Source organism: Trifolium pratense, linkage group LG7, assembly GCF_020283565.1.
Source record: "Trifolium pratense cultivar HEN17-A07 linkage group LG7, ARS_RC_1.1, whole genome shotgun sequence".
In the NCBI taxonomy this organism is placed as follows: Eukaryota; Viridiplantae; Streptophyta; class Magnoliopsida; order Fabales; family Fabaceae; genus Trifolium; species Trifolium pratense.
The window spans coordinates 16496613-16568701 of record NC_060065.1 but is presented as its reverse complement, the minus strand read 5'-3'; the positions used below and the strand labels follow the sequence as shown (position 1 = coordinate 16568701).

Here is a 72089-nt window from a genome sequence, read left to right as displayed (position 1 = left end):
ACTTGTGCTCCCAAGCCTTCAGAGGCAGAAGTTGTCATCATTGACAATCCTGCTAATGAATCAACCAATCTCTCTACCATTCCCAATCCTTCACCCTCATCATCCAATCCTTTCTGTAATCTATCCACTCAGTTTCATGATGACTTGGTTAGATTATCTTTGCTAAAGGACAGGTTTCTAGTTTGTCCTTCTGATGTGGATTTGGAAGTTTCAAGCATTAAGGCAAGGATTTGCAATGCTTTGGATGGTGCTGCTGAGGAAATTAAGGCTGTGGTTGGAAGAAGAGACTTGGATGTGATAAGCTTCATGAGGGAAAGTTTGGCTAGGGCTGAATTGAAAAGGTTAACGCCTTTCAATCATGACGAATATGAGCGTGCTAAGCTTGCCGCTATATCTGCTGCTGTGAGGCGTCTGTCTGCATTCAAGGATTGCTGGGTTGATTCTACTCTTTTGCAACGTCTTGAGGATCAACGGATTAAGAATGAACGACTGGAAGAGGCTGCTGCTAGAGTTGCTGAGTTGGCAAATGAGCTACATAATGAGGATGCCACAGAAGAGGATGTACTGAATGTGCTGAACCAGGATGATGTCCTGATGATTGATTACCCAGAGGAAGGTGAACCCTCTGATAAAGGCAAGGCACCCTTGGTTGAAGAACAAGCGCCTGTGGTTCAAGATCAAGCTCCCGTTGTTAGTAATCAGTTGCAGATCTTTCAAGAAGCTCTGAGGGAGCAGCAAGAAGGATTGGAAATGCAAAGGACAGCTCACCTCAACTTGGAATCCAAAGTGGATGGTCTGGTTTCAAATGTGGGATCTCTGCATGACAAATTCGACCAGCTCTTAGCCTTTCTTAAGAAACCCTAGGATTCTATGCACATGTTTTTGAGCTTTCTTTTTATTTTCTTGTTTATCTTCTGAACACTTTTTCTGGTTTATCTATTTCAAGTTGTTTTGTCTATGTTTTGATTGATTACTTATTTCATGTTCACTTGATATTTATATTTTCTTGATAAATAAGAACATAAGAACACAAGATGTTTTTTTTAAAACGAAATTTTTTTTATTAATGCTCCAACAATGTTGAGTACATTGGTAACAAGAAAAAGAAAAAGACAACCTAATCCTAATCAGATGGATAAAACTCAGAAGAAATCTCTGATTTCTCCTCAGCATCATCTGATGAAATCTCTATGGGATCCGGGTTTTGCTCTTGTTCTTCTTCTTCTTGTTCCTCTTCTGGAACATAGCTAGCCAAAAACTCAACATAGTCAGCATCATCTTCATTCTCCTCAGCTTCAGAATCTGAAGAGATGATTATTATCTCCGCATCTTGTGGTTTCTTGTTGTCTTCTTTATTTTTCTCCTCGTCTTCGCGTTTATCTTCGTCCTTCTTTCTCTTAAACTCTGCGATGCGTAAACTAAATCTTTTCATTCTTCCTAGTCTCTCTTGATTTACTCGTTTATTCTTGTTTTTACGTGAAGAAGGCATGTTAACTCGCTCACCTTTTATAAACCTTTGAGCGCGTTGGTTTTTGTTTTGAAAATTAATTCACCTTTGTAACAACCACTCTTCTTTCTTTGACTGTCTTGGTTATATAAATTTTTTTTACTTTTTGATAATGACAAAAGGGGGAGTAGTTACGCATTAATTGATAAGTGATAAGTTCAAAACTGAAACCACTTTTATCTCGCTTTTATCCGTTAAGTTAAAAGTTGTTACTTTTAAGTTGTATTACGTATTTCAATGTGGAGACTAAGTTAGTTGAAACTGAAATAAATTTCATAAGTAAGGATAAGTTAAGAGTGCAATTTTAACTTAGTCTTATGAGACTTAGGGGGAGAGCTTGCAAACCTCTCACTTTGAAGAAAGATATGAAATTGATTTTATTTCAAACCATCTTAATCTTATACTAAATTAAAATATCATGGATAAAACATAAAGTTCAGACTTTATGGAGTATCAATCTTAGGGGGAGCTTGCAAACCTCATAAACCTAAGAGAAACATGATAAGTTAATTTAACAACAATTGTCAATTAATACTGATGTTTGTCATCATCAAAAAGGGGGAGATTGTTGGAACAAAATTGATTTAAAAAGGTTTGCCCCTAAATCTATAAAGGTTTTGATGATAACAAAGTATTAATTAACAATTGGAAGGACTAAAAATTTATTTTAAGTGTGCAGATATAAGCATCATATAAGCTCTGAATGAAGTTCAGAGGATGTGAATTCAGAAGTTCACAAGCGCTCAGAAGATGTTGGACTTCAGAAGTTACAACCTTCAGAGGATGAAGTCTTCAGAACTTCTTGAGTGACTAAAGCGTCATCAACCTCTGAAGATCATTTTGTTATCTGTGAAGATTCCCTTTGCAAGTCAACTCTTCTACCAATGAAGAAAAGGACCCTTCAAGCCTGATCAGCTCAGCTACCCTCAGTTTGTCTGTTCTCTTTTGAGAACGTGGGTTTTCAGTTTTGTTAGCTGAATAAGGAAAGTCTTCTCTGCTGTAGTCAAAGTAACTGAAACTCTTTCTCAGTTTTGGATACAACCAAACTGCATCAAGACAGACTGCTTGAAGACAAAAGATTATCAACTCCAACGGTTCTTTTTGCAACGACTCTTTTCTAGTGGTATATATATACTAGAAGAATCAGCTACAAAAATATATAATTTTATCAAGAATTGAACGTGCGCTGAACAAACTCTGAACGCTGTGTATACAAGCTCTGAACCTTTCATCAAGTGTTTTTGCACTTTAGTCAAATACTCTGTATTATTTGTATTTGCTCTCTTTAGGTTCATCTAAGAGCACTTGTATATTTTTATACACTTTACTATTACTTGAGGAAACTTAAGCTTGTGTGCTTAAGTGTGAAGTCTCTTGCTTGTGTGCTTGAGCATTGTTGAGAAGTCTCTTGCTTGTGTGCTTGAGCAGGTGTAATCTTGTGTGATTATAGTGAACTCCCTTGGAAGTGCAAGGGGACTGGACTACTCTCGTTTTGTGAGAGGAACCAGTATAAATTGCTTGTGTGATTTCTCTCTCTCTCTCTTGTTATTATTTGTGTTATTTATCCGCTGCGAAAGTAGTTGAGTTAAGAACTTGAAAAAGTTTTAACTTAGCTAAAACACAATTCAACCCCCCCCTTCTTGTGTTTTCACACCTTCAATGCATGCTTAATACAATTGACTTATAGTGTTATCTTAATAAAGAAATAATGTTGGATAGTGTTCCACATTAGTAAATGAAGAGCTTAATGCTAATTAAAATGATTGTGTGAGAGTATTCATGAAAACATACATGCATTCATGAATTATATTAGGGATATTGGATATTCTAATAAAGAAGGATATCGGATTATATTTATCCGATAAAGAAGGATATTAGAGGTGAGATACTCTAATAAAGAAGATGGTACCACATGCATTAGATATGTCTAGGGTGACATAGCATAAGTTGTGGCATTAGATTGCATTAGGATTATATGTACATTACGTGATAATTGGTGTGTGACACATATCTGGAACTTGTGATGAATTGTTTATACTTGCTAGATGATGTGTTGATTACAATTATATTGTAATCTATAATTGATTGAAGTGTTAGATGTTTTATTAACTCTAAATGATACTTCTATGTGTTGATGCCTAATAATCTTATAATTGAACTAAGATTAAGAATGTATGCTTGTGATGCTTTGTTGTTTATAAATGATGCTTTGATTACAATTATCTTGTAATCTATTATTGAATGAAGATATTAATGTATATTTGTGAGTTAGAATATGCATGATAATAATGATGAAGTGTGAGTATATTTCTCACACTAAAATGTTGATGATTATGTTTTCTAACTCTCTGTTTTGTGTATTTGACTGGTTTGGGACCAGATTTCACAGGTTATGTGTTTATCGTTGTTCAAGTGTTTGTGAAGCTCCGCTCTGATTGTAACACGGGAAAAAGGGGTTTTATATGTATATGGAGTCTCCTTATCTAGGTTGTTTTGTATAGTTAATAAATACATTATTTTATTCAAGATTTGTATAAACAAGCATTTTTACTAATTAACTACGTTAGTATTTTTGTAAAGAGGAGTGTAATGCATAGAACCAATGTTCTATAAATAAATTTCGATTTTTCCGTTGCGTATTTTGAAATAGATCTTTTTTTTAAAAGGTAGAATTACTTAAATAATGGGTTTGGTTGTTACAGAACCCGCATCCTCTGCTTACAATAAAGTTTTTCAACCACTGGAGCATGTGCTTCAATTATGATTAAAGTTAAAAATCCTAATATGTTAACCTAATATTAAATGCATTTATAATCTTCTATTATCTCTTATCTTTTATATTTTAAGCTTATTCCGATAAGTTAACCCTAAACCTAATCATTTTCCCTCTCTTTTTATTGCAGTTTTAAATTAAAAAATAAATTAATTTGTCTATAGTGAGAATCGAACCTGCATCCTTTGCTTACAATAAAGTTTTTCAACCACTAGAGCATGTGTTTCAATTGTGATTAAAGTTAAAAATCCTAATAGGCAAAATTACACTTCAGGTCCTTTATCTTATTTTTTTGTAACACTTTGGTCTTTATCTTTTTTTTGTAGCACTTTGGTCCTTTATATTTTTTTTATTTGTAATATTTAGATCCTTTATTTTTCATAAATAAATAAGATAAGCACCAAAGTGTTACAAAAAAAGGGACTAAAGTGTTACAAATAAAAAAGATAAAGGACCAAAGTGTTGCAAATAAAAGATAAAGGATCAAAATGTTACAAAAAAAAAAAGATAAAGGACCAAAGTGTTACAAGAAAATAAGATAAAGGACCTGAAGTGTAATTTTGTCATCCTATATGTTAACCTAATCTTCTCTTGTATATATTCTAAGTTTATTCCGATACGTTAACCTTAAACCTAATCTTTTTCCCGCTTATTTTTTCTCTCTTTTTATTGCAGTTTTAAATTTAAAAAAAAAATTAAATTTGTCTACAGTGGGAATCAAACCCGCATCATTTGCTTACAATAAAGTTTTTTATAAAAATACCTTTTAATATTACAATTTTTTTTGTTACATATTAGACTAATTAGACCCGTGCACCGCACGGGTCGAAGTTCTAGGCGAATATGTTGACTTAAGATTCTGTCATTTTGTCCTTTGTAATGTTAGCGAATTTTGGTTTACCCCCTCACCAACCATGTCAAGTCATCATTTTTGTGGAATTTTAAGTCAACATATTCTATGAGGGGATAAATGAGAGAATCTTCAAATTATAGGGATAAACCAAAACTCGCCCACATTGTAGGGGAGTAAATATCTATTAATCCTTTTTTAAAATCATAAACCATGTGCAAAGTGAAGTCGATGGAAGAAAATAAATTTTATAATTGTAAACAAACGAAAAAGTAATTTTAAATTTTCTTCAAAATCTCTAAAAAAAATCTCTCATTTTTTAAGAAAAATCACTTTTTAAAAAACTTAAACAAACTCACCCAAAATCAACATTGTCAAATAAATTACTCCTATCATTAGGCAGAATTATTTATGCTATGTACTAACCGGACATCAATAGATCTGAAAGTGCTTTAGGTATAGGAGTATTCAGCCATACAGATTTCCAATATTCTTCTCCTGATTTAGATCCATTGATTCCTACAATGAGAGTCAACTGCAAAATAAATTCAAGTTAGGATATTAAACATACCATTTAATTATAATTTCTAATACTACCTCCCTCACTAATTATAAGATTCTGTTTGACCACTGCACGTACGTCAATGCACAATTTTGATCACTAATATCTTTAATTGTTTATTAGTAAAAATTTAAAAATTTAAAATTTTAAAAATACTCATCAAAACAAATTGAACAAGATCTTATATGTTAATATTTACATTTATATATTATTTTAAAATAATATATTTTTATCAAACATAGTCTTATAATTAAAGAAGAAAGTAGTAGTACGTAAGAGGCCTTAATTCACAAAGTAATTCATTATGAAACATGAATCTCTAAATCACACAAAAAATTGTTGGAAAGTTAATACAAAGTGATCTCAAGCAAAACAAAAAATATAAAACTTACAAAAAATAGAGCTAAAAGAGATAGATGTGTGAACTCCATTTAAGCTATGAAGTGGTAGAAATTCAGTGAGTGTCTGAGTTTGAAAGACGTACTGGTGCAATATATAGTGAACTCGATGGTCATGTTAAAAATAGATAGATGTGTGAACTCCATTTTGTCGTTTAGCAATCCAATTGATACATGTTAAAATAATATCCTAAGTCTATAACTTTAGAAAATATAACAACTTATTATTTGAAATGACAATCTTGGAAAAATGACAATAAGATTTGAAAATAACTTTATTTAGTCAAATTCATACAACTTATTATTGGACAAACATACTAGTTGTAAAAAAATAATCATAAAGTATCAACACTGTTCTAGATCGGCTAAAAGTCCAACACACGTCAAGGTCAATCAAAATGAGATAAAAGCAATTACGTGGAATGGATTGAACACGTAGTTGAACCCCAGGGTACGTGGTTCGATTCCCACGGAACGCAAAAACTTCACTAGAGATGGGGGTGGAGAAGATCGTGAGGTGGCAGTGCCGGGACCACCTAAGGTGGTGGGGCCTGGGCTGTTACAAGGATCGTCGAGCTCATCACCATTATCAATTCTCTACCGCTAGTTGAGACATCGCGCCAGCTCACATTATTTCTGAACAACCAGTTCAATATTTATATACTATTATTTTTTTACAAAATATATTTGTCATTGGAACTACTTAATAAGAATTTTGTGACATGTAACCTTTGATTTAGTAATAAGAAGTTTGGATAGTATGAACATGAAATCTTAGATTCAAATTTTATTGATTCCAATATAACTTCAAAAAGAATATTGTGACATGGATGACATATATGGTGGCTATTTTTTCAATGCTTATCCTTGGCAGCCCTTAATAATTAATTTCATTAAAAAGGAGTCTTAGTTATCATCCTGGACACAAGTGTCGACAATATTGAGTACTTCGAAGATGGTGTCTATATAATATTTCTCGTCACTATAATATTATGGTTGTTATTGTTGACTCCTGATTTTTAACAAGTTAGATCTGGGCTCAAAGACATGTGGATCAATGGATGGATGGAGTGTTTGAGGGAGAGAGTATTGTGTTAGAGGGTGACCATAGCATTCCTCACTTCCTTGTCAGTGTTAGAGAATACTTCCTTCGACTTTTTTTATAAGAAAAATTCACTTGTTTAACAAATTTTAAAAGAAATTTGTTATGCATATTTACTAAATTGTCTTTTACAATACATTAAATTTGAAGTAAAAATAATGGTACAAAAAGTCACAAGAAGAGAGTTAAAATAATGGTACATTAAATTTCAAGCAAAAATAAGCTATGTAGAATCATTCAGTTGAAATTAACATAATAAAAAAAAATCATTCAGTTGAATTAATTATTGATATTTTATTAATTAAATGACATAAACTAAAAATTTTTGAAATTGAAACTTAAGTTTTTTATGAGGTTTCATGTAATTTAATAGTTTTTTTATCACAATTAATATCAATAGGTCGTACGCTACATTATTTACTATATGTTAAATCACTATTGTTAAGTATAAAAATTGAAGGGATAAATCAAAATTGGGTGATTTTAAAATGGAAGGACAGATTCTCATTCACCTGTGAATAAAAATAGAAGGATCAAAAGTATAACTAAGGAGTGAGGGAAACTTGTCTAAAGATTAAGACCATCTTCAATGGTAGTACCTATTAGGTACTTATATAGGTACTCCCTCCGTCCCAAATTATAAGGGAAAAAAATCCATTTTTTTTGTCCCAAATTATAAGAAAAGAAATCATTTTCAAGAATGTTTTTTCTTTATTTTCATAAAATTAAATGCAAATTGCATTTAATTTCTTCTCTCTATCATTTTCTCAATAAACAACAACCAATAAAAATTGTTTTTACATCTTCCTATGCAACTTATTCCAAGAAAAACCCACAAAAACATACTTCAAATTCTCATGTTTTACTTTTTCTTAATAAGTGTGATTTTTTTATTTTCCCTTATAATTTGGGACGGAGGGAGTATTTATTAGGTACTACCATTGGAGCAAAACTCATTGATTGAGTACCTAATAGGTACTACTTCTCAAACAGGTACCCTCTCTCTCCTCATTATAATATATTTTTGTGGGACATACTTATAAAGATGTAGTATTATTGATGAGATATATAGTTATTAGTGAGACCGATTTAGAACTTTTTAAGAGGTGTTGGGTTGGAGCGATTGAGTACTTATTAGATACTATTATTAAAAAATAATAAATGAATGATGTATATACGTGGAACCCAATTAAGTACTCAAATTTGGGAAGCTTCATTGTGGATGCTTTAAGTGTCAAAGGCTATTTGAAGAGAAAACAATGTTGGAATGTGTTAAATAAATGTATCTACACTACACGAGATAAAATAAAGAGAATTTCTATGGTATAAATGTATAATTGTTAATACTTTCTCAGTTTTTTTAAGTAACGTTTAAGAATAGTAACACCAAATTAAGAAAATGGAATTTTACTTTTTATCTTTCTATTATATTCTTATTTTAATATTATTATTTTTTTTCACACACTTTCTCTTTCCAATAAATTTAATATATTATGTACAAAAAACACAAAAATTTAATATGTTAAGTACCAAAAAAAATAAAAATAAAAAAACTTTAATTTTTCAAATATATAGCATTAATTATTTTTATTAAAAAAGATAAGAGTATTTGACAAATGATATAATTGATAAATCGTACCCTAAAATTACCAAAACGACAGTTATTTTGAAACGTTAAATCTGACGAAAAGCTACACTTAAAAAAACGGAGGGAGTAGCTAAATAAGTTATTATAAAAAAATGATTAAATATATTTTTGGTCTCCGTAAAATTATCAAACTTTATTTTTGGTCCATATAAAAAAAAGTGACATGTTCCGTTTGGCCTAACTTTTTTCCCTCTGCTTTTTCCTTCCAAACAACAATTTTTAAAAGTTTTAATAAGAAAAAAACAGCTTCTATATTTTAAGAAAAATTATAATATATTATCAAGCATATCTTTTAACGTTATTATTTATACTTATATATAAAGAGGATACAAAAGTTTTGATGTCGACTTTTCATAATACCAACAATACCTTTTATTTTTTTTATTTAGTAGCAACAAAAATCTTTTATTAACAAACTCACCATAACATAAGCTATGTCTTTTTTTTTTGGACATAAGTTAGACACAGGCAGGCGCGGAACGCGCCTGTCTGGCCCGCTAGTAATAAAATAAAAATAACTTTTGACCTTTTTTTTAAAAAAAAAAATAAGATTTACCAAACAACTTTAATTTTAGTTTTAAAGCTATTACTTCTAGCTTTATGGTTAAACTAGATTTTACACCTAAAAAGGCTGGATCAAACGGTAAATATCTCTAAAAAAAATTATGCATGCGGTGTTTTAGTCCTTGCTATTTTTAAAAAATTTTAATATTGTTTATTAACCTTAAACTTATAAATTTTTTAATAACTTTTTTTATGCATGTTTAGAGTACTACAAAATGTTTCTTTACTTTTTTTAAAATGAGAAGAATTAAATATAATTTTATAAATTTCCAAAGATACATATTGACTGTAGTCTGACAAGTGGACCAGCTTCGTCGAGTAATAATTCACACTCTAGGTGACTAGAATGAGTTCGTATCCACAGGGATCGTGCCAAAGCTACTAGTTTCGTTTAGAAATTTATAAAATAAAGTGTTTTGCATTCGTTTTGTTTGTTTGGAAATGTTTTGACAATTAAAAGTAAATAACAACTAAATAAGAATAAAATAAGTTGCAATAAAGTAAAAGGGCTTGTGAGTAGATGAGTACGGGGTGGTTAAGTATTTCGAATCCCTCCCTTATTCCAGCTTGATAACAAACGTTATATCTGCCTTACTATTCGTTATTCATCAGACGAATTAGTTTCTATTAGATATTCAGTGCTACCATTCCTTGTGTTGGTGTTGTATGGTTGGCCTCATTTTGCTAAAACATGTGATCCTGTCTGATGTGGAACTACACGCTTCCACCATCCAGTATAAGCAAGATGTTCGGTACAATGCTCCAACATTGGATACCACATCCAGTAGGCCGAACCTGTGTATGTTGAGATCTCGCGCCTAAATTCTAAATATGGAATCCATAAATATGCGTATGTGATAAGGAGCGGCATCATGAATAATTAATAATGGATCTCGTGACCCAGTTTTGTTTACCAATTAGATCTTCCAGCTAAGGAAACAAAACATTTTAATTGAAGATTATTCCATGAAGGAACCTTTAATCATGTTGTGCTATTGAAGCCTAATTGAAGACCTAGCCCGTGCTAGTGTAGGTTATTTAAAGGATGTTGACACCATTGTTCTGATCACTGAAACCAGATTTGAGTCTTACAAAGCGTGAGTTTAGGTTTTAGTATTGTGTCTATTGTGTTCTGAGTCTTGTGTTGATTTATCACTAGACTAGGAATTGTGTGTCTGTGTGTTGTAATATCTCTGGAGCTTCTAAGCAAGGAGATAGTGTGTGTATACCATTCCAAAGCTTTTAAGCACGGAAGTGGTGTGTGGTGTATGAAGTGTGTCTTTACTTGTTGAAACTAAAAAGTGTTCGATCACAGAGGCTGTGATCAAGAGGAGGTGAGCGGAGGTTCTCACACCTAGGTGTGTCTTAGGTGGAATACAACACGGGTAGTGATTAGGTGAGAGGTCATAAACGGGAAGTTTATTGAGGGCTTCAAACTAATACTATCATAGTGGATTCACTCCTGGATTGGTATCCCCCAGAGTAGGCTTATGCTGAACTGGGTTAACAAATTACTGTGTTAATTTATTTTCAGTTTGTTAAGTTTATTATTCCTTTTGTATGCGCTGTTGGATGTTGGATCATCGGTTCACGCATTAAAAGTGTATTATAGTGGTGAAGCGTTGAGTACAACATCTTAACTCTAGTGTGCTAGAATTTCAATTGGTATCAGAGCAGGCACCCTGCTCGAAACTCAGGGTGAGCTTCAGGGACGGAAATTTCTGGTGAGATGGACAAGGAAGGAGGAACGGTTTCTAAACCACCACTGCTAACTGGGCCTGAGAACTATGACTACTGGAAAGCTAAGATGATGGTCTTTCTTAAATCCATTGATAGCAGAACATGGAAAGCTGTAGAAAATGGATGGGAACCCCTAGTGGTCATTGATAAGGATGGAAAGGTAACCAGTGAAATCAAGCCTACAAAAGACTACTCTAAAGACGAGGATGACTTAGCTCTGGGAAACTCAAAAGCCTTAAATGCCATATTCAATGGGGTGGACATCAACATGTTCAGACTTGTTAAACGATGCACTGTGGCCAAACAGGCGTGGGAAATACTCAGGAAAGCACATGAAGGAACCAACAAGGTAAAGCTGTCCAAACTTCAGATGCTTCGCACAAACTTTGAAAATCTGAGTATGAAGGAAGAAGAGACTATTCATGACTTTCACATGAATATTTTAGAATTTGCAAATTCATTTGATGCTTTGGGAGAACCCATATCAGATGAAAAGCTGGTGAGCAAAATCCTCAAATCTCTACCTAAGAGGTTTGACATGAAAGTAACAGAAATAGAAGAATCTCAGGATTTGGCCAACATTCAAGTGGATGAACTAATAGGCTCACTTCAAACCTATGAGATGAGCATAAACCAAAGAAAAGAGAAGAAAAACAAAAGTTTGGCGTTTACTTCTAATACTGCAGAAGATGAAGAGATAGATATGGAGAGTGATGAAAGTTTATCTGAAGCCATGGTGTTACTTGGGAGACAGTTCAATCGTATCATGAAGAGGATGGACAAAAGAAATAAATTCAATGGTCCAAGCACCAAATCTGACTTCAACAATAAGTTCAATGGTCCAAGCACCAAATCTGACTTCAACAAACCTGTATCTAGTCAAAGGAGGACCAGAAGTGATGACAAAAGTACTTCATCTAGAGGAGTTCAGTGTCATGAGTGCGAAGGATTTGGTCATATCAAATCTGAATGCCCTACTTTCCTGAAGAAGAAGAAGAGTCTTGCTGTTACTTGGTCAGATGAGGATAATTCAGAAGAAGAAGATGAAGGTGAATCTGCTAAACTTGTCAATGCATTGACAGGTATCTGTGAATCTGATGCTGAATCATGTGATGAAACATCCTATGAAGAACTACTAGCTACCTACAAGGACCTATTCATCAGGAGCAATGAATTCTGCAAAGCCTTGGAAAAACAAAAGAAGGCGAATTGCCAACTACAGGCTGAGAAGAATGAATGTCTGGATATAATTAAGACTCTCAACAAAGAGATTGAAAAACTGAATGAAGACTTGGAGCATGCTAGAAAACAAGTTAGAGTCTTTGCATCAGGAGAAGAAAAGTTTCAAGCCATGCTGTTAAAACAAAGTGCAGGCAAGAAACCTATTGGCTTTGACTATGAGATAGTGGATCAAGAAATGGGTTATAACAAAGCTACAATCACTACCCCCATTGATAAAACTTTTCCTGTTAGTGGTGGGTTACTACCCCCTCATCCTCCTACACATCAGGGAACTGACACATGGTTGAAACCCAAGCAGCATGTCCAAACTAACTCGATGCCGCAACATCCGCCTCACCATCGATACAACTGGTCAAGATCTAGGACTAAAAGAAGGAATTGGAGGTGTCATTACTGTGGTAGGAAAGGGCACATCAGACCTTACTGCTACAAGCTGTATGGCTATCCACAGAATTCACGGTCACTTGAACCCAAATCTGAGAACGTGAATGTCAAGAAAGAGTGGAAGAAGAAGGAAGATGGTGTAAGCCTGATAGCTCATACATCTCTGCGGGCATCATCTAGACAAGATTGGTACTTTGACAGTGGATGCTCTAGACACATGACTGGAGTAGAAGGATATCTAACCAATCTAAGATCCTATGCCACAAGTTTTGTAACATTTGGAGATGGAGCTAAGGGAGAAATAAAAGGAATTGGGAACCTAATTGACAATGGGCTACCAAACTTAGACAATGTTCTGTTAGTAAAAGGACTTACAGCCAATTTGATTAGCATCAGTCAATTGTGTGACCAAGGCATGAAGGTGAACTTCACACAATCAGAATGTCTTGTTACAGATGGAGAAGGAAGACTGATAATGAAGGGAGTAAGGTCCAAAGACAATTGTTACTTGTGGGTATCTGAAGAAGGAAATTATATGTCTACTTGTCTCATAAGCAAAAATGATGAAGTCAAACTCTGGCACCAAAAGTTGGGTCATCTACATCTGAGAGGAATGAAAAAGGCCATAGCTGAAGAAGCAATCAGAGGATTACCCAAACTAAAGATAGACGAAGGAACAATATGTGGAGAATGTCAAATAGGCAAACAAACCAAGGTGGCACACCCAAGGCTTCAACATCAAACTACTACCAGAACTCTTGAATTGTTACATATGGATTTGATGGGACCTATGCAGACTGAAAGTCTTGGAGGAAAAAGGTATGCTTTTGTTATGGTGGATGATTTCTCTAGATTTACATGGATAGACTTCCTTAGAGAAAAATCAAATAGTTTTGAAACTTTTAGAAACTTATGTGTACAACTTCAAAGAGAAAAGGAGTCTGTCATCATAAGGGTCAGAAGCGATCATGGAAAGGAATTTGAGAACAGTAAATTCTATGATTTCTGTGCAGCAGAAGGTATCCAACATGAATTCTCTGCTCCCATAACACCACAATAAAATGGTGTAGTAGAGAGAAAGAATAAAACCATTCAAGAGTCTGCTAGGGTAATGCTTCATGCCAAGGGTCTTCCATATCAATTCTGGGCAGAGGCCATGAGTACAGCATGCTACATACACAACCGTGTAACACTTAAAAAGGGAACATCTGCAACTTTATATGAATTATGGAAGGGAAGAAAGCCAACTGTGAAACACTTTCACATTTTTGGGAGTAAATGCTACATTCTTGCTGACAGAGAACCAAGACGAAAACTTGATCCTAAGAGTGAAGAAGGTATATTTCTGGGATACTCTTTGAATAGCAGAGCCTACAGGGTCTATAACTCAAAAACCAAAGTCATTATGGAAACGATCAATGTTGTAATTGATGATGCACCATCCACTCAAACACAGGATGTGGAAACAGATGTTGAAACATCTCCTGACAATGCTGATGAGATGACACAAAGTGAAAAGTCTGAATTAAAAGGTGAGGAATCTGATCAAAACCCTGTACCTGCCCCAGTAAAAGCACCATCTATTAGGACACAGAAGAATCATCCTAAAGATCTAATCATAGGTGATCCAGACCAGGGCATTGCTACCAGAAGAAAAATTGATGTTATCTCAAACACTTGCTTTGTATCAAAATTTGAGCCTAAGAACATAAAAGAGGCTCTTACTGATGAGTTCTGGATTGAAGCAATGCAGGAAGAATTAAATCAATTCAAGAGAAATGAAGTCTGGGATCTTGTTCCAAGACCACATGGAGTAAATGTCATAGGTACTAAATGGATATACAAGAATAAATCTGATGAGAAGGGCACAGTAACAAGGAATAAGGCAAGACTGGTAGCTCAAGGCTACACTCAGGTGGAGGGAATCGACTTTGATGAGACCTTTGCCCCCGTAGCAAGACTAGAATCCATAAGGCTGCTTCTTGGTGTAGCTTGCATCCTCAAACTCAAACTCTACCAAATGGATGTCAAGAGCGCCTTTCTAAATGGATATCTTCATGAAGAAGTGTTTGTTGAACAGCCCAAAGGTTTCACAGATCCAAATCATCTGGATCATGTCTACAAACTGAAAAAGGCTTTGTATGGCTTGAAACAAGCACCAAGGGCTTGGTATGAGAGGCTAACTGAATTCCTGATCAACCAAGGATACAAGAAAGGTGGAAATGACAAGACTTTATTTGTCAAAGAAATGAATGGAAACTTGTTGATAGCACAGATATATGTTGATGACATAGTCTTTGGAGGGATGGCGGAACCGATGGTCCAACACTTTGTGAGACAGATGCAGTCTGAATTTGAGATGAGCTTGGTAGGTGAACTAACCTATTTTCTTGGATTACAGGTAAAACAGATGGAAGACACAATATTTGTGTCTCAAAGCAAGTATGCTAAAAATATCATAAAGAAATTTGGCATGGAAAATGCCGCTCACAAAAGAACACCTGCTGCCACACATCTGAAATTAACCAAGGATGAGAAAGGTGTAGATGTAGACCAAAGCCTGTACAGAAGCATGATAGGAAGCCTACTATACCTCACAGCAAGCAGACCTGACATCACCTTTGCTGTTGGTGTATGTGCAAGGTACCAAGCTGAGCCAAAAATGAGCCATCTTGCACAAGTAAAAAGAATTTTGAAGTATGTCAATGGAACTTCTGATTATGGAATAATGTATTCCCACACCAACAATGCTAGGTTGATGGGATATTGTGATGCAGACTGGGCTGGATGTGCTGATGACAGAAAAAACACCTCTGGTGGATGTTTTTACCTAGGAGAGAATCTTATCTCATGGTTTAGCAAGAAACAAAACTGTGTTTCTCTATCCACTGCAGAGGCTGAGTATATTGCAGCTGGGAGCAGTTGCTCTCAACTATTGTGGATGAAGCAGATGCTTAAGGAATACAATGTTGAACAGGATGCTCTAACATTGTACTGTGATAACTTGAGCGCCATAAATATTTCAAAAAATCCAATACAGCACAGTAGAACAAAGCATATTGACATTCGTCATCACTTCATCATGGATTTAGTAGAGGAAAATATTGTGAAGTTGGAGCATGTTGCAACTGAAGAACAGGTAGCTGATATTTTTACTAAAGCATTAGATGCTCATCAATTTGAAAGGCTTAGGGGCAAATTGGGAATTTGCCTACATGAGGAATTATAGCAGTTAAGGCATTATGTGCGCGCAACCGTTTTGGTCTCAAAATTTCAACTATTGGCGCACGTAAATCAAGGAAAGACAAGAAATACTTTCCATAACTTCTCAATTACACGCTATCAACTCTCATATCATCATTATTCTTTTGCAAAACCTTCAACTTCCTCTAAACTACTTGCTGCGATCTGCAATCTCAAATCATCAAAAACTCCAAAAACTTCAACAATTTCTCTGAGAAAATGTCTCAATCTTCAGGTTCTGCTCAGATCAAAAACAAAATCACTGATACTGTGAAGACAAGATCCAAATCGAAGAAGGAGGAAGCAACTATTGTGGTCGAAGCGACGCCCATATCAAGTATCCCTGCAACTAGTTCTAAGAAGAAGAAATCTGCAAAATCCACTAAGAAAGTAAGTGAATCGTCTCCTTCAATTTCTATTAAGTCTGATACTGTTAAGTCTAAGAAGAAGGGAGATGGATTCTCTCAAGTGTGATTTACACTTGAGAGAATAAAGTGTAATCTAACACCATATAAATTTATTTTCTCTAAATTTTTATATGTTTCTCTCTCTTTATCAATGGTAACAAACCACACTTTATTCCCTCAAGTGTAAATTACACTTGAGAGAATCCATTCCCAAGAAGAAGAAACCCCAATCTCCCGTAAAAAGGGGTTTGAGTATGTCTGATCTATACTTGAGTAAGAATCCTTCTGAAACTGCGAATGTGGAATCGCATGATGTTGCCTCCGGCAAAAATGCGAATGTTGAATCGTCTAATAAAGCTAATGAAGAAAGTGCTAAGTCTGTTTCTGAAAAAGTGAATCAAGAAACCCTTTCTGCAAAGGAAAACCCTATTTCTGTTGAAACCCTAGGAAAAATCCAAAATGTTGCTGAGAATGTTTTTGTGACCAATAATCCTAGTGGTCCTGAGAATATGGCAGTTCCCACGAATGTCATAACTGATGTTGCTGAAAAACCTCAAGAAAAGGCTGTTGTAACCGATGTGCCAACCGGTGTTGAGCCACCCTCTATACCAACTGATGTTGAGAAGGATGTTGAAGCATCCAAAGGAGGTTCTAGCCCACATGCTAACACTGCCACTGGGTCGTTTGGCAGTGGATCTAATACTGAAGCTTCCACTGAAGAGGAAGTAAACAAAGAAAGTACTCCTGAACATGTGGCTGATTCTGAGCCAGAGAGTGAAGCTGGTGAGGATTCTGAGAAAACCACCAATGAAGAATAGAACATAGTGGATGTTGACGAAGTTCCCTCTGAAGAAGATCTGCAACCTCCACCTACTCAGAAAGGAATTGGAAGAAGACTGAGAAGCAGGACCACTACACCTGCACCTGCTGTTACCACTACCCCTGTTGTCACCAAGAAAACAAAGGACACTCCTCTGAAGCCTGTCAAGTATGGTCCTAAGAAAGGATGGAGCAAGTCTATACCTCCTCCTGAGAAGAAAAAGGGTGTGCTGAAAAGGAAGAGTGCACCATCAAGTGACTCTGATTTTGAAGCTGAAAAGGATGACTCAAGCATCAAGCCTCCTGCTAAGAAGGCTATGTCTGCTAAGAAGGCCATGCCTCAAGCTGCTGCTCCTGACACTGAAGACTTCCCTTGTGACAATGTTTCATTTCATCTTCCATCTTATGCTCAATGATGGGGAATAATATGCAGAAGAAGATTGACTTTGGAGAGGGAACTAGGCAAGGATATTCTAGAGTGTGAAGAGATTGTGAACTTGATCAATGATGCTGGATTGATCAAAACTGTGTGGGGCTTAGGGTCTTGCTATGAGAAGCTGGTTAGGGAGTTTGTTGTCAACATTCCTATAGGTTGTGACAATCCCTTGGACAAAGAATTTCAGAAGGTATATGTTCGAGGAAAATGTGTGACATTCTCTCCAAGTGTGATCAACAAGGTACTGGGTAATGCTGATGATCCTCATCCTGACATAGAGGTATCTGATAATGTGGTCTGCAAAACTATCACAGCTGAAAAAGTGAAAACTTGGCCAAAGAAGGAGAAGGTACCTGCAGTCAAGCTGACCCAAAAGTATGCCATTTTGAATCGTATTGCATCTGTCAACTGGGTTCCTACTACACATGCTTCTGATATTGCCACAAATCTGGGTAAGCTCATTTATATGATTGGTACTGGTACAAAATTTAATGCTGGTCAATATATCTTCAATCAAGTTGTGCAGCATGCTAAGACTTCTGTCACCAAGCAACCCATTGCATTTCCAACTTTGATTTGTGACATCATCTTGTCCCAACATCCTAATATAAGGCATGAGGGTGAGACTGCTAAGAAAAGGGCAACTCCTCTGGCCATTCATCAGAAGCTGTACAGTAAACAGCATGCTCCAGATATTGTTGGACCATCAAATGCTGCTGCTGATACTCCTATGACAAGGAAGGAGATGATTGCTATGCTGGAAGCAAACTGTAAGGAGCTAGATGAAAAGAAGTTGCAGTTTGAAAGGATGATACATGCTCTCAGGGTTGAAGAGGCTGCAGTTCAAGCAGCTGATGTAGGTGATGATGGTACTAGTGGTGAAGAAGAAGCTGACTCAGATGCTGAAGGAGAAGAAAGTGATTCCTCCCCAAGTGCTTCTGTGTAATTCTGATGTTTCTTTATTGTTTTTCTGGATTTTTGTTTTGAATGTCTGTGGGCTGAGCCCTGAATTTAGCACCTAGTGTGCATGGTTTGTAATATTTTGTCTGCACTTTCTGTCCTGCTACTATCTGCACTGCTTTTGGATATTTTCTGTTCCCATTTTGTCTATTTTGTGGCTAAAAAGGGGGAGAAACTAGACTATGCATAGACTATGCATGTGTCATCAGATGCTGGATCATCTTATTTTATGCATGTGCCATGAATTAAGGGGGAGTAAGAACTTGGTACTCGCATCTACTGTTGAGGGGGAGCAATATTTTACTGCTAAGCACACAATGTGCTACAGCATGTTGAAGCATCATCTGTTCCTGAGAATCAATTTTTCTCAGCCTTGAGGGAGTTTATTTTTCCCCAGTGTTTCTTTTATGAGAATCTTATACTCTCTATTGGCAAATTCCTGTGAGGCTACTTGTGCTTGTTCTTCCGCTATTGCATGCCTCTGAAGTTCTAATTTGATACATAATAAATATGCTATTTTTATATGAGGGGTTATTAAAACAAGCATGTTAATCTGTTCTACTTTACTTCAAGACTGTGTGCCTATGTTGAGTTGAAGAAAGGTAGCTTGTGTATCTCTCTAGAACGGTTGAAATAATCTTAGGATGTTTTAGCCAAAAATTGCCAAAGGGGGAGATTGTTGGTGTTGTATGGTTGGCCTCATTTTGCTAAAACATGTGATCCTGTCTGATGTGGAACTACACGCTTCCACCATCCAGTATAAGCAAGATGTTCGGTACAATGCTCCAACATTGGATACCACATCCAGTAGGCCGAGCCTGTGTATGTTGAGATCTCGCGCCTAAATTCTAAATATGGAATCCATAATAAATATGCGTATGTGATAAGGAGCAGCATCATGAATAATTAATAATGGATCTCGTGACCCAGTTTTGTTTACCAATCAGATCTTCCAGCTAAGGAAACAAAACATTTTAATTGAAGATTATTCCATGAAGGAACCTTTAATCATGCTGTGCTATTGAAGCCTAATTGAAGACCTAGCCCGTGCTAGTGTAGGTTATTTAAAGGATGTTGACACCATTGTTCAGATCACTGAAACCAGATTTGAGTCTAACAAAGCGTGAGTTTAGGTTTTAGTATTGTGTCTATTGTGTTCTGAGTCTTGTGTTGATTTATCACTAGACTAGGAATTGTGTGTCTGTGTGTTGTAATATCTCTGGAGCTTCTAAGCAAGGAGATAGTGTGTGTATACCATTCCAAAGCTTTTAAGCACGGAAGTGGTGTGTGGTGTATGAAGTGTGTCTTTACTTGTTGAAACTAAAAGGTGTACGATCACAGAGGCTGTGATCAAGAGGAGGTGAGCGGAGGTTCTCACACCTAGGTGTGTCTTAGGTGGAATACAACACGGGTAGTGATTAGGTGAGAGGTCATAAACGGGAAGTTTATTGAGGGCTTCAAACTAATACTATCATAGTGGATTCACTCCTGGATTGGTATCCCCCATAGTAGGCTTATGCTGAACTGGGTTAACAAATTACTGTGTTAATTTATTTTCAGTTTGTTAAGTTTATTATTCCTTTTGTATGCGCTGTTGGATGTTGGATCATCGGTTCACGCATTAAAAGTGTATTATAGTGGTGAAGCGTTGAGTACAACATCTTAACTCTAGTGTGCCAGAATTTCACCTTGCAACTGAAGAAAGTTTAGTTAACCGCTGGTAGTTCCCCCTTTGTTTGTCACGTTTTCTACCTTTAACAAGTTCTCACATGTTCTTCTACCTTATTTGAATAACATTAATCATGCAGAATTTAACTATGTGTAATTCTTAATCCTACCCCCAAACCTCGGGTATTGAATTTAATGGTCTCATATTGGTTGGTTGAATTGTCTTTAGGTTCGGGCTTATTAGTCTGTTGTCACGGGATCGTCTAATTCCTATGGGTTCGTTCTATAGTTTGATCAAGATTAAGAACAAAGCATTAAAATAAGACAATTATAGAGAATAACTAAATAACAATTGAATATAATCTTGTTCGAACCAAATTACATGTCTCAAGCATTCATAGGGGAGTTCATCTACTCGACCTAACCTAGGGAAATAAAATACAAAGACAATAAAGAGAAAATAACCTTAAGCTCGGAGTTCCTGAGCCTCCTTGCCTCCTCCTTGGAGTTCTCCTAACTCTAGCTTGAAGCTATCACAAACTTAGAATAGTTGTGAATATTTCTGAATGAATAATTGTGAAGGAGAAGGACTCTATTTATAATTTTCGTATCAGGCTTGGGCTATTTTTCGCGCTCTATCGTATCCATCGTGGCCACGATGACCTTCAGAAACTCGCATCGTGGCCACGATGGATCTCATCGTGCTACGATGGTTTGATATGTTACAGATTTTCTTCAATTTAAATCGTTTTCTCATCGTGATACGATGGTCTTCATCGTGGGTACGATGGATGCATATTTTTCTTCCTTTTTTGCCCTTTTTTGTGCTTTTTCCATTTTTCTTAGTTTTTGGCCAAGTAACTTCGTATCTCTATGTACCAAAAAAAAAAACTTCGTATCTCTAGGTTTTTGCTTGCATTTGGTCTTCAATTGCTACTAAATCTACTAAAAACTAACCTAAAATAGTACTAACAATATCATATAAATTCCTGTCATCATAGATAAAAGTAACAAAAATATCAACTTAGAAATCATATTGTGAGTTTTTTTTTTCGAAATTTTTTTTATAATGTTCTAAACTTTCTGCAAAAGAATCATTCAAAAATATACATTACTTTAATAATAGAGACTAAAATTACATGCATAATAATTTTTTAGGGACAAAAACATGTCTCTTTATTTATAGGGACCAAAAACTAAATTTGGTAATTTTATAGCTGACAAAAAATATATTAAAACCTAAAAAAATAGCTAAATAAGTTTGTTTGTTTTTTTGAAAAAAAAATTATTTTCTATTGTCTAAAGATTTATTTGTCCTTAATTATAAAACCCTCTTGACAAACTTTCTTGAATTGTTTTCCCTAATTATCCGTCCCAAAATTATTTTGTATTATTTCTTTATTTACATACCCTAATCATTTTATCGATGTGTGTTGTAGTTATGTGAATCGGTCTGTGTGTGCAGTTAAATCATTTGCCGTAGGAGAAAAAGAATTATTTCTATATAAATCTAGGGGATTATGTTGAATTGATGGGCTCAAAGGAGTCTGATATTGCTTGATGTCGTTTGTTGCAGGGAGTTGATGGTACGTGGACGTTTCCGTGTTAAGGTTAATCCGCCAAGATAATAGAAATAATTGCAAGAGATAAAATACCAAAGTACCAAGTAGGAATAGAGGAGACATTCAAAAGCGCTTAACCACTTGTCTCAACTTGAATTCTTCTCAATCTATCTTTTATCTTATAAGTGAATGCATATTTACTTAATCTATTTGTAATTCCTAAGTTAAACTAATTATTTTGGCACGATCGCTGTGAAGACGAACTTATTAAAATATCATTACTTGACGACAAAATTGGTGCACTTGCCAAGGGTCAATAAACTTCTCACAAAAAAAATTACCTTGCTTACTCGACTGCCAATATACGTTTCATAGGGACCTTCTTTTGCAGCCAATTCACAGGAAGTTTAAACTGTATACAGATACATGTAAACTATCAAATAACATATAGTTTAAGGTGTATATAATTTAGCAGCCCCATAAACATCATTTACCTCTGGTGAATCAAATGTCATTCCTAGTAGTGTATATGAAGGTATCAGCAAGACCCTAGTGTCAAAGAAATTTATGTTTTATATTTCCCCCCGCCCCACACGGTTTATGCAGAGAAAACTATCAGGAACTAAGAAAAAGTTAAAAACAAAGTTAAATTTATTATTTAACTAATTCTGATTTTTAAATAATTAAATTATTTTTTAAAATAAAAAGAAACGTTATTGGCGGCTGCAGGCGGTCAGTAATACTTCCTTGTATTACGTTATTCACAACTACAGGCCGCCAGAAATTTTTTGAAGGATAATGTAATAATGTTTTCCAAAGCTGACAGAATATTATTGGCGGTCTCAGGCCGTCAATAACGTTATTGAAGGTCCTGGGACGTCAATCATTACAGACGAAGGTTTTTATGACAGATTTTGGCCATCAATAATGGCTTCATTATTGACGGATTTTAGTCTTTCTTGAAGAATTTTGGCCCTCAATAATGCATTGTTTTCTTGTAGTGATACTAGTTTATCCAAGGTGGGTTACTCTAGACCTACGTTAAATAGCTGCGGGTACGGTACCTAGTACCGGTACCGATATGTGGTACGACATTTTTAAAAAAACTAAGGTACAGATACGTCTGTATAATATTTTTTAATATAGTTATATATTTAAAATAATAGAATAATATTGTTAAAACAAATAATTAAACATAAAAAATAATAAACTTTAGAAGTAGTTTTTTTTTTTGACACACTTTAGAAGTAGTTATATTATGATTTACACATTTAGGAAATTAGGAGTAGTAGTACTATGCGGCTCTGCTTTTAAAAAGAAATAAAAAAGGAAGGGAGCTGATCCGGTTCTAATTCTAAACTAAATAAAAAAAAATGAGATTGAGAACCGTTGCAAAAACAAAAATGAGAACATTTTTTTATGAAATATTTACCACGCGTGTACCCGCATGAAAAAAAAAATAAAAAAAAATAAAAAAACTTGGTACTCTGAGGGTGCATACCATGGGAGTACCGTACGCGTACCGCTACCCGGTATGTACCCGGTACCGGTACTCTGTCTAAAATGGAGTGCCCGTGCATCATAGCTCTAGACCTAACAACTATGAGAGTTCACTATGTGCTAGGATGACCTCCCAAATTCTACCCAATACCTTTCTGATCTCGAAAGACCATACAACAATGTGTTAAAGATAACCTCCCAAATTCTGCATAATTTGTTGTCTTTTAAGACCTTACAACTTTGTACTATGCTACACTTTGTACTAGACTAAGTAACACAACTAATCCTTCGTTAAGCCCAAGGAAGATTAATCGTGTAGACAACTTTCTAAGACACAAATGAATGTTTTTTCTGATCTCACAAATTTAGAAGAAACTTCTTTAATCAAATAACTTATGGATTGTGATAAGCTAGAGTGATTTGAGGAGATCCTTGATTCTTGTACAATCCTTTGAAGGCAAAGATTTCTCCTTTGAGAAGAGTGATTTGAGGATGATTTGATTTCTATCAAGTAGAAAATTGTGCACAGTGTGAGTGCACGTATATTCTGGTTTGGTTTTGATTGATGACAAAAATTGGATACAAATGAATTGAAATGATCAAGGCATTAAAAATGAAATTTTTCTAACATTTTTAAGAAAATGAACCAGTTCATTATAGGCAAACAATAATGAACCGGTGCATCATTCAAGTTCGGAAAAATAGATGGTTCACATGAACCGGATCATTTTAATGTAGCCAATAATGAATCGGCCAGTGCATTTTCCTAAGAATTTGAACACATAATTCAAAAGAACCGGTGCATTATTCACATGAATCGGTGCATCTGAAAACCGAATGTCTAAATGAACTGTTGCATACGAATAATGAACACATGAACCGGTGCATTATGCACAAATGAACAAGTTAATCATGACAGTTAGACCAAAAATTTGCCTTGACACACTTCATTCATTCTTACACTATAAATAGATATCTGTCAAATGACCGATTATCCCAAAAGCTTAAGCTGTTAGTAGGGGTGTACGTGGGCCGGATTGTGTTGAATTTGGCAAAAACCAAAACCCGAACCACATAGGGTACTCCGGTTTGGGTCTAGTAAAATAACCACCCGTTACAATGTTGGGCCGGGTTGGGTAAATCCACTAAATTCCGGGTTGGTTTGGGTTGGGTAGTGGGTTACCCAAATTATTTTTCTATTTTTTTATATTAAATATCTAAATGTCGAATCATTATATTTTTTCATAAAAATAACTCAACCATTCTATTTTCTTAAAAAATAGTGTAAATTTTTTTCACTATAAAAAATAATCACTCATTTTTTGTGTAAATCCACTAATTTACGGATTGGATAGTGTGTTATCCAAATGTTTTTTTTTTAACTTTTTTTAATATCTAATGACTAAACGATGAATAATGCGATTAATTATCATATTTGTTTATAAAAAAAATTCAATCTTTTTATTTTCATAAAAAATAGTATAACTTATTTTCAATATAAAAATATTTAATAATCAGATGACAAAATCTTTAGTATTTTCATAAAAATTATTTCAAAATACATAACACTAGTGAGTCAGTGGGTTTTTTGGGTTGGGTCCGGTTTTACCCGAAACCCGATTTTCTTTATGGGTTTTCCATTTTTGAAATCTATATCCACCCACTAGCCCGACCCGACCCACTTTTTTGGGTTGGATTGGGTGGGTTTGACCGGGTCAACCGGATTTGCCCAATCCATGTACACCCCTAGCTGTTAGGATAGAGCCACATCAATGGTTTTATATTATTTCTAACATGCCCCCTCACGCAAGAGCCCACTTGGGCTTGAAGTGTGGATAATGCATAGGCCCATCTACCATATGCTTAAATTCCACTTTTTAATTAGAAAGTGAGGGGAGCGGGAATCGAACTCTAGACCACTTAGTCACAGAGGCTCTGATACCATGTCAAATGACAGTTTATCTCAAAAGCTTAAGCTGTTAAGATAGAGCCACATCAATTGTTTTATATTATTTCTAACAATATCACATGTAAAATTCGAAATCAAGGGAATCATAATATACAATTTTTCTTTTCCTTCATCAAACTTTCTTCCTTAATGCTTGGAATGTGAAGAAATGGATTTTTTTTTTATGCATTTTATGATGATTTAGTGATCAAGACTTGCTTTATGGAAGTGGAGATGATCAAGACTTATTTTTTTTCTTAGTGGAAGGCATTTCTTAATGATTAGAAGGTGGAAAATCAATGTAATTGAAGGCGTAGCTGAAAATCCAAGAAATTGTCACTAAAAGATGAAAAGTCACATTTTTACCTATCTTGTTAGCCAGGCATGGCCGTGGTGGCCTAGGCACGACCATGGAAATAAAAACAGAAGCAAAGGGTCGTAGGAAAAATCTGGCATGACATGTGGTACGTACCCCCACCACAGATGTGACAACCAAGATGCTGAAAACAAAAATCAATATTTGACCCTCTAAATCACTTCTAATTGTCCACTAAGAGTACTTATTCGAATTTGTTGGATATTTATGTATTGATCTCATTTTACTAAAACAAATATACAAGCAAGATGTTGGACATAATGTTTCAACATATGGCTACGACATTCTGTGTGCCTAGATTTCGCGCTATATCTTGAATCCACATTCTATCTTGTGCCTTGTTTATTGCTAGAACCTTGTTTATTTCCTAAATGATGTTCAAACATTTTAGGAAATTATATATTTGGTTATGATTCTCTTAGCTGGACATTGTGCCTGGACCAGCTGTGTTCTGAAGCCCAACTTGATTGATCAAGCCCGTGCTAGCTCAGACTATATATTGGAAGACTAAAACCTAGTTCAAGACTATTGAAGCCGTCATTGAGATATTGAGTCATTAGAGTTTTAGTTTGCTAATTGTGAGCCTTTCTTGTATCACGTTGATAGGCATGGCAATAAAACCCATATCCGCGGGTACCCATCCAAACCATACCCGCTTTGACGGGGAAAACCCGAGTTGATGGGTTTGGGTTCTGGTTTGGGTTTTCCCCGATTTCAAAAGATGGGTTTGGGGCGGGTAATGGGTACATTGATACCCACCCCGAACCCGCCCCGCTTATACTAAAAATTAGATTTCACCTCTTTTAAATTAGAAACGCTTAAACAATCTCTTAAATTACGTTAATATTTTTATTTTTTATTTTAATTTGAGTATTAAACAAACCATTTTCTCTAATTTTTTTTTTCTTTATTTAAAAAAATATTGTTTAGAGAAAATAAATTTTGAACATTTAACTTTTTTTTTAATAAAAAAATACTAAAATATAATCTAAATTCATGTGGAAAGAGGCGTAATGGGGATACCCGAAACCCGATGGGGATACCCGATCCCCGTTGGGTATGGGTTTGGAGTTATCATTTTTATCCCCGCTCGAATTTGAGATGGGTTTGGGTTTGGGGAGGGCAAAACCCGTCTCCGCCCCGCCCCATTGCCATGCCTACACATTGTTGCAAGCTTAGGATTGTGTTATTGAGTTCTAATATTGGGAACTACCTCTAAGCTTTGAAATACGAAGTTGGTTTGTGTTTGAAGTGTGTCTTCACTATTATTGTATTTGATTAAAATCACAAGGTGTGTGATTGAGAGGAAGTGAGATGGAATCTCATATCTAGGAGTTCCTAGGTAGCTAGAAGTTAGCACGGGTAGTGGTTAGGTGATAAGTCGTAAACTGTGAGTTTGCTGAGGGCTTAGAATTAACACTATTATAGTGGATTTTCTTTCTGGCTTGGTAGCCCCAAAGTAGGTACCGAACTGGGTTTATAATATTCTGTGTCATTTACTTTTCTATCATTTATATTTACGTTGTTCATTATGTTTTGCGTTAGTAAGATGTTGTAACATTAATCACCGCATCCTATTCGTATTCTGGTGTTGAAACATCGTACACTACATATGTTACTAGTGTGCCAGAATTTCAGAATTGTCCTAAGCTTATACAGAGTCTTTCTCTCATGTAAAAGGATCATCTCATCTCTTGTAAACATTATTCTTACATTATCAATAAAGCTCTTTCTTTATTATTTTCTTGTGTTCTTAGTTTAGTTTAATTTAGTTTTTTTTTTTTTGTGGTTGTTCACCATGATTAGAGATGAGTAGTCCACTTGCCTTGGAGTTGCAAGGAGTCCCTTTGGTGGAGGTTATGTGATTTATATCCTTACTTTATGTTATAACATCTTATTTTGAATAATCTAGTCTTGTGCATTATTTTATCTTGTAAGCATGATGATCACATGTTTGCTTGTTTGAGATAGAGCTCGAATGACCGAGAAGTGAAGGTTAATATATAAGATTAGACAAAGGGTTGGAGCATGAGAATAGCAAATTAAAGGCTTCTTGAGACAATAGGGAGAAAAAAATTAATAAGAATTAGAGCATGGATTCATCAACCTTATCACCAACAATTTAGATTTTATTGTTTATTTCTTGTTATTTTTTGTCTTTGCAAAACCAAATCAAAACCATCATTATCTTATGACTACTTTCTATTAATCAATCTTATAATTATAGTATCATACATATCTTATCTCACAAGTCCTTGTAAATTTAATACTCTTTCTATTATAACGATATAGTCATGCACGTGTATACAATTGTTTCAACCTATAGGAAAGCAACAAAACTATTACATCAATTCCTCTTTCACAAATCAATATTGCAAAGCCATAACAATACAGATAACTAAAAGAAGGGGAAATGATATTACAATATCATAGCATAATAAAAGTTACAAGCAAATGCAGTCAAACTTAATAGATTAATAACTTTTTTTTTTTTTTGACGCGAGATTAATAACTTAAAAACTTAAAAGGGCCCAATAGCATACATGTCACATTATTCCTTATACACTTCTTAAACGAAAACGTGTTTGAACATGAGTGGCCCACAAAGTTGCAAATCCTTAACTATTGTGCTTGATTTTGATGTGAAAATGATTAGAATTTTTTTTTTTTTTTGAGAAATGAAAATGATTAGAAATAGTATGCATATACTACTATAATATAATATGCATTTACTGCTGGATAGAGTCTATATGACACAAGGGTGGTCATATGGCTCACTTACAACATGATTAGGTACCCAAGCAACAGCCTTATTGCCAATAAAATGACATATAGGAATTGTTCCAGGTTTAACTTTAAGAACTTGATGAAGCACTTTAGGATCCATACCTCTTGTATCATGGTGGCATATTGTTAGTGCCTTAGCTTTAGTTCCATCAAAGGCAACCAATGGAACAATGTAAGTTGTTGTTGCATTGACTTCGTGACAATAAAATACAACTTTGTTGAAATTTAATCTATGACACATAACTGCTTTGTCTCCGATTTTTTTCACTTCCTCTACCATATATTGATCTTGATTTTGGGAAAACGAACTTGAAATCACCTTAATATTTTTTCCAAGCTTTGAAATCGCAAAATCCATCATTAATTTTAGTGATGGTGCGCAATACTTGTCTTCTCCTATAGCTGACGGGGTCGCACAGAAGCTTTCAATGCTATGTCTTTCACTCCATATCCATGTTCCCAAAGGTTGCTTTACTTCATCTTGTGTGTGAGACCCAAAATCTTGATTTGTTTTTCTGATAGGCAGCCGTGCCAGCTTTGATGGTAACGGTTGCCTATCAAAAGGCTTGTGGACGCCTAAAGTCATTTTTTTTCCAGGATAGAGGTCATGTTCAAAAAATGCTGTCCAATCTTCCTTCTCTTCTTGATCTCTAATGGCTGCTGTAGTTTCACTCTCTGCACCATTAAAATGTAAAACTATAAACTCCTGATTATGACATATACAATAATCTTGAATATGAAACAATAAATAAGGAGACGCCAACTGCAAAACAAATTTTATGATTTTATAATTATTGAGACTCACAAACAAATTTTAGAGAGACAAATTTCATTTTTTTTCTATGTTTTCTTCTCTTCTTCTTTCATTTGAAATGAGTGGTTTTGCGTCAATTTTTTACCTGAAGTGAGTACTATTGTATATCTTTTGTTCTTTCTCTTTTAATTTAAGTAAGTGGATTTTACCCTGATAATTTTTTTTTTGTTTGTTATTTCGTTTGTTTTAGTACGAGTTTGATTGATTTTCAATGTTGGTGTGATTTTTCTTAGATTTTACCGTGTTCGTTTGACTTAAATTGACATATCATTCTATTACTAATTCAATTAATTAATAATGACTAGGTTGTCAACATTATAAATCCACACGGATGGTAATTCGATCACTTTTACTTCGTCATAAATTTTGTATTCCCTCCGTTCCAAATTTTTGGTCCTTTTAATCTTTTAGTTTTGTCTCAAAACTTTGGTCCTTTTAAGAAACCAAGACACACCTAATAATATTTTACCATTTATACCCTTACAAAAACTAAAGCATTCATTAAATTGATTTTCTCTTTCTTAGTAAACTAAGGATAAAAATGACTTAACTTATAAATCTTTATTATTTCTTAATCCACGTGTAAAACTCTAAAAGGACTATAGCTTTGGGATGGAGGGAGTATCTTTTTTGGTTTATAATGAGCAGATGATCGAATCCAGTACCTCATGCATATTATCTAAACCTCTCATCACTAAATCAAATCTAATGGCTTATAAATTTGATTGAATATCATTTTCTAATTATTATATTTTTGGAACTCAATAATACCTCACTACATACTCTTCTGCCTTAATAATTTAAGAAGTCTAAATGGTTATTGGTCAAGGCTTGTTGGATGATTTTTGTATTTGACAAAAATTTAATTATGATATAAGAACTAATCTTGTGAGCTCCAAACATTTTTCAACGGAGATTATTTATTGATAATACCTCCGTTTTTAAATATAAGATCCTTTTGAAATTTTTCTTTGTCCCTTTTTATAAGATTCCTTTCAAATTTTCAAAAGCATTCATTATTTTTTTTCCAAACATATCCCTAATTATAATACATATTTTGCTACAATCTGTAATAAATATTTTAAAAACACATTAACTCATTCTCTCTCTTAAAGGATAAAATTATAAAAAAATATTAATTATCAACAAATTTAATACTACAATTCACTTTTTTAATCTCCGCAATTTTTTCAAAAGGGTCTTATATTTAGAACGGAGGTAGTAATAAAAAAAAAAAAAAAAAAAAAAAAAAAGGAGAAAAAAAGGAGTCTAACCGGACACAATCTGCCAGTCTAAGAGAGTCTTCGGCATAGGAGTGTTTGGCCAAATAGATTTCCAATATCCTTCTCCTGATTGGGAAGCATTAATTTTTATAAGAGTCAACTGCACCAAGGAAAAAAAAAGAAAGTAAATAAGCATATATACCAATAATTTAGTCCCCTTTGCATATAGGGTGAAAAGGCAAAGTCATCCTTTTGGAGCACCCATATGTGGTGAAAAAGAAAATCAACAAATAACATATATACAAATAAAATTTTATCCAAAAAAAAGAAATAAGAATATACATTCTGTCAATAAGTATAGGTCCTAAAACTATATTAATGGATATTGGTGGAAACAAGTTTCTCTATCTATGAGGTAAAAATCAATGATTGATTTGGATCAAAATTAAATTGTTGTTTGATCCCCTGTTACATTTATGAAGTGGTACGTGTTTCATGATGAATATTTTATTTATAATAAAAGTAAGGTTTAAAATTGTGGTCCGCAATTACGGCCGGAATATTGTTGATGCGGTAACTTTCGCAACCACATTGCACTGTAAATGCGGTGTGATTTTAATTCACATGTATGACCGCATCGTAACCGTATCAGACAATTTTGACCATGTTCATTCAAATCCAAAAATAAAATTTATGAACCTCAAATGTTAATTTACGTCAAATTTAATGAAAAACCTTACTTTTAACAACACTCGACAATTGTAGATAAATAGTATAGTGACATAGTGGTGTATTTTATAGAGTTCTTGAAATTTCAAAATGATTTTACGCCGCAACAGCCGTATTGTGCGTTGCAGCAACCGCAATGATCGCAATCGCAATAACCACATCCCTTACCGCGATTTAAAACCTTGAATAAAAGGCAGTTCAAGAAATAAAAAAATTGTAATGAACACAGTGAGGTAGTAAGTAATTCGTGACAAAAAATAAAATATGCAAATCACATAAACTGATGGAAAACGTCAAGACAATTAAAGGAGAAAATTAAAGCAGAAAATATATAGCTTACACATAGTACAATTAAACAAGATAACTGTTTAAACTCCATTTAAGCTCTAGTGGTCGAAGTTATATGTGTGTCTACTATGTGTGTCCTATATAAAGAAAAATATTGTACACTTATGTCAAGATTATAATGATAATTAAGACTCCTTTTGTAATGAAATTCATTATCAAGGGCTGCCTAGCATAGGCTCTGAAAAAATGCCACCATATGAGATCTCATCCATGATACAATATTCCCTTTTTTCCTTATTAAGCACGTTCCAATGAGAATATATTTTGCAAAAAAGAAAATACTACATAAATGTTAAGAGAATAGTAGAAACTCTTTAAATTAATAATGTCAGGATCGGAGAAATTTATTAATTTAGAGAGTTATTATTTTCTCGATAAATTAATAATTATTAATTTAAAGAGTTTTTAAGTAATTATACTGTACATACCAAACAAAAAGGCAAATTAGTCTATGCCTCTTAGAATTATGTTGCAGCGAACCTTGCGACTCAACGTAAATTAGTAACTATTGTGTTCATATGCATTGGAAAACAGACAACTATTGAATCATATTTCAATAGAGTGTAATATATTTTTTTCAGTTTCTATGAATTATTAATTTATGATTTTCTTGGGACCGAAAATTATAAAGGGATCTACCGAAAAATTATTATCTTATTATTTTATCGAGTTTTTCAATTTTTTACATTGGCCCAAGTCGGGACCGGACAAATTTATTATTTTAGAGAGTTTATTAATTTACCGAGTATTAATCTACTGTATTGCTATTTAGTAAGAAATATTTACATAAGGAAGAGAAGAATCCAAAAAATTGGGAAATTTGACCAATCAAAAATTGGCTAAATGAGATAGTGTGATTATAATTTGTAAGTGTTAAATGTTGCCACCTAAAATTCTTTTTTTTCTTGCATCAAAAAATTCTTACTAAACAGCATTTTACAAATATTAAATGTGTCATGAAATTATTTCTAAAGATAAAAAGAATGAAGAATATATATGAAGGAGAGAAACAAAGAAGAATAGAGAATTATATTGTTTTATTTTCAGGTGTGATGTTTAACTTTATATTGCAATATAGTTCCTATTTATAAAACAATATATTTGGAAAATTGCTTTTTAGGCATCCCATAGTGCTCTTAGCTAGCCCCTCAAAAACCAAAAATATTCTTGATTTTTTTATTCGGGATGGTTTGAAAGATACAATCCGAAAATGCCTAATTTTGGAACGTACGTTTCAAAATTAGTTAATTTCGAATTGTAACTTCCAAAATATTAAAAAAATTGAACACCGGATTGGACTAAAGCCCCAATACTCTAGACCCAAAAGTGTTAAACTCAGATATATGTTACTAAGCATAGGATAACTACTCTAAGGCAAGAACACACACGTTCTTTGGAACACATAGCCTCAACCAATAAGAATTCAGCATAGTACTAATTTAGTACTATTCTTGGCCCCACTAACTTAGTAGATTTATCGCTCTCCGTGCATATTACTTTAAGGGATATTTTTATCTTATTTGATTGTTTATTTCTTCTTCTTTTTTACAGTTTATTTTTATTTTATTTTTTAGAATTGAGTATTGAATTTAACTCAACTCTACAAAATCGGCTTATAAGGTAAAAATTGTCTCTGCTTTATAAACATATATTCAGACCATCTCGCAACCGATATATATATATATATATATATATATATATATATATATATATATATATATGGGACTTCTCAACTACTCTTAATTTGTACAACCCTAAAAGTGTCTTTGAACTACACCACCAAAACCAAAATGGGGGCATTTCTATGATAGGCACAACCCCAAATATATATATATTATGTACGACACACATACATAAATGATAAAATTTAAATCATAAATAATTTAGTCACATCAATTTATATTGATAATTTTATTTATCATTTAATGTTATTTGAGTTTTGTATGTATGTTTAAATTCAAATAGTTTGTATTTGTGGCTAGACAAATGTTCCTCCCAAAATGGGCTAACACTTGATTAGTCAAATTAACCAAATCATGTATATTATCCAACAGGGACAAGGTTACATTCATAAAATAGTTTATATATATCATTGTGAGCTTTGAAGTATATATATCAAGAAGATATTATATGAAATGTAAGACATTTATTTTTAGCATTATCAAATTCAAACATACATCATTTTACTCACCATAGGAAATTAACAAACATGCACAAATACACACCCATAGTTCTAATAGCTAGTTTAGAACTAGTTTTAATTATTTCAAATACATTGATCACACTATATATTTGCACATCACATTTCTCCATATTCATCACCTTAAAGTAATGTGCATATATAACCAAATAGCATCTAGATAGCACAAGGACGATCATCAGAGTCACCCACAACAGGAATAGGTAGCCAAGCAACAGCTTTGTTACCAACAAAATGACAGACAGGAATGGTTCCGGGCTTCACTTTGAGAACTTCGTCAAGCAAATTTGGATTCATACCTCTTGTATCGTGGTGGCAAGCTGCCAATGCATTAACTTTAGTTCCATCGGAAGCAACCAATGGAACCATATAAGTTGTTGATGCATTGACTTGATGACAATAAAATACAAGTTTCTCGAAATTCATTCTATGACACATCACACCTTTGTCCGCAATTTTCTTTACTTCTTCCACCACATATTGGTCCTGATTTTTGGCGAAATAGCCTGAATATGACTTAATTTTCGTCCCAAGCTTTGAAATGGCAAAATCCTTCATTGATTCAGAGGATGTTGCACAAAATTTGTCTTCTCCAATAGCAGCTGGGCCTCCACAAATCTCATCAAGACTATAACTCTCTTTTTCAACGACATTTCCTGATTGTTGAGTTGATTTTTCGATCGGTAACCATCCTATTGTTCGAAAAGGTAGAACATTGGAAAGCTTTCCTAGGCCGCTCATTTTCTTGCCAGGATATAGGTCATTTTCCAAAAAGAGTAGTTTTCCTTCAATGTCTGCACCATTAAAAATTAGATATGAGTTTAAAAAAGTTTGAATCATAAGAAAATGTATTATTTTTGTCAAATTGGTATTCATCCTAATTAATTATAGTACAATGGTGATTGGCGCTAGACTTGTTAGGAATGACCACAGTTCGTTGCATCTAATAGGAAAATATCTTTCCACCACAGTAGAAAAAGCACACTACCCTAAATTTAACAGGAATAGGCTTGACTCGCTAAATAAAAGATGTCTCAAGCGGAGTCACCAACTATCGCACCACGTCCCCATGGATATCGTACTATATATGCAGAAGTCGAGGTTCGAACCAATCACTTTTTCTATTGAATGTGTAAAATAATCATGGCATATAAAAATAATTCATAATACTAACCAGAATGAGATGCAACGATTCCCGCAAGAGCCAACTGTAAAAAAACGTTGTTAGATCTTTATTTTCCTGTATTTTTGTATTGTCAAACAAATAATAAACTATTTGTAACTTGTTTAAAAAAAAATAAATTAAACTATTTGTAACTATACTTAACTAATGTTCTAAGGTTTTTTTTTAATAAATTAAGAGCATTTTGGCATTAAGGATTAAATAGAAATTTCAACTAAGTTAGCACTTTTAAACACTTTCATCCTATACCTATAATAAAAAATAAAAATAAAAAATGTATATGGAGAGACTAGGCCTTACCCAAAAGAAATCAAAAAAAGTAAAATGAAAACAAAATAACCATCCCACCAAAATAACTACTATTTCTAAGGTCTGAATTTTGGTCTAATAGAGTTTTATATTGAAATTACTTTGTACTAATTTACATTTTAAATGATAAAATATTTAAAATTATAGTTGAAGCCCTCTCATGATTCTTATTTCTTAGTTTTGCAACTTAAACTGAAGAAACAAATTCACCTTAGTGATAAGAAATAAGAATCATTTCTTCTTTTATTCACCTTACTGATAAAACTCTGGTTATTAAACTACTTAAAAAAATCTTACAAAATGAAATAAATGATTATGGAATAATTTGAGAGAAAAAGCAGAAATTAAATAGCTTACGCAGAATAGAGTTAAAACGGATAAGTCTGTAGACCCCATTTAAGCTATTGGAGATTGTAGGACACTTAATATGTTGAGTAGTGTATGATGGAGTGATACAATTATAGGGTACCGGTATTTATAGTGAATTAGATTAGATGGGGCTTTTTTTTTACAATAAAAAAAACCTCATCGATGATATGTTAAAGTAACAATAATACACAAAAGATGAAGATAGTTAAATGCGTGTTAAAGATACATATAAATCTATTGTGGGGATTCGGGTATTCCCGGAGGTTTGGGAGGTTCCCCGCTGCCCCTTCCTTACCCTATGAAAGATTAATTTTTTGAGCTAGATCGAGTGAAATCTTTTCGTTGAAAATATAGCGTTAGCAACCTAAAATTTAAATTTTAACAACCATATTAAATTCTTTCCGATATGACTAAAAGTCAATAATAATATTTGAGATCACGACCTTTATTTTATTTTATTTTATCACAGCTTTTGATGGAATCCAACTCCAGAAAAAGATATTAGCATGTGTTCGCACAAAATATCGATTATATGTTGTGTCTGAGATGATTGATTCAGTCACATAGTAACCAAATATTTGCAATTGAGAGAAAAATAACCATAATGATAAAAATGTCATAAGTCCTTTACATAATCTATAGTATATATATAGGGGTGCTCAAATCCAAACCAATCCAAATAAAAACCGCAAACCAGTCCAACAAAACCGAAAACCGCAAAAAACTGAATATTTTTGGATGTGTTTGGATGTCCTTTTGTGAAAACCGCTGGAATCGGATCGGATTTCGGATCAATTTTTCAAAACCGAACTAAACCGCATACATATATTTTAATATTTATTTATCTTTTTATTAGTATGAATATATATTGCATTAACATATTTTTTGTTCATTTTAAATTTTGTTAATACTATTTGTTAGTTTAATTTAATTATTTTTTCACCTTTTGATATGTTTCAAATATAATTGACAATTTTTGTAAAAAAAAAAAATATATAATTGTGTCTTTCCAAAATATTAACTTTTAATATATTATATGTTATTTCTTACATCAAACTAAATATTTATTTTGTCAAAAAAGTCAAACTATTATTTTATAGTGTTTTTTATAATATTTATATTTAATAAAAAAAATTACATTTTATAATTTGGATGTCCAAAAAACGATCCAAATTAAACCGCATAAAATTGGATCGGATCGGATTGGTTTTTTTTGTTTGTCATCCAAAACCGAACCGAACCGCAAATAAATTTATTTTTGAATCGGATGAGTTTTTGCCTCAAAATCGGTCCAAACCGAACCGCAAGCACCCCTAATAGTATATATGCCTCTGAATTTGTATATCAATGTTTGAACCTATAATGAGTGAAAGTTGATCTATCAATTCGAAAAAAAATAAAACACTGCACTAAGACGAGACAATTACAAAACGTCGAACAAGACGACGAACAAACCAACAACGCCATAGTTAGACAATAAAAACAGAAAAATAATAACTCAAATATATGTGAATAACACTTATTTAGTTAGATAACGAAAAACACGGTAAAGAAGAATGAATCCAGATAAATAAATAAAAAACGACTCAAAATCTCCCCTTTTTTTGTGTATATGTAATACTACTTCCTCCGGTCTTATATATAAGAAAAAGTTTACATTTTAAATTCATTGTAAAGTTGATGTATCTAGACAACATTATAGCCTAAATACATCAACTTTACAATGAATCTAAAAAATAAACTTTCTCTCATATATATATATATATATATATATATATATATATATATATATATATATATATATATATATATATATATATATATATGAGATAGTATAAGAAAGGAATAAGTTGTTTAAAATATCAAACTGCCTTCTAGTTCTACGGTATGTTATATGAAATAAATCTTTACCAATTTTTTTACTTTTTCACTGGTCAAATATCAGACTTCAATCATACTAGTAACTTTGTCTATTAGGATAATATGACATACGACCTATCACTTCAAATATTAGTTCACATGCGTATTTAATATTTATAACTTCGTCTTATGCGTTTTCCTATCGTCCCTCGAATGGGGCTTCAGGGGGCTTGCTAACCCTTTGGGACTCTTCGGAGGTGGAGGTGTGGTCGTCTGAGAGTCTTGAAGGTGTTTTGTGGTGTCATGGTCGGTTTGTTAGGTCGGATGAGGATATTTATTTATAACAATTGTTGTAATGTGATGGGCAGCGTGATTTCTGAGTCTCAAACTGCTTTTGTTCAGGGTCGGCAAATCCTCGACGGAATTCTTATTGCAAACGAGGTGGTGGATGAGGCACGTAGGGCTAAGAAGGAGTTGCTGCTCTTTAAGGTTGATTTTGAGAAGGCTTATGATTCTGTAGACTGGGGTTACCTTGATGCTGTTATGGGGAGGATGGTTTCCCAACCCTATGGAGGAAGTGGATTAAGGAATGTGTGTGCACGGCTACAGCTTCGGTTTTAGTCAATGGTAGTCCGACTGATGAGTTTCCTCTTGAGAGAGGCTTAAGACAAGGGGATCCGTTATCCCCTTTTCTCTTCCTGTTGGCTGCTGAGGGTCTACATGTCTTGATGGAGGCCATGGTGGAGCGTAATCTGTTTACGGGGTACAATGTTGGAGATATAACTCCGGTGTCGGTGTCACACCTTCAGTTCGCTGATGATACGCTGTTGCTGGGGTCCAAAAGTTGGGCAAATGTTCGTGCATTGCGGGCCGGCCTTGTGCTGTTTGAGTCTATGTCGGGTTTGCGGGTTAACTTTAACAAAAGCATGCTGGTTGGGGTTAATATTCCTGATTCTTGGCTTGGTGAGGCAGCGTCAGCTTTGTGTTGTAAAGTGGGAAAAATCCCTTTCCTTTATCTGGGCCTACCTATCGGGGGTGATCCGAGGCGTTTGGGTTTTTGGGAACCGGTCGTGAATCGTTTAAAGAATCGTTTATCAGGATGGAGGAGTCGTTTTCTTTCCTTTGGTGGTCGCTTGGTTCTGCTAAAATCTGTGTTGACCTCTCTGCCTGTCTATTCTCTTTCCTTCTTCAAAGCTCCCTCAGGTACTATCTCTGCTATTGAATCTATTTTGATTAATTTTTTTTGGGGGGGGTGTGAGGATCTTAGGAAAACTTCGTGGATTAACTGGAAAACTATTTGTTTGCGTAAGGAGTATGAGGGTTTGGGGGTTAGGCAGTTGAAGGAATTTAATTTGGCCCTGTTAGGGAAGTGGTGCTGGAGGATGTTAGTGGATAGAGAGGGTTTATGGTTTCGAGTGCTGGCTGGTCGTTACGGGGTGGAGAGAGGCAGGTTGTGTGTGGGAGGGACGAGAGGGTCTACGTGGTGGAGGGAGTTGGCGAGTTTACGAGATGGTGGTGGTGAAGGAAAATTGCATTTAAAACAGAGTAAAACGCAGCGGAAATTTAAGATTTTCCTTCGGTGGATCCTTGCGAATGGACATGATCAGGGTTTCGATTATTACCTTTGAAGAACAATTCCTCGATTCTGAATTGATCACAAGAACCGCACGATCGCAGCACCTCTAGCCGGTCCACACGAACAGTTTCCGTTCACCTCTTAGTGCTAGCTTCAAGACGACGGTAGAGGGAGATTTAGTGCAGTTAGGGTTTTAGAGAATTTTAGGGTTACTCTAAAATTCAGATTATGTGTGTCACTCTTGACTGAATTACATAAGGCTCTATTTATAGAGCTTATTATGTTGTCTTCAGGCCAAAGTGGTTATTGGACTTCATAAGCCCAATAACCTACTGTAACTAATCGCACCCCACTAATAAGTCATACTTATTTCTCCCGTCATTAACTGTCCTTATGTGTGTGACCCTGTAGGTTCCTATGACGTTGGCAATAATATTAATCTCAATATTATAAACAGTGAGCGGTATCTAGCAACACATCACTGCTACCCAAGTCACAAGAATGTCACGTGATCTGACAAACCTTTCCGTGATAAAACTCGTGTGTATAATTACCCTTTTACCCTTATGTCTATATTGAACACAAGGCATAGTACGTCACCCTTGTTAAGTTCAATATTGGGCCCATAGACATATCTCCCGTTATGTAGGAGGGGTAAATTCCATCTAGGTCACTCATGTCCCTCAGCATGATTCGTGGAATACCCATCAACCAACCTTATAGTCATCCTGTTACGGATAACTTTGAATGGCGACAAAGTACTACACTCCTACACCTAGGGAACATAGTGGTTTCAGGTCGAAGGGTGGAATACACCACTTATCACTATGAGAATATCTTATGACATTTCATAACATACTATGTAGTATTCTCATGGTGGGTCAATCCGATATAAATATTACTCTTAATATTTATATCTATGTGAAGACTTGATAACTCTTTATCTATGATCCGTGAGATGTGATCATCAGTCTACCAACATAATAGTCTCTACGTTTTGATGTTATCCCAATTCACATTAAAGCTCGACTACGGATGTTTTAAGAATAGTGTTCTCATGTGTAATGGATTCTCACGATTAAGTCACACTTAACGTTCCATTCAATGAACTTACTATTCTAGGGACTCTATTATTATTTAACACATAAACATAATAAGGAAAAGCCTTTATTTAATAAGTAAATTATCCAATACAAGTATCATGCAATTATAAATAATTGGCCTCTAGGGCTTACACCAACAGGTGGTGCGTTAGACGGAGGCTGGTTTGGAGGACATATTTCAAGAAAGGTGGGAGATGGGTCTGACACTTTTTTTTGGACTGACCCTTGGGTGGATGGGACCACGTTGAGGGAGAGGTTTGGGCGGTTGTTTGACCTGGCAGAAAACAAATCGGCTTCTGTGGCTGAGATGTTTATGCGGGGGTGGGGGGTTGGAGGGGAGACGTGGGTATGGCGGCGTCAGTTGAGGGCGTGGGAGGAGGAGCTGGTGAGGGAGTGTCAGTCGTTGCTTATGACCATTTCCTTGCAGGATTATGTTTCAGATAGGTGGCAGTGGCAGCCTGACCCGGACGATGGTTATACAGTGCGTGGTGCATATCAGCTGTTGACAGCACAGGATGCAGTTACTTTGGATACAGCGGCAGGGCTTATTTGGCACCCTCAGGTTCCTTTGAAGGTTTCTATCTTTGCATGGCGACTCTTACGAGACAGGTTACCTACCAAAGCAAACCTGGTTACTCGAGCGATTTTATCTCCGGCGGATCATCTATGTGTTTCTGGTTGTGGGGAGGTTGAGTCAGCTCAGCACTTGTTCCTCTCATGCAGTACTTTTGGCGCTCTTTGGTCTCTTGTCAGCTCTTGGATTGGCTCGTCTTTGGTGACTGCTCAGACGCTTTCAGATCATTTCGTTCAGTTTACTGGTTCAGCTGGTGGTCTTCGAGCACGACATTCTTTTATGCAACTCATCTGGCTTGCTTGTGTGTGGGTTGTGTGGACCGAAAGAAACCATCGATTGTTTAGAGGCTCGGCGAATTCTTTACTTCATATGTTGGACAAGATCAAGACTTTTTCATTCAGGTGGTTGAAAGCAACGAGTAGTACTTTAGCTTTAAACTGTCATAGTTGGTGGTCTAGTCCTATGCTTTGTTTGGGCCTTGTATAGTTTCTTTCGGTTTTACTTTTGATTTTGGTTGTAACTTACTTTAGTCTCTCTTGGTACGTCTTGTGCTGAGAAGACTTTTTGGTATATATATATATATATCTCATTTTGGTCTTTTCAAAAAAAAAAACAATTGTTGTACATCACTTCATTGTTAGTAGTACTTAGTACAAACATTAAATATTTTTTATAATATTTTTTATAAGAGACAATTGACTTTTTATATTCATTCATTAATAGATATATTTGTGCTATATTATAAACAAAATACACCAATTATTTAACGCGTATTTATTATGCTCCATAAAAGTAAATTATCTCTTATAAAAAAATTGAATAGAGTAATTCATTTTTCATCCCATAATTACAACAACATCAAGAGTAAGATCTCACTAGGGACGGATCTGGCGGGGAGCACGCAGTGGCCAAGGCCCCCCCTTCCCCTCCATCTCTTATATATAAATATACATATATTATACTCCTATATTATATATTATATGCTTCACTTCAACTCTAATAGTATATATACTTAGTATTAGTATATTTTATAATTTATGTTCCTATAAATATATCTCAGTTAATAGGAATATTGCATGTAATATTAACTGATGTTCAAAGGTTTAATTTCGGACTCATGCGTATGAAAAAAATTCAGTTGAGAAAGAATAACTTCGTACTTATAATATGATACCAAAAGAAAATTATATGGACAATATAAACAAATATAATCTCTATAAATAAAATAGATTAGTTACTTTTCGGCTCCCGATATGAATTGTTTCTGAATTCGTCCGTGAATCTCACATAAACAATTTTCATCCATGTTCAATAAACAATTTTCCACCTTGACTACTATTTTGTCTTCATTCAAAAACATATCTATACAATTGTATCATGTCTTTAAATTTTAAATTGTTTTAAAAAAAAATATCTTTAAATTTAAAAATGAAAAATACAATTAGTCAAAAAAAAAATGAAAAATACAAATACAACAAATGAATCGGACAAAACACAACAATCGCGCGGAAGGTGCAACCCGTGCGCCACCAATGGTATCCTACTGGTTAATGAATGATAGAAGAAGAAAATTAGATAGAATAAACAAATTAGGGATGGCTAGAGAATAAAAAAATTAAAATTAGCGCCGGCTAGATGGCCCTTCTCATGATGCATATTATCGTTTTATTAATTTATTATTATCCCAGATCATCATAATTCAATAATTCTACTAAAACTAATAATTTTTTTTGTTTACAATAAGTTGGGAATCGAACTCATGACCTATAACATACTACTCAAATCTCTCGCCAGTAAACCAAACCTAGTGGCTTACTAAAACTAGTAATTCTACTAAAACTAACTACCAACAATATCGCTACTAAAAATTTAAAATTCAACTGTGATAATAAAATGCAATAAAAATTTATTCCACCAAAAATCAACCTCGAATTAAAAAAAATAGATAGATATTTATTTTTGCTTTAACCACCAATTTAATCAGGTTTCGAGTCAGTTCTGGAATTAAGTAATTTTAGCTTCCTCTCAATCACAATTGCGGGGATCGATATTTAGGATATTTCGGATAATAATGTTATGGATATATAGTTGACTTGCTAAAATGGATTTAGCAGCCTCCATGTGGTTGAGTCCATGTGCTCACCATTTCTCTCGACAAAGGTTGCTGGATTCTCTCCGAGTCCTACAATTTTTTAGTGAAGTCCAATATTAATCATCACATAAATTATAGAACTTAGTAGTGTTTAATACACAAACGAGTCAATGGTGAATTATTAGTAAATTTTTTTAAAAATATTACATTTATTTTTTTTTATAAAAAAAGTGTTAGAAATAAACTTCAAGAGCTAGAGAATAGAGATAGAGAAGCTTTGTATTAGTCTCTTCTTGTGTGTCTTTACATTAAAACAAGAGTCATATTTATAGGACATAAATAAGGAAGTGAAAGAACAAATGTATTTAAGGTTCACTCATTAGTGGGAGTTAAAGGAAATAGAAGAGTTATTATTAATTATTCATAACACTCCCCCTTTGATATCCATTGAGGATGTGCCACATTAAAACCTTACTAGAAAAAAAAAAACTAGTGGGAATAAATTCTAGTGAAAGAAAAATAGTACAACATCCTTTTACATAATATATTTATTTCTCCTCCTCAACCATATGACTGTCTCTAAGACGACAACGACCAATCTTTTGTATCAGTTGTTCAAAAATTCTACTTGGGAGTGACCGTGTGAAAAGGTCTGCCAAATTTTCTAATGAACAAATTTGTTGAATGTTTATATCACCAATCTTCACAGATAAACCATAATTATTTCGTATGGGATGAATTTGGGACGTCAACCAAACACATTCTTGATTCGCCTCATGTAATTTGTAACAGCCCAGAGCCTCATCTTAGGCGGTCCCGGCCAGTAGCGGATCAAGGGGTGGGCTGAGGTGGGCCACGGCCCACCCCCACCCCAAAAAAATAATTTTTTTATATGTAGAGTATTAATTTAAATGTATTATTAATGATTTTAAATCACTCGGTATACATATTTGTACAAATATTAATGTAAATATTAATTTAAAGTTTATTATTGATGATTATAAGTAACTCGGTACACATATTAGTTCAAGTATTAATGTAAATATTAGTTCATAATTAATTGAATTTATAGTATAGATTAAATTAACAACTGAACTAGCGTATATATAAATATGAAATGACAAAAAAATATGTTTAATTAATATTTAAGTTTTTAAGTCCCATATTTTCACATTTGTTGCAATTTTAGTCATATCTCAATGTTTTTTTTTCTTTTTTTCTATAAAAATAGCGAATTTTAATGCGAAAAAAAAAAGTAAATTTTGGTCTCAAATTTGATATTTCATCATTAGATTCAATGTCAGGGACAATAAATCACCTTTATGGGCAAAAATCACTATTTTTAGAGTAAAAATATAGATTGTTGGTGCCAAAATTGTAACATATGAAAATAGAGGACCAAAAAATTCAATTTAAAAATAGATTGACTATTTTACGTCCACCCACAATTTTTTTTCTGGTTCCGCCACGGGTCCCAGCACTGCCACCTCACGATCTTCTCCACCCCCCTCTTTAGTAGAATTTTGCCTTCTGTGGGAATCAAACCATGTACCCTGGAGTTCAAGTACATGTTCAATTTATTCCCACTACCAATTGGGCTAGTATAGATAAGGAAAGTCAACGTCAATATCACTTTATCATCTGAACATCTAGGTGAAGACCACAAGACATCCTCTAAGCTGCATAAATGAAGTCAAAGTCAAAATTCTACTCAAACATCTTAACATTTGTTGAAGACCTTACTCTCTAGACTAGGGATGAGCAAAATATTTTGAACCGACCGAAACCCAGCTCAACTGATAGCATAAACAAAGACGCGGATGGGTCTTTTCAGTTCTCAAACCTGCAGGTGAAAGATCACAATTTTCTTCGGTTTGGCATAGACAGTTGCGGGTCACAAAATTTTAATCTAGCGATAACCACAACCGACTGAGAAACTATGCTTTTTACTGACTATTCACATGTTTTCCACTAACTCTATTAGAGAGGGGGTGTTTTTGGATCGTTTTTTTATCCGAAATCACCTCGTTTTATTGTTTCTTCTTGTCACCTATTTAAATAAGTGTTATTCACGTATATTTAAGTTATTATTTTCTGTTTTTTGTCACCAAGCGTTGTTTGGTTTGTTCGTCGTCTTGTGCGATGTTTATTGGTTGTCTCATCTTTGTGCGGTGTTTTGTTTGGTCTGAGTCGCAGATCAGCTTTGACTCATTATAGGTTCAAACAATGATATACAAATTCAGAGGCATAGATACAATAGTTCAAGTAAGTGGCTTATGGCGGTTTTCACTAAAATAATCTCAACCTCGCAAATTTCTTGTCAGTATGTGCCAAAATTGGTCATCTCAGAGACCATATATAATTGATATTTCGTGCGAACACATGCAATTGGGCCACAAACTCTCACTTGTAGTTTTGTTCGGGTGAGAGATTTTGGGCCAAAAACCGCCCAATGCTCACCCCTATTCAAACAGAATTTTCCAAGCAACGGTTATAAATTTCCAGCTCAAACCATTCACTATAAGCATCAGAATTGTATGAAGCACCAAGTGCACATTAGAGTGTCATCGTGAATAGTCAACAAGTGAGTATCACGTTAATAAATGTGCAATGGAACGCACCAAAATGTTTATGAATGAGCTTGTTAGGATGTTTTGCATAAACAAAATCACTTTAAAATATTAGAGGTCGTTGAATGCAAAATCTATCATAAGCCTTCAACGTCTAGATATAGAAAAAGACTATGTTCTTAAATCCTTCAAGGAATTTAAAAAACCAACATATATATGATCAAATCTAATTATCTTGAAGGCAATTTTTCTAGTGTGCATTTTAACTTGAACTTTAAAACACATTGATATAGTTGATATAGATTATAATTATAAATCTTCTCTTTGAGAGTTGATTAGATCATATTGTACATCAATCAAATTATCTTGAGTACACTTAAATTGATATAGTTGATATAGATTATAATTATAAATCTTCTCTTTGAGAGTTAGAGTCCTAGCATCATAATTTGTATCACACTAATACAAACTCAAACCTTCTATAATCCAGCAAGTAGTGCAACAACTTGTCTTAGACGAAAAAGTTCTCTCTTGTAAGGCAAAAAATCCTAAGGAGATCGCTGGGTGAAAAGTCTTTTATCCTAAAAATTGTAATAAGGTGATTATAATTATTCAAGTCCTTCTAAAATAGACTAAATTTGTTTATCCTTCTAAAATTCCCTTCTTACTAAGTACATTCTCTATTTTACTTTGCTTAAAATCTTTATGGTTTTAACTTCTGTAATGTTTGTGTTAAGTTGGTATTAAAAGTTTTGATGATTAAATTAATTTATTTCTGGTTTATAATGAGCTGAGGATCAAACTCAGTACCTATAACATACTACTCAAATTCATCTCCACTAGACCAAACCTAGTGGGTTGATTAAATTAATTTTAATAAATACAATTTAAAATAGTAAATAGAATTCAAACCCTCATATTTTGACATTATTTTGTTAAGGATATACATGTGTATTCATAGTACCCATAGTTTGACATAATGATATTCATATCCACTCTCTTATATTAATATAATACTCGCGTCAACTCCATATCCATGTAGATATTGATAATGCTCAAATTTTAAAATACTCGTAGATATTTACATACATTCATGAAAATTCATTTTTGAAAGAAAAAAAAAACCTTTGTAGTCACATAAAATTTATTCCACTAAATTTATTTCCTTTTGAACAAAACACTATAATATCCATCTTTCAACCTGCTCCTTACATAGTCCAAGTATATTCGAGACTTACTTCATCGCGCAAACATGGCTGAAGCAAAGGGCATTACCACTCCTATGGTAAGTAGTCTCAAACTCTCCAAGTTTGGTACTGATACTCTACCCGATGCCACCGAATATCGTTCCATTGTGGGAGCTCTGCAGTATGTTATCCTCATCAAAACTGAGATTGTATTTTACGTTAATAAGGTATGTCAATTTCTGGCCACCCCGCTTCTGTCTCATTGGCAAGCTGTCAAACGCATTTTGCGTTATCTACTGAGTACTTGTCTTCAAGGCCTGCTACTGCAACCTTCAAAAGCAGTTTCCAAATTTTCTATTTGTGCATATAATGACTCAGATTGGGCTAGTGACTTGGGTGACCGACGGTCTACCTCTGGGTCTTGTATTTTCTTTAGTCCTAACTTGGTCTCTTGGAGTGCTAAAAAGCAACCTTTGGTAGCCAGATCCATTGATGAGGCTGAGTATCGTGGATTGGCTCACACCACCTCTGACATTTTTTGGATTCAATCTCTCCTTGTCGAGCTCAAGATACCTGTCACACTCCTGTGCTCTTATGTGACAATGTCAATGCAGTTATGATTGCTCACAATTCGGTTCTACATGCGCGCACCAAGCATCTGGAGCTTGATATTCATTTTATCCGAGAGAAAGTTCTTGTTAAAGCCCTCACCATCCATCATGTCCCTGGCATGGATCAAATTGCTGATGCACTTACCAAGCCTCTCCCTACTGCAAGGTTTCTTACTCTTAGAGACAAACTTATAGTGTTTTCCTCCAAACCACCCTAAGTTTGAGCGGGAGTAATAGAGTAATAGAGTAGACTTGGTCAATGCCAAGCTGGCAAGATGTGCCGCGCTGACAGAAATAGTTAGAGCCAGCTAAGTTGGTGCAGTTACATGGTTGTAACTGATTGGTTGAAGTTTGTTAGGATATTCAATATATAAATACTATCTGGTTGTGTAAAAGTTCATTTGAGAAAAAATATTGAAAATCAATAAAGTATTGAAAAGTTGCATAGCAACAAATTCACAATGTGCAATTCACCAGTTCTTAGTTTCATTAAATTCAAACCCTCATATTTGACATTATTTTGTTAAGGATATCCATGTGAATTTATAGTGACCCATAGTTTGATATAATGATATTCATATCCACTCTCTTATATTAATATAATATGATACTCGCGTCAACTTCATATCCACGTAGATATTGATAATGCTCAAATTTTGAAATACTCATAGATATTTACATACATTCATGAAAATTCATTTTTGAAAGGAAAAGAAAACCTTTGTAATCACCTAAAAAAAACATGTACTGTAATTATGGTTTAATTTACCACAATTAACATAAAATCTATTAAGTACATCTAATGGTTTTTGAAAACATATCTCTGAAATCATTCCACAGCAAAATGATTTTGGAGTACATATCTCTGAAACCATTCCATAGCAAAATGGTTTTGGAGTACAAATCTCTGAAACCATTCCACAGCAAAATGATTTTGGCATGATTTTAGTTTAAAACTAACTACTAAAACATTTAACCATACATAATACTCTGAAAATTATCCCTAATCAATAAACTTAAATTTAATTAATCAAAATTTTTTATAAAAAAAATCTAAGGGGCACGCTAAACAATTTGGGAAGCGCGCTAAGCATATGGGGGGCATGCTAAGCAATCTGGAGGGCACGCTAAACAATCTGGGTATTTATGCATAGTGCATTATGCACCATAACCTTGGCCACATGTACTCCCTCCGTGATAATATATAAGCAAAAATTAACTTTTTAGGTTTATTGCATATTTAATGCATCTATTCTACAATATAGATCAGATACATTAAATATGCAATGAACCTAAAAAGATAATTTTTGCTTATATATTGTCACGGAGGGAGTACAATTTTAAATGAAATATCTATTTAATTACTTCCATGCCAAATTTTATAGTTCAAATTCAAGAATTGCTCAATAACCCTATGTAAACGTTATTCACTCATTGTAAGTCTCTTCGAACAAAGAATTTAAGAATTGAATTACTTTTGCACGGCTACATATTAAAATACTCTAATGGATTCATTACAACTTGAACAATAATTGGTTAAAAATCCAAACGTCCATAAGTTTAAACAAGAGGAATGAAAATGCAGGTCCTCCACCACTTTATTAATTTCTTAAGTATTTTCTTTTTAGTATTTTCTTAAAAAAAACTAATTTACATAATAGGACCAATAAAAAATATAATTTTCAAAAATTTTGCAAAGTTGCTAAACACAACTTGATAGGATACATATCATTTCATGAGGCACATTCGTGAACTGCAGAAAAGGACCAACTATCATCTTTCTGCATATGCAATTTTGAAGTACAGAAACAGTAACTCAAATATGAGCTTTGAAATATAAAGGATGGCATCGGCATAGTTTGAATTTCTACAGATGTTTTTCAAACATAAACAGCTGAATGCAAAACAGGGAATATTCAATTCATAAATAAGGCAACAAAATAAAGGATTAGAAATAAAAGTTTTCAGACGGTCCATATAACAAGACAAATATTCAAGAAATTCAAGATTGGTTCAAGAAACTTCAAATTATAATTAACAAAACTTGCAAATGCTCTTTCAACTAGCCTAAGTAACCTAAACAATTGCCTGTGACTTATTGAGGATCACACCCTCATATTTCACCTGGAACCATTTCATTGCATCCTCCTTTGTAACACGATGTTGGATCCCAACACGAGCCTTGCACCTACGACGACGTCCCACTCTGTAACCAGGGCGCTCGAGAACAACAAAGAAGTCCATCCCATAAATACCGGTTGAAGGATCATACCTGAGAAAGAAACATTGTTTAATAAAGATATTTAAATAATATAAAAACTTGATGACCATACAATATCATTTGAAGATGGATTTATCAGTGAATTATAATTGCAAAACATTATATGCAAATAGAAAGCAACAGATGTAATTCAACTGATGTAGACAGAGAAAAGAATCGAAGGAAATCATAGCTAAAATTTCAAAAGTGCTTATTGCTTACAAAGACATTGAAAAATCAAATGAAGTCATAACTTCAAAACAAACATGCATTGTGATCAACTACAGACTCTACTAAAAAATCCAACCCAAGAGCATTGCCATTTTTCATTTTGTAGAATAGAATAATTACTAGAAAAATGATAATAGTTAAAGCAAAAATTTAAACAAACTTAATCATAACAGCTTCACATGCCATATAACTACTTTAAAACGAGCACTTCAGCAGTACTTCAGCTAAAGATACAAGAGATTTTATGTACCAAAAAAAGATACAAGAGATTTTGAGCTTACTTGATTCCCAAATCAATATGCTCCTGAATACCAAATCCAAAGCACCCAGTATCACTAAAGTTTCTTCTCAGCAATTCATATTCCTTCACCTTCAAACCACTTTCCAAAAGCTGCATTGCCTTGTCACCTCTAACAGTGACATAGCATGCAATCTTCTCATTTCTTCTGATACCAAAAGAACGGACAGTGTATCTTGCTGTCAATAAAAATAACAAAGCAAGAAACAATCAGAAAACAGACTCAGTATCCAATAATGTGAAATTTTTATTCGAATTAAGATATGAAGATATTGGTAATCACAACTAGACAGCTCAAAATCAGATTATTGTATCTCGAAAACAATTTGACCTATATATAATATATAGATTACAAGATGCAACAATTTCACCAGATAATTGTGTCTTGAAAACAACCAAAAGGTTTCAAGGGTCTTCTTCCAGTATTTTTGTTTAGGCTCCAAGCGGCAGTCAGGTAGTCATTGAACCGACCCCTGCTGGTGACTCAATTATAATAGAGCCATTAAACTTAAGACTTAAGAATATTGATTTTCATTCCTTCTTACTCAATTATGCAGTAATATCTATCAATATCGCATCATTAACATCAATGTAATGAAAAACAATGCAGCAAAATTTATAAAGATATGAAAACATCTTTAAGATTGAAAATCGCAACTAGACAGCTCGAAATCAGATAATTGTGTCTTGAAAACATTTTGACCTACAATATATATATACTATATGGATTACAAGATGCAACAATTTCACCAGATAATTGTGTCTTGAAAACAACCAAAAGGTTCCAAGGGTCTTCTTCCGGTATTTTCGTTTAGGCTCCAAGCGGCAGTCAGGCAGTCATTGAACTGACTCCTGCTGGTGACTCAATTATTATAGAGCCCATAAATTTTATTCTCATTAAAAACAACATAATTGGATCAAACTCATGAACTTATGAACAGACATATAAATGATTCAATCACTTTTAAACTTAAGAATATTGATTTTCATTCCTTGTTACTCAATTATACAGCAATATCTATCGATAAAGCATCATTAACATCAATGTAATGAAAAGCAATGCAGCAAAATTTATACAGACAGTCACACAAATAAATCAAAAACAAGCCAAGCAAGTCACTGTTATTATGAATGAATCCAAAATAAACAAATTAAAACATTAATCCAATTCAAAACATTTATTTATTTATTCAATATTGAAAATCAAATTAAAGAGAATTAAAATAAAAACAACCTTTAGAAAACACTGGAGTTTGACCACTTAATTGTTCCAACACCTGTTAGATAGAAAAATGAACATGTTAGAACAATAAGATTCAAAACAAAAAAAAGTCAAAAAAAAATTTGAGTAAAAAAAATAAAAAAAATAAAAAACCTTTGCGGCTCTGGTGAGACGATCGCCACTTTCACCAACGGAGATATTGAGAACGAGTTTCTGAACCTTGATTTCCCTCATGGGGTTCGAGAGTTTCTTCTCGGAAGCCTGTTACAAATTGCATTTCGAATCAGAACAGAATAATAATAATAATAATAATAATAATAATAATAATAATAATAAGAATAACAGATTGAGATTCAGAGAGGAAGAAGAGTTATTGGAAAATGATAAGAGAGAAAGGGTAGAAAGAAGTACCATTTGGGATTGGAAACGGAAGAGAGATTGAGTTGTGATGTGGTGCGGCAGTGAGGAAAGGAGACATAAAGAGAATTAATACGACTGGGTGGAGAAGCATACTAGGGTTTTGATGGATGTGTATGGACTATAATACCCCTCTTTCGTTAATTTCATTTTTTATGACAAAAAAATTACTTTTTTCTAACTAACCCATAACTAGCATTGTCGACCCATGTACCCCAAGCCCAAACTATCAGATTTTAAGTTTGTTATGAGATAATGGGCCTGTTTGTTTGAGAATAAAATTTAAAGCTATTTTCCGTTTGTTTACGATCATAAAAATTTATTTTTTTAAGATGGTGAGAAATGATGAGTGATAAAAAAATAGATTTTGATAAAAGCTATTGAAAATAAATTCTCACTTTGACCAAACTAAAATCATTTTTGAAAAAATCTGAAACAAACATAAGTAAGATAAAAAAAATGGATTTTTTAAATAAAAAAAAATAGATTTTTTTGGTGAAAAATCTGAAACAAACAGGGCCAATAATGGTAGAAAGTTACTTCTGGCGCCCCCGACAGTCATGATCACCCCCTGAAAACCTCATTTTACCCCTCTCGCTACTTAGAAAGCGAGTGTGTAAATAGAAAAATGGGGGGAAAGAGTTCGCTTTCTAGAATGCAAACGACAGCTGAGTTCGCTTCCTAGAATGCAAACCGCAGTCAGTTCGCTTTCTAGAATACGAACTGCAGCTAAGTTCACTTTCTAGAATGTGAACTCCTTTTTTCATGATTTTTTTCATTTTGGGGGTGGATTTGAGTTAAAAATATTGACACTCGCTACTTAGAGTGCGAAAAAGTGCTCACATCCAAGAAAGCGAGAGGGTTAGTTTGGTAATTTCAGAGGGTGACCGAGTATATTCAGAGGGTGGGAAAAGTTGGAATCATAATGGTGAGAATATAGTTTTTCTAACTAACTCATAACTAACCCATGTACCCCTCTTTCTTCTTCGTTGCTTCTATATTCTGAAGGACGTTCTAGGTGTTCCATCCCACTATCCTAATGCGGTAACGTTACAAAAATGTTGGTATAGATGTGGGTCCATCTAATAGCTAGGGCGTCCTTCCCATTTATCGATATTTGATATTTTGCTCAAAACAATGCATGTCTGGTTTCCCTTGACTAATTTTGAAATTGAAGTTATAAAACATTTTTGGATTGCTCCCTCTCATCTGCATCCTCTGTCTTGGGCTCAAGTGAAGACAGTATTGGTGTGAATCGGCAGGAGGTCCTCCCATTATTCGTTTATTTTTTCACATTTTTAGCGTTTTAAGTGAAACGTCGATGTCAAAAATCATGAATCTTTCATCTCATTCAAACAAGTGTACCAGGATTCACTTAAGTGGGATCGCATTGATTATTTTTTTGTCATTCCCTAGAGTGTGGTGTGGGTCACAACCAGTTGTGTGTTTTGAGGGCGAGTGACGATACTGGACTCCAGATTGTTTTGCTTGCTACTACGTTAGAGGAGGAGGAAGATGACGAAAATGAGGTTGCGGTTCCCGAAGTCGTCGTTGTTGATCCTGAGGGTGAGCCTGAAATTGTCATTCATATAAAAAAGATCATTTTGTTGATTTGGAATAAAGTAGTGGTAACAACTCTGGGCCACGAGTAATTCTGAAGGGGAAATGCATGACGATGACCATGAACCTGAGTTTGAACCAGAGCCTGAAACCGGTTGCCAACATCGCTTTCATGAAATGGTGGTCTTTCTGTCACTTTCAAGAAGTCAAGTTGGTATCGTTTGAAGGATAAGGAACCGACATCTCAACTAAGCTAGCACCTCATCCAGATCCAACAAAGTAAGCATCACTAAAATGTTATTAAAAAAGAAACAAGATACATCTTGGGTGGACTAAGCCAAAATACAAGGTAAAAGTAAACAACTGCCACAATAAAAGGTCTTACTTGTAAATCATATTAAGAAAAAAAAAGTGTAGCGTGATTATAAATATTAACAAAATTTGTACTCCCTTCGTCCTAATTTGATTGACACAATTGACTATTTCTCGCATGTCGATGTATAACTGTGACGATTAATATTTTTAATTGTATAATAGTAAAAATTATAAAAATTTGATATTTTAAAAATATTCATCGAGATGAATCAATCAACATCTTATATGTTAATATTTATTTTTGTTTATTAGTAGAAAAATAAGGGGAAAACAACATGTGTGAGTAGTGCACAATAGTCAAATGTATCAATCAAATTGGGACAGATGGAGTAATTAGGTATGTAAACTCACTCTATTACATGGCGAATAATTAAAAACTTACCTTAAAATGAATAATAAATGTCTTTGGTCCAAGATTTGTTAACACATTGCCCTTGTCACATGTTTTATTTTATTTTTGATATCAACTCTCTAGTTTCCGGGGTAAGGAGAAATTGACAATCCAGTATTTGGTTGTAAGGTAAGTATACTTTTGAATTCTATTTAAGTTCTGTTTGCTTTATAATTATATTTATATCTAACTATATTTTACATGATTATACTTTATGGTCTTAGGTTTGTTTAATTTACATTATTTCTTAGTGTTTGCTAGTTATGTTCTCAAATTAATTCACAATGTTGACCTTTCTATAATATTTCCATTGTTGGTTTGTGATCCTCAAGTGTCGTCAGCGCGAAGATATCTTCAGTTTCAAAATATAGAACCCTTCTTCTATCGGTATTGGTAATATTGTGTCTAAAATTTATTTCTTGGTTACAAGTTGCTTTATATATATCTTAAATCACCAATGTAGAAATAAGCTTTTTATTTGAAACTACGGGTTAGACATAGGAGAATGAAAAACACGAAATAAATCTTTAGAAGTTCCGTCGTTCTAAACATCAACCACAATGAATTTCTAATTTGTTGTAGAGATTTTGCAAGCATATTAGAATTAGGTTTTAAAATATAATATTTATGTGTCCATTTTTGTACTTTATAAGAAAGCTATTCTAATTTGTATTGACTTTGTGTCATTGATTCTTAGTGATATTACCCAACAGATAACCATCCTAATGTTTTCTATGTTCATGAATGAAATGCGCCTCACCATAATTTTCTGATATTTTTTAAAAATGTTATAGGCAACAACAACGATTTTTTAGTGTTATCTATAGAGTAGCATACCATAATGCGTTGGTTTTGAAAAAAAATCCTCAAAATCATGCCTTAGAGTACGATTTTTAAAAGACGTTGCCTTTTAAGAGGTAAAACCGTTATGTAAGGACTAGACAACGCCTTAGTCCACCATGACCGTTCTCGTAGGAAAAGAGAACTTTTTTTTTACAGTACGCAATGATTTTTTGGAGTTGCCGTAGGACGGAAATGTTGAAGTGGTAATGACAAACCCAAAACTGTTCTCACCAGAAATTAAATTCGGGTTGTTCCAAACAATTCATTCTAGGAGAAGTTCGTTAACCACTTGAATATAATATCTTGAATATAATATCTTGGTTGTCTTATGTTCTTTCTTATCACAATATGTGTATGTGCCTTTATTTTAGTTTGGGTTAAATTTTAGTTTGTAAGAACTAGAAACAAAATTTAAGATTTTTTTTTTTTCAAGTAGTTTAATGGTTAAAAAATTCAATCTTTATAAAATTAAAGATAGTTATATGGGAAAAAATATATTTAACCCTTTTTTTTTGTATTCAACGGGGCCTAAGCCCAATATTTAACCCTTTTAGTTTTAATGTTATTTATTTTTTGTCAAATAACACAGTGACTAAAAATTCTCACCCTTACCCGAATTAGATTAACCTGGTGGTGAAAAAAAAAATCTCACCTTTAAGATGAATATGTAAGATGATCGGGATTCGAAATCCAACTCTATATATATATATATATATATATATATATATATATATATATATATATATATATATATATATATATATATATATATATATATATATATGTATATATATGTAATGTGAATGTCACTAAGCTAAACTAACGAGATGTTTTTAATGTGATTTTATTCATTGGCTCGGGTGGATACTCATGAAGTAAAATATATGCTTATCATTTAGTTGTTCCAAATGTCAGCCCTCAAATGATGCATATTATTGCCTTTGTAGTTATATATCTTTGTGTCTACACTACTAGAATAAGTCATGCAGGTTTGGCTAAAATTGTTACTCGTCCTGTAATAACCGACCAATCTATAATAGTATGTAAAACTAGTTACTGTATTTTTATAGTTATATTTTCTAATTAATCTTATCTTCATCGTGCACACAAATTTATATCTTTAATTTTACAAATTTTGTTAATTTGCTTGATTAGTAAAAAGGATATTATATTTTAAAAAAAGGAGGTAGTCATTAATATTACATTTTTCCAGCTGATTTTTTCAAGGACTTGGTTCCCAGTTAATATATTCATAGATAATTTTTTTTACTAATAATATCTTCATAGATAATTGTTTCCTGTGAATTTTGAAATCCTTAAAAACTTTTCTATGATAATTTCTATCAAAAATGAAAATAAATTTGCAGTAAATTTTTCTGCAAATATATTATTAATTAATTAATTATTGAGATATATGGGTAAATTTTTAATCAAATCCAAACCTGGTCAATTAAAATATTAGTTCAGGTCTTGACCAAAAAAAATAAATCAATTCATGTCAGATCATTTAGTCATTAGGCAAAGTAGGCATAAACCAATTTTACAAACCACTCTATTATATGACTTTTATTGGTTAATACTACTTCTTAAAGTGTCTCTAATACTTTGACGGTTCTAAGAATTTTGAATAGTGACCCTCCACCACCACCCCCCCACACATAATACTACAGGGGAGAAAGCTCTTTTAACGGTTGAAGTTGTTATGGGTAAAAGATAATTCTACAAACAAATATAGCAATGGGTTAAGTAAAAATAAAAATAACGGGTACACAATATTCTTTCTAAATTCACTTAATAAGTTCAATAGTAATAAGCATGAGTAGTATTTTAAGAGTTTCACATAGGATGTAAAATGACCCGCACCTAATAACAAACTGATTTTATAGGAATAAACTAAGCTCCATATAGTTCTAACCGATACAATTGAAGGAGAATGTTAATTCAGTAAATTATATTTTATCTTCCATGAAATAGTAAACAAACTTTGATTGCCGGACTTGTGAAAGTAAATAATAATTTGATTGCCGGAAGTTCCAATCCAAACTTCAAAGTACAAGTTGATCATATATAATGTATAAATATATTGAGCTCCTCATGAAACAAACTCACTTGTATTAACAATTCATAGTTGTCAATCAAATCTTTTTCCTACATTACATGTTTGATATTTCTCTCTCTTTTTTTGCTCAATTCAAATATCAAAAAAATGGATTTCATACTAAGTTCCACACTTTCCTACCTATATTTCACATTATCTCTATTTCTCCTTTTCAAATTTCTCAACCCAACCAAAAAAATAAATCAAAAAAGTCATTCCAAACTTCCACCAGGTCCTTCACCACTTCCCATAATAGGGAACCTTTTAAACCTAGGCAATAAACCACACCATTCTTTAGCAAACCTTTCCAACATTCATGGCCCAATAATGACACTAAAATTAGGCCAAATAACAACCATAGTAGTTTCATCATCAGACATAGCAAAAGAAATTCTCCAAACACATGACAACTTACTCTCAAACCGAACTGTCCCGGACGCACTATCCGTTCTCAACCACGACCAATATAGTTTATCTTTTATGCGTGTTTCGCCTCGTTGGCGTGACCTAAGAAAAATTTGCAATAATCAGTTGTTTTCGAGTAAAACACTCGATTCGAGCCAAGCGCTAAGGCGTAGGAAATTACAAGATTTTCTTGATGACATTGAAAAGTGTAGTGAAAATGAGGAAGCTGTGGATATTGGAAGAGTTGCTTTTAAGACGACGGTTAATTTGTTGTCGAATACTTTTTTCTCGACGGATTTTGTGAATTCGGCCGAGGAGGCTGGAGAGTACAAGAAGATTATTGTGAGTATATTGAAGGAAGTTGGAACGCCGAATTTGTCGGATTATTTTCCTAGGTTGAAGTTTTTTGACTTGCAGGGTATTAGAAGGCGTTCAGTTGTTTCTGTTAATAAGGTTTTAAGTATTTTTAGGAGATTTGTTGGGGAAAGGTTGAAAATGAGGGAAGGTACTGGTTGTATTGGAAATGATGATATGCTTGATGCTTTACTTAATATTTCTTTAGATGATGGGAAGATTGAGATGGATAAAGATGAGATTGAACATTTGTTACTGGTATGTTTTTCTATGATACCTTCTTAATATATTGAATTTAATTTATATTTACATTGTTAATCAATCATGATCATCATATTATTGATTTTTTTTTGGACAATACTTTAACTTAAATATAACTACTTTTAAAGTCATTGGCGTAATTTGTCGACAATGTAAAATAACATTAACAGTTTATGAAAATTATGTCTACTACTATATTTAATTTAATGGTGGATCATTTCCGCCATGCCATGGTACTTAGAAAATTGGCTAAATCATCACTGATGTGTTGTTGTACGTCTTTTAGAAATAGTAAGTTCACACTTATTTTTAAACTTAAAATTGAGAATTTGACACAAAATAAAAATAAACTATATTTTCAGGCCCCGTTTCTAGTCAATCTTGTTTTTTCGAAATTAATAAAGATTAGGTCATTGTCTGGAATGAAATTGATCTGGGATTATCAATAAATAAAGCCTAAAATGGTTCCTCCGTCGATGCCCGAGTGGTTAATTGAGATGGATTTGTAAATTCGTTGCTAATATGTTTACACTAACAGGTTCAAATCCAGCTCAGCAAAAAAAAAAAAAGGTTTATCTAGCATGTAACTAGCTTTCAGACTTCAGAGCGTCTACTTGTAGAGCTGGGTAAGCGGGCCCAGTTTAACTAGCCCAGCATAAATCTATACATTAAACGGGACGAACAAACCCGTCAATAAATATAAACGAGTTAGTTGGCTTGAGTCCGGTCTGCATAAATCCGCGGGTTAAATGGTTGACCCGCGGACTCAGGGTCGGACCCAGCCACAAATTTCTAGTGGGGCTAAAAAAATTTAGACATTACAATTTTTTTCATCTTGATAATAATTCAGTTAAACAACGAACAACATGTGAAATTACTACTAATACAATATGTATATCCAAAAAAGAACAACAAACCAACGATCAGAAACTATTTATTCAAAAAAAGAAACCAATAAACTATATCTAAAAACCACAAAATTTCTATTCGAAAAAAAAGATGAAAAAACTATAATTTATTGAACATATCTTAAATGATGCATATCACTTGTTTAACTCAATCAGCTTATAACTTATTAATTTTTATTCCAATTTTACCCGTATTATCTTACTTGAAAAAATTAAATATATTAAACATTTTTTTATGTCATATTATATTTATATGCTAGTTCAATTGCTAATTTTACCCAATCCTATAAATTCAATTAGTTGTCCACTATTTTTTGACAAAAAACTCAAAGTTGATTTTTATAAAATTAAAGGCTTAATTACATATTTGGTCCCTTATGTTTATTTTAGGTTTCAATTTGGTCCCCTATCTTTAAAAAGTTTCAATTTGATCCTTTTCGTCAAATTTTTGTTTAAATCGTTGACATATCTAATGAATTTGCGTACATGAACCACTTAGGAGAGTACTATGTGAAATTTTAGAAGAAATTAACTCAAAATTTAACAAAAAGTTCGAAAAAATTAACTCAAAATTTAACGAAAAGGACCAACTTATGTTGAGATCAATAACATAAGGGACCAACTTGAAACTTTTTAAACATAAGAGACCAAATTGAAACCTAAAATAAACATAAGGGACTAAATATGCAATTAAGCCAAAATTAAACTATATAACTTAAAATAATACTTCATGTATAACCAAAAACTTGAAATCATCAACGATAGACTATGAACTAATATTTGCACTAAAAATTAAACTAATATGTATACAAGATACTTACAGTTATCAATAATAAACTCTAAACTAATATTTACATTAATATTTGTACGAATATGTATACAAAATGACTTAAAATTATTTATAAAATTTTTATTTTTTATTTTTAGAAAAATTTGGCCTGGGCTGGTGTGGTTATAGCCATACCAAGCCTTGAACAGATCCGCCCCTGCACGGACTGATATAAAAAATTTAGAAAAATCACTTTTTCTAAAAAATAAACTAAAATATTGATATTATAAAAGCTAAAAAAATCTATATCGTTGTTAATAATTTATGTTATAACATATAAATTGTAAGCAACAAATAAAAATATAAATTTTGAGTTTATCAATCTTCTCTATGTATGCAATGCAAATAAAATCAAATTCAATGATTATCATTCTTTCTTCATACACACCTCAAATTCATAAAATAAACACAAATGATATTTAATAAAAACTTCAATAGACTTTTTTTTTTAGAGATATGTTGGATTTGAACATGGACTAAGTTATAATTTATAAAAGACAAAATGTGTAATTAATTATATATAAAAATAAAAATAAGGGTCACGGGCCAACCTGCGAACCCACATAACCCACGATTTTAACGGTCCAACCCACACGGAAAAAAATATAAACGAACCAATAAAAATTAGTCTCGGGTCTATGCGGACTACAGGTTAAACGGACCGACCTGCGCACCTTACCCATATACCGAGCTCTATCTACTTATAGAACTTGCATATATCTAAATATCGGCCAAATGCATCTAGGTGTCCTTTAACTTTTGCATTTGTAACGGTTAGATCCTTTAAGTTTTTTAGGTAATAGTTAAGTCTTTTAAGTTTTTTAGATAACAAATAGGTTCTTGAAGTTTCTAAATCGTTGCATTGTAACCCTTCGAGTTATCCTCCGTTACAAAAACTTGTTGCGCCGTTTCACTTTCAGTTACCTTGTTGCACTGTGATTGATCGTTAATGCCGACTTCCACCATAGTGGATATTTTGATGAAAAAGACACGTATGTTGGAGAAAATTAACTAGAAGGATAATGATGCAACTAATTAGAAATTTAAAAGACCTATTTTTTACCTAAAAAACTTAAAGAACCTACTAACCTTAGATATTAATTTTCTAACAGAATCTTACAATTTCTGAGACCAAATTAGATATTTACTCAAAAAAATTGCTACCATAAATTTTGGTATACACCAGAACTTATTTGTTGCAGGAACAGAACCAGCAACATATACACTAGAATGGGCAATGGCAGAGTTAATGCACAATTCAGAAATCATGAGAAAAGTACAAAAGGAACTCGAACAAGCTGTTGGCAAAGGTATTGCAATACAAGAAACAGACATAGCCAAACTACCTTACATGCAAGCAGTCATAAAAGAGACATTTCGTTTACATCCAGCAGTTCCGTTTTTACTTCCTCGTAAAGCCGAAACAGATGTCAAAATTGGTGACTATATTATTCCAAAAGATGCACAAATTTTGGTTAATGCTTGGATTATTGGTAGAGACCCAAATAAATGGGATAATCCCAATGTTTTTCTACCAGAGAGGTTTTTGGATTGTGAAATTGATGTTAAAGGACATCATTTTGAGCTTATTCCATTTGGGTCTGGTAGAAGAATTTGTCCTGGTTTACCTTTGGCTATTAGAATGTTGCCTTTGATGTTGGGATCTTTGATTAATTGCTTTAGTTGGAAACTTGAAGATGGATTGAATGTTGATGATTTGAATAAGGAAGATGAATATGGGATAACTTTGGAAAAATCTCAACCTGTTAGAATTGTTCCAATCAAATTGACGGAAAATAATTATATGTTGTAATTGCGTTAATGTAGTAATCATTCTTGACCGCCTGATTAAAAATGAAGTTGAGATTAAAACAGTTTTCAATCTACATTGATCAATTAGGACCGTCTTATCACTTTTGAACGGCCAAAATTTATTACTGCGTGTAACTATAGGAAGCAGTTACGGCAGACAATCCTGATCCCAAGTTGAATAAACAGTATAGTGCAGTAGTGTAGTAAAATATTTTTATTTTTTTTTGTAAAGTGTGTTATCTTATGCGAATGTATCATGTGTTAGTAAAAAAAAATTTATTGAACCGGTTACAAAATGAGAGAGGATGTAAATCCTACATGCATGTGTGTGTTGTTCTATAAAAGTAAACAATTTGGGTTAAATGTAAGTTAGTAGGTACGTGTTTCTTTTTTCGTGTTTACTTTGTTGTAATACCTCTTGTTGTGACATTTTCCTTAGTGTTGTAAGTGTCATAGGCTAATTTTGACGCAGTACGGAAGCGGTCACGTTAGGAAAAGAATAGGAGAAACCTGCTCTGATATCAACTGACGCAGTACGTAAGCTGGTAGAATAGCAAGCGCTAATCCTATTATGGAACACAGATTTGCAAGTGACAAACCTGTAAGATAAAGTTCTGAAATCCATCAGATTTTTGGAATCCACCAGAAAAGTAATTAATTTGAAATGCACCAAACTTGAGAAAATTCTCTATATTTTATTGAATAAAAAGGTTTGCCTTCAAGGCTACAATAGTTTAGCTTAAATAGTAGAGAAAAATAAAAATAACAAATTTTCTAAAAGATTGTAAAAATAAAAAAAATAAACCTAGCTAAATAAAAATAACTAATCTAGATAAAATATAAAAATAAGAAATCTACCTAAAATATAATAAAACTAAATCTAGCTAAAATAATAAAATACTAAAGAAATCATCCGCATGGAGAATGTAAATTGATTGTGTAAACAAGGCAATATTTAATTTACAATGAGAAGTAACTACAAAGATTGTATACTTTTAGACGATCTTTGTTGATTTCAAAGCATGATTTCTTAGTTTAATTTTTCTTTAGGAGAAGAATTTTTCTTACGCTTTAGTTTCTATGCTTTGTTAACAACTTGAATAGTATACTTTAGAATACAATGGAACATATTACAACTTCACATTTGTTTTACCTAAGCGTAAATTTTAAACAACTAATGGTATAATTTAGAATACAATGAAAGTTTGCATTGCTTGTTGAAATCCAATGTTTGCATTAATTCATGAGGTTGGTTCTTAGGTAGTAGGCAATCTTAAAAACTATTGCCATCAAAGTGTCTACATTCAAAATAATCATTCAACATTTTTCGCCTAATAAAACTTTGATAAATTCACTGAACACTTTAAATCTCAATCATCGTGCTGATTATACCCGTTTTCTCCCAACTAAGCCAATCTATCTTCTCATTTGTTTTCATGTGAGACCGTATTTATATTCAACTAGATCTATTTAAAAAACGATATAATACAACTCTTCAAAATTTAAGTGATCTTATCCGATCAAAATCGATTTAGCCGGCAGTGGTCCTCTTCAGTATAGTGGTGGTGAAGGAGATTGCACTTGTAGAGAATCTGACACTCAAGTCAATATTTGCGTGAATTAAAGGTTTTTAGCGTGACTATAGAATACCTGAGATTTATGCATATGGTCTATGTAGTCCCCAGCTTGGAGCCAATGTCATTAATGTGATGACAGATATGACGATCTGTCTATACATTTGGAGTTCGATGATCAAAATTATTTTTCTCATTTGTTTGTTAGTCAAATTAGGTTATATTGAACGATCGGATTGATAAAATTCGAAATATTCAGGTGAAATCGGTAGTTTTGGTCAATTTTTATGGCCTTTTTATTATAACTAGATTTTCGGTGAGACTGTTATTACGATCTGTCTATACATTTGGAGTTATGATCAAAATTATTTTTCTCATTTGTTTGTTAGTCCAATTAGGTTATATTGAACGGTCGGATTGATAAAATTCGAAATATTCAGGTGAAATCGGTAGTTTTAGTCAGTTTTTATGGCATTTTTATTATAACTAGATTTTCGATGAGACTGTTATTACGATTTGTCTATACATTTGAAGTCCGATGATCAAAATTTTTTTTCTCATTTGTTTATTAGTTCAATTAGGTGATATTGAACGGTAAAATTGATAAAATTCGAAATCTCCTATAAAAATCGATAGTTTTAGACAAACTTCATGACCATTTCGTTAAAACTAGGTTTTCGATGGAACTGTTATTACGATATGTCTATGCATTTGGAGTCCGATGATCAAATCTTTTTTTCTCATTTCTTTATTAGTTCAATTAGATGATATTGATTTAAGAATTTAATTTATATGCACCGCCAGTCTAAAATTATTTTGCACATGCGTCTAATAATATACTGACACATCATGTATGGTAATTAAAAACACATGATGTGTTACATTCATTAAATGATTTGGCAACGCGTCATTAGATGTATGTGTAAAAAATATTTACATCGACGGTGCACAACAATTAAACTCTTGATTTAATTAATAAACATAGATAAATATTGGAAAGATTCTTACCTAGGCACAATAATATAGGCACAATATTTAGACACACATACATCAATAAAAAAAAATTAAAATGAAAATAAAATAGTAACATCAATTAATATAATTTTAATTATTTTCTCTTTAATTTTTTTTGTTTATATGTGTGTGTCTAACACCTCTATTTTATTATTGTGAATATTGATAGATGCCTTTTTTATTCAATTTAATTAATTTAAATTGAAAAAATATATAAAAAAAAAAAACTGCTAACATCATGAAATCAACGACACTGACGGCAAGAACAACAACAAGAACAAAATCATCACCAACAACATCATCAACATCCACATCATCCTCAAAATAATCAAAATGTGCTTGTCAAAAAAATAAATAAATAATCAAAATGTGAAATTTCTAGTGGCACCAACATGGATTTGGCGATTCTTCATCTCTTTTCCGGTGCCGGAGAGTTCTAGAAACAACGATGGCGACTGTGGTGGTGGTGACGGTGAAGAAATGGTGGTTGTGTTTCAAGAAAATGGTGGTATTGAGGTGGTTGTGGTGGAGGTCAAAAAATGGTGGTGACTGTGGTGGTGGTGGTGGTGAAGAAACGGTGGTTGTGTTTCTGGTGATGAATTTGAATTTATGGATTGTAGATGAAGTTGAAGAATTGAAGAAGAAGAAATTGAGAGCAAGTTCTTCATTGTTGGGCAAAGAAGATGAAGTTGTAGATCTAGTTAAAGGGGACAAAAACGTAATCAACCACCCCTTTCTTTAAAACGTCTTTCTTTTTTTTATTACAAATTTTGTGGGCCCCACTCACCAATAAAAGGAGCAACCTGCTATAGCAGGTAAAATTGAGGGGTTCATTGTTAGACCTTGTTTTTGGGGGTTCATATTAGGGTGACCCATAGAAAAGATCACTTTTTTTTTTTTATAAGCAACTAGTCCCGCACCCGTGCGATGCACGGGTGTTATGCGGTATTTTATATTATAATGTTGAAAAATTATTTGTATAAATTGAAACAATAAGTATTATGAAAATTATAATAATAACATCAACAACAAAATAATAATAATAACAATAATAATAATAATAACAATAATAATAATAATAATAATAATAATAATACAAGTGATGTAAATATAAGATAGATATTTAAGATGTATTTATACATTTTGAAAAGATTACAATGGATCATATTGCATCTACCAAAATAAGTTGGTAATCCATAAATTGTCATGTCACTATGAAAACGGTTTGTGGTCATACTCATACACTGTGCATTTGATTCTTAATTGGACACTATAATTCAATATATAGTATAAAAGATTAATTAGTGCGTATAATTTAGTAAAAACTATTATTATTAGTTGAGTGAGTGTATAATGAAAAGTCATAGGTATATATAAATGTAGGCATATGAAAAAGTGTATAGAGATGACAATGATGTAAGTAGAAGTGATGTGGCATTATTGAGTGATTTAATTGAATATAAGTGGCTGACGTGGATTAGGGTTAGATTAGTGGTTGCACAACTATCTAGGAATTATATATATAGATAGATATAGATAGATGTTTATACATTTAAAAAACTTATTTATACATCACATTTGAAGTTACTTTGGTATTTTCTTCATTAACATTGATTAGCAATATCTTTAACTCATTCTTTAAAATAACTATGGAAATGACAACATATAATTGACCATGAAAAACAATCGATGTTGAAACATAAGTTTTTATTTATATTATAAATCTCATTGGAGGATTCTGAGTTGGATAAACTACTTCATTATCTCTTACCAAAAAACTACTGTATTATCGAATTTGACATTTATATTAATTTGAAACTGATTGCAGCAAAGATAAACTAACTTAACTCATATTCAAATATCGAATATGATAAAAATCATACAGGGCATAACAACCATTAGTAAATTTTATTTTATCTATTTTTTTTACTATCATTAGAAAGTAGTCCTGACAATCGACCAACTCCTTATATTTACAAAGATTGGACAAAAGATTATTAGCAAAAACATTAACTTTTTTGAAAAAAAAACAATAAAATACACAAAATAATAAAATGAACAAAAAAAATTAAAATGAATAATAACCCAAAACAATAATAATAATAATAATAATAATAATAATAATAATAATAATAATTAGATTTAGTACCCCACATTAAATGGATGTAAGTGGATGATGTGGCTAAATGAAAAGTTTTCATTGGTTTGTGAATTAAGGTTTAGATAGGCAATTCCACAACTATCTAGGATTTATATACATAGATGTTAGTTGTTAGTAGGGGTGTGCATGGTTTGGAAACCACACCACACCACACCTAATTGATGGTTTTGGTTCTAAACCAAAACCATTTCAATAACAAACCGGTTATTTTTTAAAACTAATTTGGATTTGGTTATTAACCGGATCGAACCAATTTATAACCGGTTTGTAATAAAATTTAAGTTATTCACATGATCCAATTTTAAATAGGTTTTTTACTTAAACTAATTTTTTTTATTAGTTGATTAAAAAAAATAGATTTATTAATTATTTTAAAAACATAATTTTTCATTAATTTTATGATTGAATTGGTTTATAATCAACCCACAAAATATTTTTTTTAAACCCAAATTATTTTTTACTTAGCCGAAAACTTGTTTTTTATATTGTTTTAAAAATATTTTTTATTATTTAAAAAAAGAGTAATTTTTAAAATTAAAAAATCTGATTTTTAAATACAAAAAAAAACTAATAAATAGGAAAAAAATTAAAATACTAAATTTTTGAAAAACTAAAAACATTAAAAACTGATTTTTTAATTATTTTAAAAAAAAACTGAATTTTTTAATTATTTTTAAAAACTAAAAACATTAAAAACTGATTTTTTTATTATTTTTAAAATAATTATTAAAAATATGATTTTTAAAATAAAATAATAATAAAATAGTATGGGTGGTTGGTGGTGGCCGGCCGCCGGAGCACCACCACCGACCGCCGGAGCACCACCACCGGCCGCCGTGAAAGTCACCGGAGGTCCGCCGGAAAACCACCGTCCGCCGTGCCGGTCGGAGCGCTGCCGTGCCGGCCGCCGGTGGTCCGGCATTGACCACCGGTTGACCACCGGTCCTCCACCCCTCTTTTAATTAATTATTTTATTATATAATAAAGAATTTTAAAATATTGAAGATTGAGCCTGAATTAGCTATTGGGCCTAAATTTTCAAACCAATTCCAAACCAAATTACAAAATGTGGTTATGGTTTATAATTGGTGTTTTTTTATTGGAGTAGTGTGGTTTTTTTTTAAAATGAATTTTGCAAACTAAAATTTGATATGGATTGGTTAGTAATTTGGTTAAGGATAGCCAATTTTTTTGCACACCCCTAGTTGTTAGTATTACAATATTATGTTAGTTTTTTTCTCCTTTGCCAAGACTTAAAACCCAGGACCTCTTGCTCCTTAACTCTTAGCTCAACTAGCTTAACAATCAATTGAGCTATCCCACCCCTATAGAAGAGGCCACTTGTTAGTGATGTATGATACCCAAAGTGTCATCATCATTTGAGTAAAATATGTATGAGTTGCATAAGTATTACATGACATTGTAGGAACCACTTGTTAATAATGTATGATACTCAAAGTGGTACCACCATTGGAGATACTTTGAGAAGCTATGAATGACAATAAATGTCAATTAGTCTGATGTCGCGTCGTTAGGCAAGATGAGGGCACGACCTTAAGACTGTATTGCAATGGGCCGAGTTCGACACTCGGGCGGATGAGTTCCCCGCGTATTGGGCCTTAGGCTAGTCCAGAACATCAAGGTTTGAAATGAATATATAATTTGTTATTGAAAAAAAAAACTGAAATGTTTTTCGGACTCAAAAATCAGTGAGAGACAATATAAAATAAGGTTATCACCTTTTTAATAATTAATAACTTTTCTCTCTCCTTAGAACTCGAATAATACACATTCTTTGCGAATTTTATATGATGTCAGGTATAAGATATTGGATTTGTGTGTTTAAATATCGTTAATTATCATTTGCTCTAAGTTCAACTCATTTAATTAATAAATTTAAATATTGAAATGGGTTCAAGGAGGGGGTTCAAATACTCGGTATTTCCATGCTAGTATCAAAGGCATAAAGAGAAGGAACCAACCGGTGATGTTGAAGAAATGGGATGAATGGATTCAAGGGACGGATAATATTAAAAATGAGGTGAAAGATTATTTCTCATAGAACTTTTCGGATGGATAATATTAAATATGCTCTCTAATGAAGATAATGCTTTTTTGTTAAAACTTTTGAGGAAGAAGAGGTTAAAGATATTATCTGGATTGTGATGGTAATAAGAGTCCGAGTTCGGACTTAGTTTTAATTTTAATTTTTTGAAGATTTTTTGGAAATGAGTTACTAAAAATAACATTAGGGCGATGTACAATTATTTAAACACGTGTCAATGGTTAATTTGTCAATAATCAATTAGTTAGATTTAGTTTTTTTTAAGTAGTCTAGTGGTTAGAATTCTACACATATCGTGAACAGTGTTCGAAAATCAAACTCCGATCCTACATATATAATGTGATGTCCATACCAACTTAACTAACCTCACAAGATACAATTTAATTTTTAATATCTTCTAAATAAAAATGAGAATAGTTATAGTATATAGTGACTTGGTGCACATATTTTTCGAATCAGATTTGCCGCCGTCAAGTTTCCCGCAATTTTAACACTGTTTTAGTTTAAGACCATTCAATCTATTATATACAATCGAGATCATTTGAAGAGATTTTATACTTTATTAATATAAACCGTCCGATCAATAACTAATGACTGAGATTGAAAATTATGTCTTTATTTCCTGCAGCAAATCCCGATCCCATATTTTTAACCAACATTTTTGCTGTAATAATTTCATTCAATTATGTTGAAGGTGTCTAGTTGTTTTGATGAAAAACATGTTTTCCGGTACTTATATTGTTTAATTTCAACTTTATAAGTTAAAGTAATGTTATACTCCGTCCGTTCCAAATTATAAGAGGAAAAAATAAAAATTACACTTGTTAAAAAAACAAAAACATGATATAATTTGAAGTAGAGTATGATTTATTGTGTTTTGTTCAAATAGATATAAAAATAATTTTCATCGGTTATTGCTTATTGAAAAAAGTAGCGAGAAAAAATTTAATGCAATTTTGTTTTTTGTCAATGCATTTAATTTCATGTTGCAGTCTTTGTGACAGTAGCGACGAAACTGTTCCTCATTTGTTCCTGCGCTGCCCGTTTATAATGCAGTATTGGAACTGGTTATCTTCTTTGCTAGGCATGCCTCTTGATCTCTCAAATTTTGATTTCCTTTTTGGCATGTGTAACAGAGGTTGGAGTCCTCAATTACATGATCTCATTATTGCAGCTATTGTCAATATTTTGTGGATGATTTGGAAATACAGGAACAATGTCAAATTTAATGATATATTTATCCCTATTTTTCTCGTGATTTGATCTATGTAAAAAGTCTTATTCATCAAGCAGCTCATAATTACAAAGGTCACATGTTCTCATCTATAAAAGAATTTTCTATCCTCAAGCATTTTGGTGTTGATTGTCATCCTCCCCCCTCCTCCATCTATTAAACAAGTCAATTGGATCATGCCTCCTAGTTTTTGGGTGAAGTTCAATACTGATGGAGCCTCTAGAGGTTGTGGTGGCATCTTTAGAGATCATCTTGGTACTTTTTTAGGTGCATTTTCAGCTAATATTGGTGTTGCAACCTCTCTTTATGCTGAAATTTGCGTTGCAATTTATGCTATTGAATTTGCTTATGCTAAAGGATGGACCCATCTTTAGCTTGAATGTGACTCTATCCTCTTAGTTCAAGCTTTTACTAATGTGAATGTGATCCCTTGGAAGCTGAAGGTTAAATGGAAAAATTGTCTTCATATCATTAGAAATTTCCGTTTTAGATTTTCTCATATTTATAGAGAAGGAAATACTTGTGCCGACAGATTAGCTAATGCAGGTTTTTTTGTTGATGGGTTAGTCCGATGAGACCAATTACCAAGTTGCTCTAGAGAGAGTTTCTTTAGAGATAGAGTTGGTTTGCCTAATTATCGTTTTCGCTAATCTTGTTTTGGTGGGTTTGGTTTATGCCCCCCCACCCCCCTTTCTTTTGTTTTTCATTTTAATAATACTTTTGGTGAGATGGTAGAGGAGTGGTAGTGCATTGAGGTGCCAACATAGTTGGGAAGTCGATGACTTACTATGATATCATGCTCTCCATTTTTGCATAAAAAAAATGCATTTAATTTCATGAGAATATGTAAAAATAATGTTTAAAAAAGGTAAATGATAGTTTTTTTTGACAAAAAATGTTTTTTTTTTAAAAAAAAAGATAAATGTTAGTTTTTTCTCTTTTAATTATGACAAAAAAGTTGAATTTTTCCCTTATAATTTAAAACGGAAGGAGTATTTATTTATTTAATAAATTAAATTTTTATTCATCATTTCATATTTTACTAGTAACACTTTCACATTACTATAGCACGTATCACGAGTTTTGTCGTAGTTTTGCTAAAATTTACTTTGGATAGGTGCGGGTACGGTACTGGTACGTGGTACGCCATTTTTAAAAAAAAACTAATGTATGGGTACGTCGTATAATTTTTTTTAATATAGTTATATAATTAAAATAATAGAATTCTATTGGTAAAACAAATAATTAAATATAAAAAATAGCAAACTTTAAAAGTAGTTATATTGTGGTTTACACGTTTAGGAAATTAGAAGTAGCAGTAGCACTATATATGCGGCTCTGCTTTTAAAAATAAAAAAAAAGGGAAGGGAACTTAATATGTTATAATTCTAAACTAAAAAGTGAATCTTTATTCAAAAAAAATAAACAAATAAAAAAATAGGATTGTGAACTGTTGCAAAAAAAAAGAAGGATGGAAACAGTTTTTGATGAAATTCGAACCACGTGCGTACCCTGAGAGTACCACGCGCGTACCCGTGTGAAAAAATGGTACATTGGGGGTACGTACCAGGGTGTACCTTACGCGTAGCCGTACATACCCGGTACCGGTACTCTATCTAAAATGGAGTACACGTGCATCATAGCTTAGTACATAAGTAGTATTGTGCTTCTTCCGTACCACAATATAAGACGGTTTGACCATATTACACAAATTAAGAAATCTAATTAAATTATGAGTTAGTTTGTAAAATTGTCCTTCTTTAATGTTACTAAAAGATAAATTTAAGAATTAAACAAAATATAGCAATAAATAGTTAATGTTATAATAGAAAAAAATAGCATTAAACATTTTTTTTTTTTTTTTTTGACGGAAAAAAGCTTATCTCATTTCATTAATAATAATATTGTAAATACAAGATGGTATAGTGATAAAATTATGGAAACTAGCTAAGGATGTAGCCGCCCCGGCAAGCCTATGAGCAACTTCATTTGCTTGTCTCCTAATGAACTTAACATCAGAGTTCACAAGATTAGAAGCTAGAATATTTCTACAATCCATTAAAATAGCACCAAGATCAGAGAGATAGGTTCTTTTACTGTGAAGGCTGTCGACTATCTTTTTGCAGTCCATTTCAAAATCAGTGTCATATAGCTGCATTCCTTCTACCCACTTGAGTGCATACAGCAAGCCTATGGCTTCACCAATCTCCACGTCGACTATAGGTTCTATCCACTCTGTTCTCGCAGCCACAAACCTGCCATGATCATCCCTTAAACACATACCAATTCCCACCTTGTTGCGGTCTAGCGAAAAGGACGCATCTACATTACACTTGTATCTTCCATGTCTTGGCTTGGTCCAGACCGTTTGTTGAGGACTCGGCTGAGTTATATGGGCTGATTGACGGATCTGTTGTGCATTTCGCCAGGACGTGATTAAATGTTTTGCACGTTCAACCACAGTTTGGTCAGAATCAGTGACATCTTCCCACACTTTGTTATTCCTGCGCTTCCATATACTCCACACTAATACACAAAACAATTCTTGCTGGT

The 72089-nt window shown here is 33.1% G+C and overlaps 7 protein-coding genes across 7 annotated transcripts in view; 3 read left to right on the top strand and 4 right to left on the bottom strand.

The window, feature by feature from the left end:
* LOC123894480 (embryonic abundant protein VF30.1-like) overlaps positions 1-6239 on the bottom strand; it is a 21029-nt gene extending 14790 nt beyond the window's left edge. Inside the window, exons 1-2 of the mRNA XM_045944493.1 lie at positions 6085-6239; positions 5557-5665 (exon numbers count right to left, since the gene is read on the bottom strand). Coding sequence (XP_045800449.1) covers positions 5557-5665; positions 6085-6123 — 148 coding nt within the window. The 5' untranslated portion in view covers positions 6124-6239. The remainder of the gene's footprint in view (positions 1-5556; positions 5666-6084) is intronic.
* Positions 6240-16674: 10435 nt separating this feature from the next.
* LOC123895957 lies at positions 16675-18621 on the top strand. The gene is made up of 3 exons (XM_045946421.1): positions 16675-17203; positions 17276-17558; positions 17673-18621. Exons 1-3 carry the CDS (start codon positions 16675-16677, stop codon positions 18619-18621), a joined length of 1761 nt encoding a protein of 586 aa, XP_045802377.1.
* A 9572-nt stretch (positions 18622-28193) lies between these two features.
* Positions 28194-31713, bottom strand: LOC123894481 (embryonic abundant protein VF30.1-like). The gene is made up of 3 exons (XM_045944494.1): positions 31583-31713; positions 30565-30673; positions 28194-29151 (listed from the first exon to the last, which is right to left on the bottom strand). Exons 1-3 carry the CDS (start codon positions 31619-31621, stop codon positions 28436-28438), a joined length of 864 nt encoding a protein of 287 aa, XP_045800450.1. The 5' UTR covers positions 31622-31713; the 3' UTR covers positions 28194-28435.
* A 2008-nt stretch (positions 31714-33721) lies between these two features.
* On the bottom strand, positions 33722-35780 carry LOC123894479 (embryonic abundant protein VF30.1-like). Its single transcript, XM_045944492.1, has 3 exons — positions 35640-35780; positions 34965-34998; positions 33722-34584 (listed from the first exon to the last, which is right to left on the bottom strand). The coding sequence occupies exons 1-3, from the start codon at positions 35676-35678 to the stop codon at positions 33947-33949; spliced, it is 711 nt and encodes a 236-aa protein (XP_045800448.1). The 5' UTR covers positions 35679-35780; the 3' UTR covers positions 33722-33946.
* Positions 35781-46678: 10898 nt separating this feature from the next.
* On the top strand, positions 46679-47233 carry LOC123895956 (uncharacterized mitochondrial protein AtMg00810-like). The gene has a single exon (XM_045946420.1). It carries the CDS (start codon positions 46679-46681, stop codon positions 47231-47233), a length of 555 nt encoding a protein of 184 aa, XP_045802376.1.
* A 1886-nt stretch (positions 47234-49119) lies between these two features.
* LOC123894478 (60S ribosomal protein L11-like) lies at positions 49120-51791 on the bottom strand. The gene is made up of 5 exons (XM_045944491.1): positions 51647-51791; positions 51389-51496; positions 51248-51290; positions 49997-50192; positions 49120-49496 (listed from the first exon to the last, which is right to left on the bottom strand). Exons 1-5 carry the CDS (start codon positions 51647-51649, stop codon positions 49301-49303), a joined length of 546 nt encoding a protein of 181 aa, XP_045800447.1. The 5' UTR covers positions 51650-51791; the 3' UTR covers positions 49120-49300.
* Positions 51792-56867: 5076 nt separating this feature from the next.
* LOC123894477 (geraniol 8-hydroxylase-like) lies at positions 56868-61686 on the top strand. Its single transcript, XM_045944490.1, has 2 exons — positions 56868-57936; positions 60863-61686. The coding sequence occupies exons 1-2, from the start codon at positions 57028-57030 to the stop codon at positions 61487-61489; spliced, it is 1536 nt and encodes a 511-aa protein (XP_045800446.1). The 5' UTR covers positions 56868-57027; the 3' UTR covers positions 61490-61686.
* The last annotated feature ends 10403 nt before the right edge of the window (positions 61687-72089 follow it).

What these genes read in the sequence shown, in the direction of transcription:
- LOC123895957 (XM_045946421.1), top strand. Translation starts at nt 16,675, where the DNA reads ATGTCTGATCTATACTTGAGTAAGAATCCTTCTGAAACTGCGAATGTG. An exon ending in TGAGCCAGAGAGTGAAGCTG is followed by an intron (nt 17,204 to 17,275) that starts GTGAGGATTCTG and finishes CCTCTGAAGAAG; the next exon opens with ATCTGCAACCTCCACCTACT. An exon ending in CCTCCTGCTAAGAAGGCTAT is followed by an intron (nt 17,559 to 17,672) that starts GTCTGCTAAGAA and finishes AATAATATGCAG; the next exon opens with AAGAAGATTGACTTTGGAGA.
- LOC123894481 (XM_045944494.1), bottom strand. Translation starts at nt 31,621, where the DNA reads ATGGAGTTTAAACAGTTATCTTGTTTAATTGTACTATGT. An exon ending in CTTGTTTAATTGTACTATGT is followed by an intron (nt 30,674 to 31,582) that starts GTAAGCTATATA and finishes TCCTTGGTGCAG; the next exon opens with TTGACTCTTATAAAAATTAA. An exon ending in AGACTGGCAGATTGTGTCCG is followed by an intron (nt 29,152 to 30,564) that starts GTTAGACTCCTT and finishes TTAATGGTGCAG; the next exon opens with AGAGTGAAACTACAGCAGCC.
- LOC123894479 (XM_045944492.1), bottom strand. Translation starts at nt 35,678, where the DNA reads ATGGGGTCTACAGACTTATCCGTTTTAACTCTATTCTGC. An exon ending in CCGTTTTAACTCTATTCTGC is followed by an intron (nt 34,999 to 35,639) that starts GTAAGCTATTTA and finishes GTTTTTTTACAG; the next exon opens with TTGGCTCTTGCGGGAATCGT. An exon ending in AATCGTTGCATCTCATTCTG is followed by an intron (nt 34,585 to 34,964) that starts GTTAGTATTATG and finishes TTAATGGTGCAG; the next exon opens with ACATTGAAGGAAAACTACTC.
- LOC123895956 (XM_045946420.1), top strand. Translation starts at nt 46,679, where the DNA reads ATGGCTGAAGCAAAGGGCATTACCACTCCTATGGTAAGTAGTCTCAAA.
- LOC123894478 (XM_045944491.1), bottom strand. An exon ending in AACTCCAGTGTTTTCTAAAG is followed by an intron (nt 50,193 to 51,247) that starts GTTGTTTTTATT and finishes TTTTATTGACAG; the next exon opens with CAAGATACACTGTCCGTTCT. An exon ending in CATATTGATTTGGGAATCAA is followed by an intron (nt 49,497 to 49,996) that starts GTAAGCTCAAAA and finishes TTTCTTTCTCAG; the next exon opens with GTATGATCCTTCAACCGGTA.
- LOC123894477 (XM_045944490.1), top strand. Translation starts at nt 57,028, where the DNA reads ATGGATTTCATACTAAGTTCCACACTTTCCTACCTATATTTCACATTA. An exon ending in AGATTGAACATTTGTTACTG is followed by an intron (nt 57,937 to 60,862) that starts GTATGTTTTTCT and finishes GGTATACACCAG; the next exon opens with AACTTATTTGTTGCAGGAAC.